The 71,524-nt window shown below is 41.3% G+C and overlaps 2 protein-coding genes across 2 annotated transcripts in view; both read left to right on the top strand.

Annotated features, from left to right (window-relative positions):
- The window catches only part of BCL7A (BAF chromatin remodeling complex subunit BCL7A), a gene marked incomplete at its 5' end in the record, with an annotated part of 18,829 nt that extends 2,771 nt beyond the window's left edge, over positions 1-16,058 (top strand). Inside the window, 5 exons of the mRNA XM_082007639.1 lie at positions 5,347-5,428; positions 8,799-8,895; positions 10,906-11,073; positions 14,145-14,266; positions 14,749-16,058. Of these exons, the coding sequence (XP_081863765.1) occupies positions 5,347-5,428; positions 8,799-8,895; positions 10,906-11,073; positions 14,145-14,266; positions 14,749-14,820 (541 nt within the window). The 3' untranslated portion in view covers positions 14,821-16,058. The remainder of the gene's footprint in view (positions 1-5,346; positions 5,429-8,798; positions 8,896-10,905; positions 11,074-14,144; positions 14,267-14,748) is intronic.
- Positions 16,059-22,161: 6,103 nt separating this feature from the next.
- Positions 22,162-71,066, top strand: MLXIP (MLX interacting protein; the record flags this gene model as incomplete). Its single annotated transcript, XM_082007495.1, has 17 exons — positions 22,162-22,532; positions 49,960-50,066; positions 50,441-50,526; positions 51,833-51,922; positions 52,198-52,239; positions 53,603-53,774; positions 54,753-54,842; positions 55,708-55,799; positions 55,953-56,616; positions 60,033-60,154; positions 60,881-61,067; positions 61,880-61,998; positions 64,064-64,162; positions 66,021-66,148; positions 67,190-67,313; positions 70,124-70,253; positions 70,945-71,066. The coding sequence occupies 17 exons, from the start codon at positions 22,162-22,164 to the stop codon at positions 71,064-71,066; spliced, it is 2,745 nt and encodes a 914-aa protein (XP_081863621.1).
- Positions 71,067-71,524: the final 458 nt, after the last annotated feature.

The raw sequence follows: 71,524 nt of genomic DNA, 5'->3' as shown, positions 1-71,524 counted from the left end.
AATGAATTGTGAAAGGTACAGGGTTGTTTTTGTCTTTAGAGAGTGATGGGTGTGTGTAGATGGCCTCTCAAGAAGAGAGAGGCAAAAACTATTGTGCCCTCAACTACCATTAGGAAAATAAAGGAAATACTCTTGTTTTACAAAAGCCTGATGAAATGACTTTGCAAAAGTCTTCTTTTCTAAATGAAAGAAAATGCAGATATTTACTAAAAGAAAAGTAATAGGCGGTAGGCAAGCATAAGTGGTAGGATGTCTTGGGAGGCAGTGAAATAATTTGCATGGGTGTTGTAGCACTGCTGAGCTTTGGACAACTGTGCAAATGTTTGAGGATGGAGGTATGGTGTGGTTGATGAGGATAGGTACCCTGATCTAGAGGGTGCACCAGGAATGAGGAGATCTCACTGTGTTGACTTGCCTTTGAATTGCAGTATCCTTGCAGAGGTTCTTTGTCCTTTTTCTGCCCCATCAAAGCCACAATCTAGGAATAGTGATAGCACCTTATGAAGAAGAGGTGAACCTGGACAACTGATGACAATACTTCCAGAAAGTGCTAAGTGTTTATTACGGCAGGGAGCTGGCTGTAGAGCCAGATGCGACTTGGGATGTAGCTTAAAACAAAGCATGTTGTGTAAAAGTTGAGGAGCAAAGTCAGGAGGGGCCGTGGGATCATGTCACCTGGTACGGTTGGTTGGGATCGCTAGCTGTGGCTAGTTGGAGTAGAATTTCTAGACAATGCTGCTGTAGCTTTTCTGTTCGCTGTCTGCATTCAGACTTGCTAAAATATTTTTGTGTGGTATGTAATGCTCTGAGATTGAGCTTCTACAGGTTTTGCTGCTTGTGCTTTCACTCTGAAAAGTAGTTATGACATAGAACTTCTAACATGATGTCTTTGGAAAAGACTGTTTGCTACTACCAGATTGCCACCCTCGTTTAGTCTGGCTACATTGGCTGTGTTTGCTTTCCTGCTAAGATTGTAGTTCATGTAGTGGCAGTTGAAGTAAAAAAATACCCAGTGTATGCGCAGGAGCTGTACTGAAGTACTGTAGTGGCCCAAACACGCTGTTATCATGCTTGAATTACGATACGTTTTTTCCTGGCTCATGATTGTTTCTTTTTGAGCCAGGATAAGCTCTCGCTGACTTCAGTAGAGGTTGGATGTATCTTAAAGGTAGAGTTTTGTCATGCATAAGCCACGTTTCTCTTCACTGCTAGAAAAGGTGCTTGTTGCAACGTGGCACGTAGCAGAACTTGTTTGAAAACATGCTGGCCTGTGTAAGTTAAAGGGGACTCTCATAATGCACCATATTCAGGTAAACTCAGAGAGAAGGTGTCCTTAACCATTAGTCTTTGTCCATTTCTGCTACAAGGTATTTTATTGTATTTGCAGTGTGGTCAAGAAACACCATGTATATTTGCAGCTACTTCACACTAGTCACTAGACAAATATCTACATAGCAATAGGCGTGCTCTGAAAAGCAAGCCTTACGTTTCAAAAAAATCTTTTTTTGTGCGTCTTACAGCACTTTTTCTGTATAATAATGGCATTTTCTTTCCCATTCCCCTTTCTCCTTTGCTTGATCCCACAGGGAGGTCATAATTCTGTGATTTTCACCAAACTCTGTTGCAATGCAAGTGAGTGTGATGTGATAAATTCAGCATTATGACGTCACTTCGTGATCATCAACAGAAGATGGGGTATGTGGGAGCAAATCCTTGTGTAAATACAGCTCACTGTGATAAATGGTAGTCACGGTAAAAAGCCAAACAAGTGTGAAAGCCTTTTCTTGAATGATAATATGTTGGCAGTAAAGGCTTTCTGTTTCTGTGCCATCGAGTGTTTCTAGCACTCATTGCTGCTGCAGAAGCTGCCTTGACACTTTATGTATAAGTGTAATATACACTGTTGTGTTTGCTCACTGGTATATTACTTTTATACATGGAATTTGATACTCCTCTTTGGAGCCTTAGTGTTAATATAAAAAATATAAATACATTTGAGAGTCTTGGGCTATTTAGAATGGGGAATTGAATATATAATTATGTAAGTTCTAGGATATTAGTATGCCTCAGGCATAAGCACGAAAGAATGCTTACTCTACGTATCCTTGGCTGTCCTTTAAATGCTGTGCAGATATGGTTCAGAATTTAAAAATGCTTTAACAGGATTTCAGATAAATGTAAGGGTTTGTTTCTGTTGCATTGACTAGTTTCTGAATTTACTATAACTAAAATATTTAAGATACTTTTCAGTGTGGAAGATTAAAAGAAAAGCCTATTAATGTATATATTTTAAGTTTTGCCATTTTCCATTGTTGTTACTCCTGAGTCATTCATGGAGGAACAGGAGAGGTTTGAAGCTGAAAAAAATGTTTTTTTGTAAAGCTATGGAGTTTGTCAGCCAGGCATGGGCAAGTAAAGTTGATAATTGCCACATTTTTATCCTGATTAACTCTTGGGTTGATGGTGTTCCATGAACCACCTTTTCCAATCCACCAGTCAATATTGAGATCAACCTATATGGTATAACAGGGGACAGTGCAATAAAAAATACTGCCTAGTGACTGCTTAACAAAGGTGGAATAGAGTTACAGGGGTGGAATTCTGATCAGGGTCTCAGGATGAGTGGGTTCAACAGCAGGTCCATTTTACAGACAGGAAAACAGGTGGAGAAACTACTTAAGGTTTCACAACGGGATGGGCACGAGAGTTCATTAATCCCTCATTCCTAATCAGGCATTTGGTCAGTGAGACTATTTTGTAGTTTGTGCAGCATTTAGCAAACTTACTGTTATGGGCAGCACCAGTAAATTGTCAGTTCTAACTAAATGAAAAGGAAAGTCCCTGATCAGCAGGTTGGGTTGGTGTCTTTGCACAAAAGCTAAAAAGTGAGTGTTCAGAGTAGAACTGATTTTGGGACTTTGGGTGTTTTTTGTTTTGTTTGGGTTTTTTTGTTTGGTTGGTTTTGTTTTTTGTTTGTGTTTTGTTCTGAAATGGAAAGGCAGTAAGTATTAGGGGTAATATTCAAAGGTTTATTTGCAATAAAATCTTAAATCTTGAAGTTATTTTACCCTGTTGATCTTAAATGTCTGAAAGTCGTTACATTTCTTTTGTTAACAAATTTGTGTTTGTGCTGCCAATGATTTTATTACATTTTAGGGGAGGTTGTCTTTTTCCTTATTAATACCTTTATGGTCTTAAACCTTCGATACTGTAAATGCTTACACATGTAAAATATCTGAATAATAGCAGTGTGATGTTGGGTGTTCTTTTTAGCCATAAGTGCTTGCAGGACTGGGATGTCGGTGTACTTCCATCACAAAATATCCTTATTCCCATTGTTGTCTGAATAACTGTGTATTGAATTCAGTAAAAAAAAAAAAAAAAAAAAATCCCTATAGCTGAGGGTTATCAAAACTTAAAGTGGTACTTAAGAAACTCAAAAGAATTAAAATGTCAGGGCTAACTTTAATACTAGAAGGAAAAAGTTACTAATATAGGTTTCCTCCTGTGTTCTACAGTCTGTCCAGTGAAGATGCTGTGTGAGGCTGCTTTGAGATGCTAACAGGTATCTTGAACTTTTGGTTTTCCAGTGCAGCATCTCTAAGTAATATTTTGCTGTAGGAAAAGACTAAAATCTTGATTTTTTTTTTTTTTTAAGCATTTATTCACCTCTCCCCACACCCAAAACAAAACCCAAGCTGGTTTTATTTCCATAATTTCAAAGGTTTTCCCCAGTAGAAATAAGTTTAGTTTGTCTTGTATCCGTAAAAAAAAAATGATATCATGATCATCTCTTCACAATTAAGTATGCTCTCATTATTGACATGCCCTCATCTCCACTGTCATTTTTATTACATCTAGCAGTAGAGCTCCAAATTAGCATAACATTGGGTTTTGACATACCTTAGCCATCTAGCATACCCTGATGGATGCATCTAAACACTCTGAGAAAAAATTGTGCTCCAGGAAGAGCAGTGGGAAAGAAATGAATCTGAGATACTTTTGTACTTTTTAATTAAAATATCCTTGTGGACAGATCCAAAACTTATCAAATTGCCATATATAGCACTTTTTTTTTTTTTTGGTTGAACAGGAAAGTGTCTTCTCTAAAGAGAAAACAAAGAAGATTGGCTGTAGTAGCTAAAACAAATAGTCAGGAGGATGTTTGTGGCATTTGTACAATATGGCTGCTTTTGATTCTGGAAGCCCGTTCTAAAAATGGAGCTATCATATGTATTTGGAGTCACATCCAGTTTCTCCCATCCTGCAAAGAACATTTTTATTTATTTATTTTCTTAAATCTATAACTGGATCCCAAATTTATTATTTAAATGTGTTTTTTAAGAAAGAAAAATGCTTGAGATCTCATGCCAAATTAATTTCAGATGTTCCTGAATATTTAATGGAATTGGTCTTTGTTGTTAACTTTTAATTGATCCATTTGCAGAGCTATATTACAAACCCAGGAACCAGCAGTGGTAATCTGTGACCTGAAAACTGATCACAGAATTGTGATGAAATTTCTCTGGCATTGTGGACCTTCTTTTAATATGCTGATGTAAAGAGCTCAAGGAATTCATCCCTTAACTAAGTGTTCAGCGTCCTTTCCAGCTCCGCACTCTGTGTCTGCGTGACCCCCTAAGGTAGTGACGCCCTCCAGCCAGATTTCCTTCAGAATTTGTCAGTGTCACGACTTCATGGCTGGCTGGCAGGGGTCTGCACAGAGTGCCGTAGGTTCTGCTTTTTCCCTCTCCGACAGCCTTCTCAGCCTTTCCTGCCCAAGAGAGCTCGGCTCTCCAGAGTCTGAATTCTGCATCACGGCACATATTGCTACCAATGAAGCTGTTGGTTCTAAGGCTAGAATTTCTGAGCTGTCTGACAGAAGTGTTGAGTGAATGTTAAATTGCTAGCAGCAAATTTCTACCCAAAAATAAACCTCAGACGGTCAAAATGTATTTAGATTTCTTATACCATTAAACAGCTTCATGACAATCAAAACACACTGGTCTGTCTAAAACCTCTTCTGCTCTCTAGATACTTAAGTGAAAACTGTAGGCATTAAATCTACATTTTCAATAGCTGCTGTATCTTTAATCCAGTTCCTGTTACTGCTACTGCAGTTACTCACCTAGTCAAGTAACAGCCCTGAAAAATCTGGAGGTTAGCAGTGCTCTAACAAGTTTTTGAAATGCAAAGAACAATTTGCACAATGCAATACTAAAGACGATGTAATAGAGATCATCCTACTTGATAGCCTATTTAAATCCTTGACAACTTACAATAGTAGATCACTTTCTTTTGAATCCGGAGTTTAACTTTAACTTCTCCTGCATTGTAATTTTGTAGGGAGAAGAAGTGGGTGACAGTTGGCGACACATCCCTAAGGATTTACAAATGGGTACCAGTAACAGAGCCTAAAGTCGATGATGTAAGTATTCTGCAGATGTCTTGCTTTTTTCAAGATGTAGACACTCGTGTTTAGGGCAAGTTGAAAGAAACATGCTCTCTATTCTTTGAGCTTTTAAGCTAAGACTGGTGTGGGTCTTACAAGCGTTTGAACAGAAGAGCTTCAGGGAAAATGTTGATCTCTGCAGAAGGTGATGTTGATGGTTCAGTGGGTGGCAGTCTTCCTCAAGTCAGCTTGGATCAATTCTCAGATAACTGGTAAACGTTCGGCTTGAAACTGATTTTTGAAACCTTTCTCTAGTGTAATATTGGGAGGTGGGGCGGGAATGCTAAGACATCAGTTACTTTTCCCCCTCTTTCTGCCTGACGCTTTTGAGGAAAGTAGCTGGTTTGGAACTATGCGGAGAATGTATTCTATCTGTGCATCACTGCTATTTTGCCCAAAAATAGGTGCAAGACACTGAAGTAAGGGTAGGAACTGAGAACTGAGATCACTTGTATTAACACATCCAGCCCAAGCGATACAGCAGACATGTTTCTGTTGTAATGTGTGTTTTTTATATTGATAAATGTTTTGTGTATGCATTGTATTTACGTTCCTAGCATGCACCGTTCATTTGCTATAATACAATTATGTGGCGTAAAAATCAAAGTTGGTAGGGCTTACAAATTGTTTTTCAAAATGAATATTGCTCTCATTTTATAAATTGAGATACTGTTACAGAGAGAAAAGTAATCAATAGTGCCACGGCAAATTAATGATACAATAGAGTATATATCCTAAGTTCGGTACTCTTTCCTTGAGCTGTCATGTGCTTTTACTTTATTTGAAATATAAGTTAAAACCTGTCTGGAAGAAAATTGCGATGTTAATAAATGTGTAAAATTATGTTTTTTCAGACAAGTCTCGTCTTATTCAAAGTCCAAATTCAAGACCTATTTTTGATTAGCGTTGTTTTAACTGAGTTTGTTTCTTTCTGTACCTTTGGTTGTACCTCACATTTCCATGACTGTCAGAGTTGTGGTAAGCTTCTTGTATTCTTCATCTCTGTGAAATAACCTGTTGTGAGTTGGGAAACCTTTCCTGGTTTCTTTACAGAAACTTGTTCGTTCTTTCCAGTTGTCAAATGTTTGATCTTGATTTTATTATTTATAATACATGGGGGGAGAGAAGCTGTGCTATCTATGTGAGAGAGAGATTAGTTTATTTAGGCTGACAGCTTCTGAAAATTTTTTTCCCGCAGTTAAGCTATGCTGGCATCATGGGTACCATGAAACTTTGAAACAGAATTTCTAGCGAGCTTCTGAATCAATTTCCAAGGTGACTGGTACCTGAAGTCAGCTTCTCTGTTAAGAAGATTGGGTTTATATAATGGTCTCTGTGTGCAAAGTTTAATTGTATTTTTTGAGCCATCATCTTTAGGTTTAGGCTCCAGATTTGCTGAAATTGGGACACAAGACAGTTACTTTCGTGTCCTCCAGACACATTCTGTTCATAACAAGTAGAGGCTGTTGTGCAGCTGCAGTTGCTGCAGGCTTGATGTCGTAGGGTTTCTGTCTTTTTGCTCTGGAAGTTCTCACAATTAAAAAAAGCGCATATGTTTTAAAAATACATATCAGGTGGGGGTGATCTTGGCTATTTAATTTTGTTGTGAACATCTTTTTATATCTTATTTCATCCACCTGTGAAGGAGCAGACAGTATACTTGCCTTTTACTAGAACAGGAGAAAGGGTATCTTTTACTGCTTCATGTTTCAAATGGAAGTTGTCTTTGGTTTTAGTGAACACAGATTAGATTACTTCCCCCCACACCGTGTTGTTCCTAAGACACTTTGACATTTCTTTGAACTAGAATTGGCTAGGCTTTTTCCTCCTACTAGTTTTGGAAGGCTGTTGTAGAACCTCACCACTTTGATGGTTAAACCTTTTAAAAAAAAGCTTTTCAGCTTAAATTGTTCGTAGTCGTTTTTCAGTATTTCTCTTGTGGCAAAAGTGTCCTTTCTACCATTTTAAAAAAACCCAAACAACTGAGAGAAATTATGTCCCCTCTGAACTTTCATTTTGCAAGGATAAAGAAGTCCGTGTGCTTCCACCTCTGTTTCATGTATTAGGGAATAAAATCTGGGTTCTCTGAAGTAAAAATACAATTTTTAAAAGGCCTATTTAAGGTATAGGGAAAAGTCCTTCCAGATATCACTTGTTGAATTCCTTCTGCAGTCTTTAGACAATATTTGATTGTGGTTTTAGTTCCTTCCTTTGTTGGAGGACACTGTCTTACCCGAATGGATGGGTTGCTGAGCGTTCTTCCTAGAGTCAGGCTTTTAATTGTCTTCTCGGCCGGCACGCAGGATCCTCCAAAAGCAGCGCAGCTGGCTCTTTCTCCTCTGAGACCGATTACGTCACCTCCTAATTGAAAATGCTGCATCCCTTAGCAGACACAGATTTTCCACGTGATGGATGCCACTGTCTCTTCCTTTGTTTTAATGCTTGCAGTCCATACTGTTGTTCAGTCATGAGCATGTTGTGACCTATTGTTCTTGTACGACTGTCTTATTTATGCTCTTTGTTTTAGGCCAATCTGATTTTTCTTAGTCCCATCTTTTAGTTTTAATGAAGAAACAGCATTAGTTGTAGGGAAGGAGGAGGTCTCCGCAGTGTTGGTCATTGAGAAAGAGGTAAAAAGCTGTCTCTCGAGTGTTAAAATTCTAGCTCTGTTACCACTCCTGTTGTGCATGTATGCGTATTGTCTAGGTGTATTCTACAAGCTTTCTGATGTGAAAAGGAGAATGTTTTGCAGTGGTGTGTGGATATACATAAACCATACAGTGAGCAGAGTTACGAGCTCAGAAACAGGGTAGTTTCATGAATCTTAGACCTGCCTCTGATCAGCGATGTTCTTCCCTTTTCCCGGTGTAGCAGAGATTCTTTTGACCTTCTTTTCTATCTCTTTGGACTGAGTACAAAGTTAGCAGCCAGCACCTCTCAAGTTCTCCAACTTCATTTCGGCAAGCCATTTAATCATCGTGCCTCAGATTCCCTGTTTGTAGAATGAGGAGTATTATTGAGAATTTTTGTACTTTTCACAAAAATTGTGCTATTGTTTGAAGATGAAAAACATGCTTAAGTGTGAACCAGTACTAGAATTTCTGGATAGAAACCTATATATCCTAGTCTTTTGTGTCACGAAGAATACAACTGGAAAAACAGCCCTGCAGTTATTGGGACCGATGTGTTTTTGATAATGGCAGTTATTATTACATTGGCTTTATTTCCTACTTGAAATTGAGACAGATGCTCACAGAAGTAATGAGTGGGAAGGTTTTATATTGCAACATGGATTTCTCTTCATGGTGGTAGTCTCATTTGTTTTTGGTACCTTTTTGTTTTTCAGAAAAATAAGAATAAGAAAAAAGGCAAAGATGAAAAATGTGGCTCTGAAGTGACCACTCCAGAGAACAGCTCCTCTCCAGGGATGATGGACATGCATGGTGAGTGGGAGGTCAGCCCCCATTACCCTATTACACTGCTATGAAAGTATAAGCTAACAGTTTCAAATTCTCCGTTGCTCAGACATATGGATAGAATAATTGAGTCTAAATGACAACAGCATCAGATACTCATTTGGTACCATGGACTTCCTTTCTGTGGATGTACTAACCGTTGTTTAAATGCTATTTTTATTTGGACTGTGTGTGGGGAAGAAAATTATTAGCGGAGCTAAATATGAAAATAAAAATAAAAATACCTACCATTCAAAATACTACACTCAGGTGAAGTAGTAACTCTGTCGAGTTTGCTGTTTCAAGACCCAAAGGACACCCAAAGCCTCAGTAGCACCTATAATTTGTGCAGGTTTTGTACTTTTTATAGGTGAGTCAGGTCAAAAGTGTCCTGCGAGACAAGAAAGCGAGCTGTGGTTCTGTAGTATCTTCCTTCTGCTTCAGCTTGATGAAATTAACTTGCTAAGAAAACATTTTTTTGCTTCCCAGTCAGGCACTATTAGGTCAGTTTTTTAATCTTTTTTTTTTTTTTTTTTAAGTGTGAACTTTTTTGGACTTGATGATCTTGAAGGTCCTTTCCGACCTAGTGATTCTGTGAAGTGTTGAGTGTTAATCTGGTGTTCATTACAGAGGAGCTTGCACAGCTCAGCTCTGTTTCAATTTTTTACCTTCTAGGTGTTTGGATAACAATTATGGCTGATAATGCAGCACTATTTGAGCTAATAAGAGAGGATCACTTTTTAGTGGGTTGTAAATTCTTCATTTCAGTTTTATTTGCATCTGTATTGCCTCCTGGTTGATTTTTTTTTCAGTGTTCACCACACGTATGGTCTTGCAGTTAAAGGATTGAGTAGGATTTTAACAGATCTGGATTAATTTTGTATCTGTGTCAAACTTCTTAGCTTTTGCCTTGGTCAGATAATTTAATTTTCTTAAGCCGTGTTTCTCCCATCCACTAGGTTAATATACTGCTTGCTTTTTTATATCAAATATAATTTGCATTTTTAAGCCATACAGTGCAATTTCATGATAAACTTAATCTGATCTGACTTCAAGCTGCTCTGAAAAGTGATGGTCCCATCACCAGCTCTGTGTTTCTGAAGTCCTTTGCATGTAATGATTGTACAGATGCAGAGGGAGGTGGATCAACTTGCACACTAGTAATTTAACTAATAATGTTTTGCTGGGTTAGTTTTCTTTAGGGAGCAGGAGCTTCCCTCTTGGTTACCCATGGTTGTTAGACTGGCTTAAAGATTACAGGAAGTTGCACCCCACTGCTATCCATAAAGTATTAGCTGAGATACTTAAACCACTGCCATTGGTTTTCAGAGGAAGAATATTTCCTGTTAACTACAGAGACATGATCTGTGCTGCAGAAGTACTGTGATCCAAGTTTTTGGAGGCTAGAGAATATTCTGGACAATTATCACTTAGAAACTACTGATACTGGGACTGGATGTTACATTTTACCTTGATGGGGTTTTGTTGGTGGATTTTTTGTTTCGCTGACCTTCAGGACATACTTCAAAAACTATCTGCTCATCTGAAGGTTGTAGTGATGGGTATTTGTAAATCTGCAGCATGAACACCTAATTAGCGCTATGTTATATGAACTAGAAAATGAAACTGTCACTTCAGTTGATCTGTTTTACCCATATTACAAAATTCTGGGTTCTTTTGTAACAGATCTGAGTAAAACACTCTTGGTTTTATTGTGTAATATTAGTTACAGCACCTTTTTTGAAGTTTTATGATTTTTCGTAACTGCTAGAAAACTCCTGTATTACTGCATAGGCTGTGAGAGCAAAAATTGTGGTGGTGTGGAAAAAATTGTGGTGGTGTAGACGTAGTGTTAGTCTTAATGCTTGGACTTGATCCCCAACAAGCTAGACTGTACCATGTGTTATCGGGGAATAACACAGGAAAAATATTCAAGAATTAAGGTCTACTTTTTTTCTTGTCAAATTAGACTTTCTTGTTTTTAACTCTTGTTAACAGATGACAATAGCAACCAGAGTTCAATAGCTGATGCTTCTCCAATAAAACAAGAAAACAGTAGTAATTCAAGTCCAGCACCAGAACAGAACCTGGCAACACAAGCAGACGGCACTGAAGTAAAGTCTGATGAAACTCAGACAGAAGCAAAGGAGCAGCCTGGTTCAGAAGGTAAGCTGGAAAGACCATCTGCAAAGCCAAAAAAAAAAAAAAGTTATCCTTTATTGTATCATTTATTTGCTTACCCATTTTAAGAACTGAATAATACAATTTGAAAGAAAGGATTTCTGAATTCTCAACATGTATGTGAAAATGGGCCATAATCTCTCTGGCCTACCAGTGATCCTTCCATCCAACTGGAAAGGTCAGGTTGACATTCAGGGTCTTTTCAGAGAGGAAACAAACAAAATACTTGGTTTATTGTTGTCATAATCTCAGTCTTGAAAGAAGAAATAATTTTAAATCATCTTTAAAATGGCTGCTACCATGTAACCACACAAATCCTGGGAAGTATTACTTTTGTACATTCATGAATGTTTGTTAGCTAGTGTAAAAGTAAAACAGAGGTGAGATACTTTGAAATTATTTTTTTAATTGTGTAAACTATAATATAAGCTTTCTTTTTTCTTAAGCCTGCTAGTTATTTATTAAAAAGTTAGCTCTGAATTCTGTCCTAATTTTCTAAAAGTGTTACAATATTGTACTGCAGTTGTGCACATTATTAAAAATGAAAAATAATTCCAAATTATTATTTTAAATTAATCTAAATGTAAGATAATTTAAAAATACATGTGGGTTAAGAAATTGTTCTGAACGTCCCTCTTTAAATGGTATTTTGGGTAATCAAAACATGCTCCGTATTTATATTCTTGGGGAGATAACTTTCTTCATCCTATTACAACAGATAAAAGATGTCCTTAACACCATTCTAATGATTTGGTTGCAGAATTCTTCCCATAGCAAAGCAATTAAATTATGCCCTCCTGATTTAGTTCTTAGCTCAGTAGCTCCACTGACCAATTTAAATTTAGAGCTTTTATCTTGGTAATACCAGAATGGTTAAGTATGTTAAATATTGTCATTGTTAACTGGGGTTAATATTTGACAACTGAATCGCCACCAAATTGAAATAAATCAGAATGCCATATCCTTCAAAGAAAAATCTCAGCTAGCATTGTCAGTCACGGTAAACAGTATGGATTTACTCCTAGGTCTAATATTGTCTGAATCTGCTTGTGTGAAATTGTTACATAGCATACGTGCTCCCCTGACTAAATTTAGGTTCAGGGAAAATCATACCAAGTTCTCTGGATTAGTTCCAGAGCCAGTTACTGTAAAATGAAAGGGAGAAGTAATAGCAAAAAATACCCATTATTAAGGTGTTTTTTCTATTGGTTGTATGCTGTGTTTAAAAATTTATTAAATAATTTTTTTCTCTGACAAAGTGTTACAATCAATCGAACCACTGGAATTGTGACGTTATCCAACTGGATAGGGTTAATGACCTTGTACGTCTATCTCATGTTACCGCACTGAAATCAGGGACAGTTTGAGTGGTCAGAAATGCCCAATGTGGACTTCATAAAGAAAACAGGTGCGTTCAGAACGTTTTGCTGTGTAAACAAGCAGACATTGGAATAGTTTGGTGCTTGGCAGTTCAAAATAAGGATCCCCTTGCCCAGAGGTCAGCAGCGGCACGAGTGGTAGTCGTCAGCAGCGACTGGAAGAGAACCCAGCAGCTATGAGCGAGCTGTCCCTTGCAGAAGTTGTTTTAGGTGTGTTTTTGTGACGGGGAGATGTGTACATCAGAGTGCTCCTTAGCTCAAGTTGCAATGTGTACTGAGACACACAGCGGAAATTGAAATGGAAATTCCCTCTGACCCTTGGGACTTGTTTCTTTATCAGTAGGAACGTGCTTTTCTGGTGAGACGTGGAAAGGAAGACGATTCCGTCCGAGTTTGCTGAATATGATCTTTGCTCATCATAGGCGTCAGTTTATGTCGAATTCAGTCAGAGCAACTTTCAGAAATGCTGGTGATGCTTTTTATACAGTACACCACAACAATAGCCATTACTCACTGGTTATGTCATCTTCATTAATGAAAGTTGTCCAACGTAATTTTTGAGCTGGCAATTCTCTTCATCTAGAATAAATTTACATGTTTCTTGGGTCAGGGACCTGTGGAGAGATCACTTCATAAAACTTGACTCCATGCATACTTCTGAGAATTCATTCAAGTCGGGAAGGATTTTTAAATGAGGTGAAGGAGAGAATGGGTTTCAGTCCTTACACTGTTCTTGATGTGGATACTGCAAGAAGTATGATTTACCTTTTACAATTAAAGGGTCTTGGTTTTGTGTGGTTTGGGGTGTTTGTTTGTTTTGTGGGTTTTTTGCTGAGTCTTTGCGTCTGGCCATACTGTGTTAAACTTCGAGGGATCTTTAACCCATAAAGGCATTTTAAGTGCCTCTGTCCCCTCTTCAAGTGAATGGGTGCTTTAACCCTGAGTCCTCTGTAAGTAAAGTCTTGCTTTGAGAGAGAGAGAGAGAAGGGTTTAAAAACAAACAAACAAAACCACAAAACCCAAACAAACAAACAAAAAACACACACAAAAATTGGAAGCAGGTAAGAGTTGTAACAAGCTGGAAGACTTCTCCATAAGTATGTACCAGAATTAAAAATGCTGCAGCCTTAATGGATAAGCTAGCTAGCTGGATTTCTAAATTTTATCTTAAAAGTGGTATCAGGCAAAAGACGTGATTTTAAATATACGGCTGAATTTCAATTCAGATAGCTTTACTCTCTCTCCTTAGCTACACAGTTTTAGATCCATTAGTTATCACAAGTCAGCCCTTTTTGTGGTTGCCTTTTCCTTCTGGTTTGAAGCAAGTTTCCTTGTGCTGCAGCCCCTTTGTGAAGCTTGTGTTGAAGCTTCTTTGCCAGGAGCGTTGTGTGTCACAGGGTGTGCGGGGGCTTAGCTCCCTCTAGGGACTGCTTCCAGCAGCTCTGTGCTGCTGCCACCACGAAGGCGAAGGTCTTCTCCAGTGGCAGCAGCTGGTGGCTTTGGTCCTGGAGTTTGAGCTTAATTCATTACATTCACCCAGGTGTCATTAATGTTATCAAGAATGGTTACATGTGGGTGAAATTTCTGTGTTTGGGATGTTGCTAACGAGAAGACATCCTGAAAGGTCCTGCTGAACGCTTTCATTTGTTCATTTAAAATTACTTCTTGACGTTTCAGATACCTCTGATGAACAGAATTCACAGTCTTCAATGGAAAATTCCATGAATAGTTCAGAGAAAGCAGAAATTCAGTCCTCTGGAGAAAACGATATAATTACAGAGGCATCTAAAAACTCTCAGGTAACTTTTAAGAGCAAAAGCCCAGTTACTTGGAATTTGGAAAAGAGTATTTTTTTTGGTGTGTATTTAGACTCATTTCCAAAGGTGATGACAGTAAAGCAGCTGTAGAGTATTACATGTACATGTATCTGGTTTTGTGGTTAATTTGATTGGCTTCTTGCATTTCACATAATTTAAACAGTAAGACTAGATTGGTTTGATTTACTTTTCAGTTTCCTAAAGTAGGCTGTGTTAGTTTTGTAAGGTTTTTTTGGTTTTGTCAGTAGATGACAAGAAGTGTAAAGATGTTGAGGTAAGATCTAAGTAGAGGAGTGATTTCAGGAAGCAGATGTACTTGGTCACGTCATTCTCATGCCCAGGGATGCCTTGTATTTTACAAATGACACACCAGGGAATTTGTTCATGCTTGTTGTTTGATGTTTATGGTGCCTGAAATTCAGTGCAAAGATAACATGGTTGTTTTTCTTTTCCCCCTTGTTAAGGACTCTGAAGGAGTGCCACCTTCTAAAAAGATGAAAGTAGAGGCTTCCCAACAAAATGTTGAAGAGATTTAGACTATAGATTTTTCTGGTCAGTTTTTATGTAAGGTACATCAGTGGGCTTAATTATAGAACAACCTTACTTAAGCATCTTCTCTTGGATGAGGACAGAACTCCTAACTTTTCAAGTTACCAAGCAAAAATCCAAGAAAGCCTAACAAAGGTTTAACTTCTCAGACACTGAAAACTTTTTCCTGTGAAACAAACATTGAGAACTTTTAAGTTACTGTCTCTGAAATGGTTGGAGTAAACAACTCAGGAGGGGTCTACGCACTGTTTCTAAAGTCAAAATTACAATTATGTTGCTGCTGTATTTTTTTTGTTTTGTTTTGTTTTCATTTCTCTATTTAACATTGTAAGATATTTAAGGATGGTACAGGTCAGGTATTAGCTTTCATGTGAAGTTCATTGTTCTGGCGTGATGTCTGCTTTTGTTTTGTGCCTTGTGTTCTGAAAACAGTGCTAACTTTTAAAAGTTGTTTTGCAACTGTCTCCTTTGCAAAGTGGCCTATGTTTGTAAAATGCCATGTAGTAAGGCTTTTTCTTTTTTTGTTTGGGGTTTTTATTTAGTTCTTAATTTTTAAATCCCTGGTGCTTAAACTTTTAACAAATACAGATCAGGAAGCCATTTTCACTCTTGGAGTCCAAGGAGAAAAAGGAGCTTGATACTTTATTTTAGCAGCTATAGTGGAGATCTTTTATTGAATGCATGGCATTCGCAACTGTAAATCTGGTCTTCTAAGTACTTAACTTCATCAGAAGTTAACACGATCTGTTTACCATTTATAGTCCAGATCTGAATATATACAGCAGTTAAAATACTTACGTATTAGGTCCAGATCTCTGTACTGGGTACAACTTGCTTTACAGAAAAGTTCCACTATGTACATAAATAGGATCAAAGGGATTGATGCACAGTGAATTTATTTTTGATTGGTCATTTTTGATATCATGTTTTCACTGAACTGGATTTCATTGTACTGTTTCTTTATAAGATGTTTACTTCTACGTTCCAGGTTAATACTGGTTTCTTTTTTTTCTTTCAGCAAGTCTTGTAAATAAGCCTTGTTGTTTCCATAGTCTCTCCGTCATTGTTAGAAATGTTCGTTCTTTTCCACTTGTGTTGAAGTGTGCTTACGCTGAACTTGATTGAAAGGCACTAAGTATGTGCAACTCCCTTCAAATTCATGGCATGTAGAAGTGCAGAACCATCTGCATCAGGTCGTACAGCCTGATCGTACAGTGGGCTTTGTATTTCCAGGGTGAGCTCCCGGTTATAAATACCTGGTGTCAGTGGGAACCGCTTATTTCTCACTTCAGTACACTCGCGCGCGCGTACGTACATCCGTACGTACATCCGTATTGCTGGATCCGGCCCTTAGTCTGTCTTCACTTTGTGTGGGAGATGGAACTTGTAATTTAAAATATGATCTCACAGCTAGGAAAATGGTTGCATATAGTTTGTAAGCTAAGAACTGTAAATACTTTTTTAAATGAAAAAAAAAATTGCTTCCAGTTGAGACATTTTCATAATTAGCTCTTCATTAAGCTTATTTATTTCTGAATTCTCCAATAGTGAAAATGGCTTGCACTTAGACTACTGCATTGTGTTTGCAATTACCACTTTATTATGAAAAACAATAGGGAAGTGGGGGGAGGGAGGAGTGGGGAGCCAATACTGACCTTCCGTAAGACGTTTGTAGGATTGAACTCCAAATAACGTATGACACTCAGTTTCGGAACATTTCCTTTATGTTGAAATAAAAATTTTTGGATTTTAACTGAATAAAAATTGATTGCAAATCGTTCATGAAAACAGTGTGCTCCCTAATAAGTTCTTGGGATTTCTGGTCTGATCATGAAGTCCATTAACATTCTGAAAATAAGGAAATGAGGAGCCAAAAACTATATTTGCACAATATATGCAATGAAACGGTAGGATTCTCTCTTGAATTGTGTGTATGCCTAAAATGTGGATAACTGGTCAATGACAATTGATTTGTATGTATATTACATTCAGATTTAAGTGATATTTTGTGAGAAGTTCTATTGATATATTAAATGGGCAAATCTAGAAAGATTCAAACTTTAAAATATTTTTGATTTTACTAACTTTCTGTTGTTTTTAATGCTAAAACGAAACAAATCTGATGCCACCTTTGACAAGTAGTCATGTTTACTAATCCCTATCTTCAGGTGCATCGCAGCAAGTTTTTAATTTTAATTTTGTAGACGTTTCCAAGGGAGTAAATAGACTTTTCGTTTAGAAACTAATTCCTGTACTTTAGGAAGAAATAAAATATATAAATAGCACTAAAAATACCTCAAATTTTTCATTAAATAGAAGCATTTATTGGCATTATTGACATCAGCAGGTTTAATTATAAACTTCCTTTTCTCTCCTGTGGCTGCTGCTCGGAACTGCTCATTGTTCTGTGGCTTACAAGACGAGGCATCATAACCATATTCCTAGAGGCTTTATTTCTAAAGTAGTAATGCTTTATTTACAGCTTATAAGGAATACATTCAGAACTTTTTTTTTTTAAACCAGAGATTCTAGTGACAACAGACAACAAGCAGATAGATTTGGGTTCCTTAGACCCGTTATTGTCAGTCTCTAAGGGAAGAGACTTTGACATTATCTGGTATGAAGAAATCCAAAATAGTGTATAAGACTGTTATTAGTCTTTTTTTGAAGTGCCTGATAACATTTATGGGCCAACGGATGTGATTAAACACATTTTAATGCCAGAAAGTACAGATGGGACCAAACCAGAACATCAAATTCAAATCGAGCTGAGGTTTGAAACCAGATCTAAATCCAGCTTTTTTTGGCTTGGACCTATCTCTACCAGAAACTTGTTTTATGAACTCACTGTAAAAGGGTTTATGGAAAGCATTGAGACGTGGAGCAGAAGGAGAGATGTAATTTTCTTCAAGATGACTGAAAGTTCTCATACAGCTAATGTTTTAGAAATAGTGCAAATATCAAGAAGTGCTTCCTTGCTACAATGCTGAATGTTGGAGCTTCAGTTACAAATAAATAAAAAAAAAAAGAAAAAAAAAAAACCTAGAAGCAAGCAAGTAAATTAGCTGAGTTTGTGGAACATGTGGGAAGGCCTTCCGAATAAGCGATTTACTCAGCCAAACATTTTATAGCAGAAATATTCCTTGGAATTTTTATGCTTGGGAAAGTAGTTGTTAAACATTCCAAAAAGTGCTGGCACTTACAAAACAACAAAAAAATAATCAACAAGGCAGTAAAAAATACTGGTTTTGGGTGGCTATCTTCATACATAAACATTGTCATGTTTTGGAATGTTCTTTATATCTAAGGGCCTGTTAGAAGGTGTAAAGAATTTTGTTTTCTTCAATACCTAATCGTTTTCCATCTTATGATTTGTGTGTGTGTGTGTTGTACAGCAGTATAATTTTTCACTTATTTATTCCATCGGTAGTTATGGTTTGTACAATGTACAATGGTTTCATTTCAAAAATAAAATAAAAAATCACAACATGAATGCTGTGTGAATAATTTTTATCAAGAAACTTTATCTCAGTCTGTTCTTTTAAATTTACAATAAATTTCTGGTTTTATAAATTGCATTTTTAAATGTGCGTTCTATGGTGTTGTCTCATTTGGTAACATGTAAAATGATTCACCTTTGAGTGGACCAAAGGTGTCTTGATATTGTAGCAGGACACTGAGTGGGGTGGGGCAGGGGACAGGTAGTTGTTGTTGTTGTAACAACAACCACCCAATAGATATGGCCAATGTAATTACAGCAACCTGCAGAATAAAGTGGTAATTTAAGGTGCTTACTGTTGGGTTGGTCCTTGGCTAATGTGTTGTGGTAACTTAAATTGCAGGGAGGAGGGCATGCTGTGGAAACACGCTTCAGTTTGGAAACATGCTCGAGCCCGATGCTAGCAAGGGTAAAACTCTGCAAGAGTTTTGGAAAGATTCTTTACATTCAAGATGGATATAAAGTGTCCAGCTTATTTTTAGTGTTGTCTGTGCTCTGTCCCAAAGTAGCCTGCAGTTTCACAGACAGCTGAACTGGTCTGCTGGCTCACCCCTACAAGAAGGGCGAGCCACAGCCAGCTTGCCTGCTCCCAGCTTCGTTTTATGGCCTCCCTTGCATTTACTGGGGTGCTTATAGCATCCTCTCATCAACCACTTAAATTCACTAACCTGGGAAGAAAACTACCCATTTTTAGTTAGGTTTTTTCTTCTCTGGATTAGTGAATTAAATCAGCAGACTTACATAAAGGAATGGTGTATAGGGTGGAACTGGAGAGAAAAGAGCAAGTAGAAACAAGGGTGTAATTCAAGACAGGCCCCAGAAGCAAAGGCCTCTGAACAGGTAAGGCTTGTGCCAGTAAGGAGTGAGCAACAGCATAGCCTAGAAGCAGGGTAGGAGCTGGAGGTTGGCCCTGTGGTTTGCCTGGGAGCAGGATGGGCAGAGGAGCCAGCAGAGCGGTAGCGGGATGGCTGGACTCCCAGCACCTGCAACCAGCTCCGCAGTCTGAGGCTGTGAGTAAGATTCCTTGCGCCTCATCAAAATGGGAATGCTTATCTTCCCGTCTGTAGATTTAGGAGGATAATCTCTTACCACTAAGTGTTGTGGAGTGCACTGCGGGTGTATTTTTAAACAGCTTGAATGTGTCTCTGCTCTGTGCGTGTTACAGTTGCATTCTAAGTCGGGAAATGGCTGTCTCCTCCTGCGCTGTTGAAGCAACATCATCAGAAGATGGTGGCCTGCGTTTCACCTTGCACTGCAGATTACTGAAAAGCAGCAGTAAGAAAAAGCACGCTCAAAAGCTGCTGCTGCGGCCCCTTAGTATTTCCCTGTGCTTCCTGGAATTCCTTACTGTGGAGGAGGAGAGGATAGCTGGGAATCTTTACCTGCTGCTGATCACCTAAATGCTGATCTTAAAAAGGCAAACCAAGAGGTCTGTCTCCAAAATACCTGGATTTATTTTAAGGGATGCGTCTTTCCTTGCAGCTGCGGTATTTGCACTGAGGATGGCTAGAGGAGAAAACCCAGAACTGTGTCAAATGCTAGGTATAGCTTAAGACTGCTACCCCTATTTTAAATGATGCCTTGGTGTACTGCTAACTTTTCTTAGAAAATCGCATTGTTACTTAACTTTGGTTTAACAAGTTACCCCTCCTTGCACAAAGGAAGAAGCAAGTGTGGCTTGCTTATAAATTTGTGAGGTAAACATATAGGCTGTTGTCATGGAAGTACTGCATACAGTGCTGCTATCGATGGGTGGTTGTGATTTTGAATTGTTTCGTTCAGGTGCTCTTAACAAACTACATGTCAGGCTTAAAATAGACCTCGTAAAACTATGAATGTTGGTTTGAAATGTTTTCATTTTTTGCGCTTAGAGTACTCCCAATCAGAATGCCTTGCTGGGAGATAGCATTGCTTTTTCTTCTTTTTTAAAAATGGCTTTAAAATAAGATAATAACCAGCTTTGAAGCTAAATTATGAGTATGGCCTTTTCTTAAGAATTTTAGTCATATGTGATGCTGAATAAGAGCTGAATGTTAGTCTGGATTTTTAAAGATTTCTAACAGCCCTCACAGGATGTGACGATGTTTTCTGCTCCTGTCATGTGTGGGGAAGTATTTGACCTACCACTCCCCCCCGCAAACACAGTGATCCGTCTTGATTTCATGCTCTCTAATGGAGAATATCCGCTCACTGCAAGGGTGTAATTGTGATGTTGCAGGAATGCCTCTTACTTCCATGCCCAAGAATTGCTTTCCCTTGATCTTATTTCTGGTTTTACAAAGTAGAAAAAATAGCATGTGGCAATTTAATGGGTTTTTTTTTTTTTTTACTCTCCTGAGGATGACTATGTATAAGAGCCTGTTTTTTTCTTTTAAGTGTGAGGTCCTATGACTGAGCGAATATAAGCAATTTGGTATAAATGCTTTGGAGTGTGCTACCTAGAATGCAGTTGCTCTCCTGGTGATGGAGGTTTGCTCTGCAGGGCAAGCTAGAGATCTTTTCTCTTGACTTTGTATGTACGTACCTGTACATATATATAGGTTTTTGTGCTTTAAGCTGCTGTTCTCTCCCCAGACATACACCTACTGGCCCTATTGCTGTGCTTTCATCTTGACTTACAGATACATTGCTTCCTTTATGCTTTGGCAAAGGATGAAATCCGATCTTTACTTCCCCTGGAACAATTGTGCTTATTTTATGCATGCCACCGAGCAGGTACGTGGGTTAGGCGTGAGCCAGCAGGCCTGCAGTAGTAGAAGCTCGGTGTCCCGCGCTTTTCTCCATGATTGCAGGCTGAGCCCTCCAGCCGTGCTCGCAGCCTGCCTGCAGCAGCTCTCCAGCTGCTTCTGTAGCAGCCCTGGCTTCTTGCAGGCTGCTTCTGGAGAATAACCACCAATTTACTGTATGAAAGACAGTTTAAATCCATGAAATATTTGTAGTGCAATCGCTATCTCATCAACATTCTTCAGCCAGTTCTGGGCTGTCCTCTGTTCTTAAGAGTCCCTTAAGCTTCGGGGTGTTTCTCTGAGGGAAGCGTGTTACCAAAGACATGACGTTAGTGCCTTGTGATGGTTCTGTTCGAGTGGCCGCAGCCTCCCCAGGCCTCATCTCAGTCTTAAGGCCAGTGGTGGTTACGCATTTTTGGCTGAGGCTTCCCCATGTGCCACCTCACACCCTACAACGTGTTGTCCTGCTGCGGGGAGCTGCCACGCTGGATTGTTCAAACCGCTGCGGGAGGAGTGGGGACAGGACAGCAGTAGCATGGCAGCAGGATGCCTTCCCCTCTCTTGGCGAGGCTGGTGCGAGGCGGCCAGCCACCCCCTGGGGATGTTTCATGATCGGCGTGGTGTAAGGAGAAGGGAAAAGCGTGGCGGGAGTCACTTATGGCCAAGCACCGTCTGGTTCCAGGTGTGTGGGTGGAGGCAGGATGGTCCTGCCTTTTCCTCTGAAGGAGCTCTCGTCCCTCAAGGGTGGCAGGGCGAGGGAAAGCGGCCCCGGGGGCTGCCTTGAGGGAAAAGCGGCCTCGAGGGTGATGGCGGGCTGCGGCTTTCACTGCCTTTCGCTGGCCTGCGGGCTGGGGCTCCCTGTGAGGGGGACATGGCCTCGGGGGCGGCAATGGCGGGTCGGGCCCTTTGCTGAGGGCAGGGGCCGGCGCCCCGCGCGGCGGAGGCGGGAGCGGAGAGGGCGCAGGCCGCGGGGGAGGGGAGGCGGCGAGGCCGCGCCGGCTCCTTTAAGCGGTGCGGTGCGGCGCGGCGGGGGCCGGCCCGGGGCGGAGCGGGGCGGTGGCGGCGCAGAGCGGGCGGCGGGCTCGGCCGGCGGCAGCGGGGCCATGGCCGCCGACGTGTTCATGCGGCCGGCGAGGCTTCTCGGCGCGGCGGGGCCGCTGTCCCCCCGCACGGAGCCCGACGAGGACTCGTCGGACACGGACGACGGGGGCGCCTCGCCGGGCGGAGGGCGGCGGTGCGGGCCGCGGCGGGGGCAGCCCCCGGGCCCCCAGATCATCCACTCGGGCCACTTCATGGTCTCGTCGCCGCACAGCGAGCACCCGCCCAAGAAGGGCTACGACTTCGACACGGTTAACGAGCAGACCTGCCAGACCTACCAGTTCGGGGCGGCCCGCGGCGGCGGCGGCGCCGGGGGGCGCCTCAGCATCGACGCCTCTCTCACGAAGCTCTTCGAGTGCATGTCCCTGGCCTACAGGTACCGGCCGCCGCCCTTGGGCCGCGGGGCGGGGGCCGGGGGCGCGGGGCGGGGGCCGGGGGCGCGGGCCCGGGCGGGTCCGGGGCCGCGGGCGGCGCGGAGGGGCCGAGCGGCTCCGGGAGTGAGTCAGGGCCGCGGGGAAAGCCCCGGCTGGGCGTCGTGGGGGTGGACCGGGCCGGGGACCCGAGGGCGCGGTGAGAGGCGGCGAGGGAGCGGGAGCGAGGCCTGAGGCGATCCGCCGGCGCACCGCCGGGGGCGTGGGGGAAGCCGAGCGTCGCCTTTCGGCCGTGATACCCCCTCTGCCACGCGTGGGTGTGCGTGTCGCTTTTGTTTTCAATGAACTTTGGGATCCTTGCGGGCACTTTTCCTAGGCCTGAGACCGCGGCGGCAAAGCGTCGCCCCGGCCCTCCCGCGGACGGTTTCGGGCGAGCGCGGAGGTTGTCATCGCGTTTTCACCGAGGCTGGGAGGGAAGAGAAGGGGGTTGGGTTGAGCGTGTGAGGCGAAGTGGGACCTCATCGCCGGCGTGGGAGTGCGCGCCGCCTCCGCAGGCTCTGCGTGGCACCAGAAAACGCTCCGCGTCCCACGGTCAGGCTCGAAGTCAGTGGGAACGTCTAGTGCTGAAGAGCTTCGGCAGAAATCCTTGAAGCGCAAAGTAAACGCTTGTGCCCCGGCCCATGTGAAAACCGGGCAATTTTAATTTTTTTTTCACAATTATTTTTTTATAACAAATTCAAGAAAGCGGGATCTGTCATTGTTTCCTTTGTTCCGGTGGTTGCAGCTGGCAGTGGCACTTCCTGGGTTTATCTGCGCCTTTTGCTCAGACTTCAGTTTTGCTTTTCATCTGTTTAATAAGGCATTAGATTCACATTTATCCCCTTTGTCTGTCATCCAAAATGGAGGCAGAGCTATGGAATAGAAGTGTTTTGAAAAGATGTATGCCTGCTCGAGTCTTTTGTTCCATGTGATAGAGCAGAAATTGGATCCAATCTGATGTTCTCTATTGAGCATATTTTGGAAGTTGATTAAAAGGAATGATGGAAAACGCCTCTGAGCATATCAACGGAATTACTTATTTTCATTTATAGGAATCATATTAGCTTGCTAAAAGAAAATTAACTTTGCCCACCCCAAATTCCTCAATTTAAGTATTGCTCAATGGAGAGGAAACAATAGAACTATCTGTTGCATATGCTTAGTGAGAAAATGTAAGTAATATTCTCATTTTATAATTTTTACCAAGCAAGTTATTAGTTGCTGGCAAGAGAGCAAACCTTAGATAAGATGCATATAACAATGGACACAAATTCTTTGTGTTTACAAAAGAAATTAAAAAATGTAAAACTTACCTAAAAATTAACCAGTCTGCCTTTATTGTACAAGCGAGAGGAACATGCAAAGGAACCACAAGTATTACAAGGGACAGAACTAGACTTCTCATTGATATCTTCTCATTGGCCTCCATCAGCTTTATTTTATGTTGTGCTTCCACTACTGTATCCTCAGGACTTTGAAATTGAGGATCACACCTAATACAAAGGAATAATTCTGTGCTGCTAATTTGACAATACCGAACTCTGATGTAGCTGCGTAAATTGAGCACCAAATCTATTTTAGAAGAAGTAAGTTTATCCTGCATGTTGCTGGTAGTATGAGGTGCAAGGTGCAGAAAATACCTTCTTAGAGCCTACCAAAGAAAAGCATTTCTTAGTACTTCTGTACTTGGATACCTTAAGGTTTGCTTAGTTGCAACCATGAAACATCCTGCCCAGATTCATCCTGCTTACTTGATGGCTTTGTGATAAATGTTTTAAATCTGCCTGACAAACCAATTATAAACTTGGGTCTAAAAAGGATTAAAATAATTTTGGAAAGTCTAATTTGGGGTGATGAGCGGAGGCATGAAATGAGGAATCATTGCTGCTTAACAAATGATTGATTAAGCATGTAGGTTGAACCTTTCTACCTTCAAAGTGGTCTCTCTGTATCCTCTTCAGGGAACATAGAACATTTGAGTAAACAGCAACTGCCTCTTGTGCTGTGCTTCAAGTTTGATTTGAACTTGGTTGGCTTGTGGGGATGTTTTCATTGCTGTTGCCTCAGCTGCATCTTTCCCATTATTGTCTGTCTGATCTAGCACTGACAAAACACGCAGATTGTGTGTTTACACTTTTCTTACTGCCTTTGCTGGATAGAAATTCACTCTAGAAAAGGACTGGGGGCTGTGGAAACCAACACCAAAAACTGTGAAACAAAAAGGTGAAGTGTGGTTTCTGCTTTGTGGCTGTTGCAGAAGCAGCAACGAGGGGCATGAGCTAACTCATTATGTTTCTAGAACTGGGGTGATGCAGCTATGTTAAACACAAAAACAAGGAAGTTGCTGTAACTGACCTCTGTGTGTAATATTTATTTACGCTTGACACCCATTGCTAGTATTTCAGTGTTTAAAGTTTTAAAAAGAAACACTAAATTGTGTGGTATCCATGAGCTTTACCAACGAGCTAGAAAGCAAAGTTTTTCTAGATTACCTGGGTCGTTACTTAGGATGGTTTATGCTTGAAAGCGACCAAATTTATGCTGAATCATGTTCGCGGTGGGATGCAGTGTAGCCTGGGATCTTTCAACTGTGCTGTAATTTTTTTGTTTTTTTTTTTTTTTAATATGACTTTGTGCTGTTAGCTGTCAAACTTTTTGTGATTAAAAAAAGCTATTTCTGAACATGAGGGAAGTGATTCCGTCATGCCTTTGAGCAGTACAAGCTAACCTGATTTTTATTTTCACCATAGCTGTTTCAGTCACGTATCCAGTTGCACAGGTTGAAAATCCTCATTTCAGATGAGCCACTTCACAGGGGAAAATATGACCATAGCATACTCCCCTGTAGAGTTAGGAGATTAAAACAATCTTCTAAATCAATAAGTTACTTATAAACCCTAGGGCTTACAACAGGTATCATGCGGGCTGTACTTTATCTAAATGTCACCCATTTTTCTCATGACCTTGATTGTGAGAACTATACCACACTGACAAAGGTTAAAAGAACCCTGGTTCTCCTCTTTTAGCCCCTTCATTTCAGCCCTTTAAAACAATGTGACCTTGCAGGTCTTCGTGTGTGTAGGTAGCTATAATTGACGTATGGCAGGCAGGCCACTTTAAAGGCAAAAAGATTACAAAAAAAAAAAAAGCTTTCTGAAATTAAAGTTACCTTTGATGCTGTTAATTCTGATGAGAAACTATGCTAATGGTTCTATGGCCTACAATGGTTATTACGCAGAATTAAGTAAAATGATACGTAATCTTGATATTTAATTAGTAAAGCCCTTTCATAACTCTACAATTATCTAAACAATTACACTACCCAGAATTAACTTCCCAAAACTGAAATGTATTATGAATTGTTTTGACCACAGCATATCATGTTTTTTTTCTGAGATGGGCACAGAAGGATATTTTCTTCTTTGTTTTGGAGAGCTGTTGTCTTCAACAGAAGAAAATGTTCAGCTCCTCGTAGAATGCAGGTTGAAGGCTTATGTGAAGTGAAAGTTACTCTTTACCAAAGGGCACTGTAAACCATTTATTGTCATAACAGGATGGAATATGGGGATGTTAGACTTCCCTATGGAAAACTCTGCTTTGGGAACAACGGCGTGTGGTTTGTTTAAGGGCCAAAACCTGAAATATGCCCTTGGAAATGCAGATCTGCATATTCTGAACTCTGCATGTGGAGCTCTGAAAAATGTGTGGTAGGAATGAGTGGCATTGTGCTAGTTTATCTCTAGGGTTTTGATGCTGAGGTGGTAGAGAGGTAAATCATGCTGGATTGACTAATGTAATCGTTGCAGGGAGCAGAAAACACAATGTGTTACTCCTGGAAAAGGTGGATTTAAGTTGATTCTTTAGTTATTTTCTCTAGGTGTAAAATGGGTAAGTGACAGTTCAGACCTCCGTTAGTACTGTGTGATTCTGCGGTACTCGCCCAGTGTGTCTTATCCATGCCCTGTAAGGAAGTTAAGAGGTTGATGAAGCTCTGGGACACGTAAGTCATTAATTTTCTTTGTGAAGGTTCCCCACTTGCAGTGCTGGACAGAAGATCTCTGCAGTTGAGAGAATGGGCTGGTCAGTTGTTTGTGGTCATGTACATCATGTAAACAAAGCACAAACTTTATTGTAGGAATTATTAAAGGTACTACTCACAATTAATGTGGCTGGTGTTCTTTTAAACTTTGGTTATGTATTACTATGTCAGTTGATGTCCATCTTACTTAGTGGTAGGGCATGATAGGGTAAATGAAGATGACTTTGTGGGCTCATTTATTACTAAGTAGCCCCAGAGTTCTTGCGCCTTCTAATAAGAGCTTAAGGAACATGCCAGGTGTTGTACTTTGGGTAAGAGTGTTAACATTGGCATCAGATACTTGTCTAAGCCCTTCTGTATCCTACTTTTTAAAGTTGTGCAGAACAGGAGAGCAGGGTCTGGGAACTGTGACAAAGGCTACCTTTTGAAAAGCTTGCCAGGTCATTTCTAGATCTCATCTCTCCTCTTTAGCAATATGACCCCTTCACGTCATGTAGATGTAAGCCAAAAATATTCCCTTCACCAGTGGACTGACGTTAGGGATCAGCTTGTTTACGAAGCACCTTTGCCACATATTCTTTGTTAATGCAGCGTGTGTTTTGGGAGGTTCTTAGCAACGGTGACAGCAGGTTTGAGATGAAAAACTTCCAGAATTTAGTTACCTATTTTATATGCTGCTTGTAGAAACTATTCTGATAAAACCTGCTGTATTCATCCTGTGAATTAAGCCTAACTTGAGCAGAGTTGCTGTGTTAGAAGTACTCATGCTTAAGGGTCATTTCAAAGCAAAGATGCTATATTGAGAGTGCAGTATGAATCAGGACATTGTTACTGAGCCTCTTACCTATGGTCACAAGCTTTTAAGCTCTATATAAGACACACTTTTAAATTCCACCTTGACAACCTTGAACCTCAGAAAGCTTTGCAGAAAGATTGCTGAGCTGTTCTTGTCTCAAAGATGTATTTCTTTTGCCAAAGTAAACATTTAATAGTGGTAGTGTGAAAAGGCCTTCGTTGAAATGAAGGTCTTGGTGTCTGCAGGGCTACCCATGACTTAAGAGGAAGAAAAAACAAATTCTGCAGGCAGATATTTAGATACAGGGACTTTTTTTTTGTTTTGCTCCTGGCTATTTTGGTGGCTCTGTGGGTCATGAGCTTTTAGTGGTTTCTGTGGACCTGGCTGCGTAGGGCGTTACTACAGAGGTGTGGTGCACAGTAGTCACATTTTTCATTAAAAAAGCACATTGTTGATATAATCTTTTGATTCATCATTTAATCTACAGGTTTTGTTGTAGTTCTCTTGTCATGTGTTTTCACACAGTAAACAGATCTTATTTTCTGGCTTAAATACAACATGGATTTCATAATCATAATTTCTGATAGGTTGCTGAAAAAGGGAAGAGGGAGCCAGTTTGTCCTCACATTGCCAGTTCTCAATAACTTTTGCATGGTCTGAAAACAGCTTGGCTGAACTGTGAGTTTTGGAATTACTTTCAGTGAAGATTTTGTGTTGCATGATTATGATGTGCTTTGGATGATGTAGAGTTTGATGGCAACAGAAATTAACACATTGGTTTCCAGTTCTCTCCCCCTTACCTGTTTTCATTTCTTTCTGCTGAGTGGCAAGAGGAATTAAAGCCAAGAAACCCGAAATTCAGGTCTTAGTTTTACTCATGTTTTCCCACACGATCCTTTAGTAGGTCACCGAATCATTCTTGTTCGTTACTCTCCCATGTGAGGTAAAAAAATCCGGTTCTTTTGGAAGGCAGAGTTGTTCTACAGTCACTTCCACAGCTGCTTATCTGTCTGTGTATCCTTAAGCTATGATTAGTCTTAATCAAACAAAGGGGTATCTAGTGGTGCAGCAAGCTGGAAAGTGGTAGGGAGGAATAAAGGGTGCTTTGAAGCCATATTGAGCTGATGGCTGGGCATTTCTGAGATGTCAGAGAGGCATTCTAAATTTCAAGCCTGTCAATTTGTGCAAGTAGAGAGTGAATTCTCTAAGTTGTTGTGTGTGAGTGGAAATTTTCCCCTAGTAACAGTACTCAGAGATGTGTTGCAAAGAAGGAAGAATTAAGAGGGCAGGGAATGAGGCCAGAAGTTCACTGAGATTTGGAGTAAAACTAAGGGGATCTTTGAGGAATGTATTGAATGAATTAGAAGGGCCAAGATAAAGCCACACAGTGGGGTGGATGGTCTTGATAGAGGAGGTCACAGGGATGGAAAAGGGAAAAAAAAAAAAAAAAAAAAAAAAGATACTGTGAAGTTCAGGTCAAGCAAGTGACCTGAGTCACAAGTTCAGCTGACTGGGTGGGTTTGAGCCCGAGTTGCAAACTCACTGAACTCATGTGAGTGAGGAAACGTTCAGCAGCAGAATGGCAGCGAGAAAGGGAAGTCTCTGAGGATGATAGGGATGTTGTGGATAAGAACAGAGGTTGGAGTTGTACTCGGAGGAGATTTGATAAAAAGGACGAAGGTGAACGGATAATAATGAGTTGAAGGAAAGAGGATGCCAGTGTATTTCTCCTCGTTCAGAGCAGGAGAAATAGATATGAAAGGTAAGACTAGGAAAGCAAGGGTAGATGATTGAAAGTGTGGCTGGAGTCGCAGAAGTCCAGCGTTTCTTCCCCATGCTTTGATCTGTGATGGAGGAGTGAGATAGGAAGCGCTTCATGAGGGTGTGCCTGATAAAGGGGGAGAGCGAGCTAGATGGACCCTGATATGGAAGTCACGGACGAGCATGCAGTAAAAAGGGGACAGGAGAGCTTGGCTTCCTGGTTTGGCTCTTCTAATGCTGCCTTGCTTCCTTTTGCTGTTAGAGAAAAAGCTTTGTCTTTTTAAAACAAAACAACAACAACAACAAACCTTATCAGTTTAGAAACTTGGACCAGTTTGGGTTTAATCTGGTATTTCATTTTTAATTAACAGACTTCAGGCTATATGCTTGCTACTTCCTTTCCTTTGTATGCAGAAGTTAATTGCATTTACAATTTTCCTTGTCTGTCCTTTGATATTTTAACGTCACTGGCACAAGCAGTCTCTTTAAAGACAAAACTTCTAAGCTACTTCTGAGGAACAAGACAAGCTTTCTAAACTCTTTGATGGCTATAGAAATATTTTACAGCTTTCATGCAATTTTCCTTTTACTCTGGGAAGGAAACCTTTAACATGTCTATAAAACAATTATGAAGATGATTAGAAAAAGTACTTGTTTCAGTTGCCTCCAAAGAAAATAGAGTTGGTTCTTTGTGTTTCAGACAGTGATGGAAAAACCTGAATCTGATTGTTTTTAGTGCAAGCTAGAATTACACTATTGTCACAGTTTCTGAAGCAGGAAGGCTTGAAAAATGGGATTAGGAAAACCTAGGTTTTCCAGAAACTGCTTTTAATAGCTTTACTACTAGAATAAAACTTCTAACCATGGTCTTCTCAAAATAAAATGGGAGTTGGAAGGTCATTTTTGATTGTTTGTTTTGAACATAAAACACGCTCTATTGGTGCCATTCATAATATAATTAATATAGACATCTCTTTGTAAGTAAAGCAGTAATCGCCATCGGAAGTGTTCTAGCGTGCGTTTGGCACAGCTTATTTACTTTGTGACACAAGCACAAAGTTTTTTGCTAGCCCTTAGTTTCTTGCTTGTTGATCTTAGCTGAATCAGTTAACTGCTTTTTCCTCCCTTTCTCCCTTCTAAAAATGACCAAAACAGTCTCAACACTTCAGAGGCCCAGATGTGTGTACAGGTCTTTTTGAAAGGGGGAAACAAAGGCATGAAGTTCAGAAGTGAGCTGACATGGGAGTCTAAAAGGAAGCTATATCGAAGATGGCACTTCAGCTACAAACTTAAATGACAAAGGAAAGGAGAAAAATGGAAGAAAGATTTAGGAGGGGAAGAGGAAGATGATGTGCGGCTGACTGACACCTCTGTTAGAAAAGCTACTGGCTGTTGTAACTGATGAGGAACCCTACAGGTGCAAATTGCAGGGTAATAAAACCAGGCTGGTATTTTAATGGTAATCATAATGCTTCTCGCAGGCAGTGTTCTGCCGACTGCCTTTGGCGTTCACTGAACTGCCTGTGAAAAGCACCTGCGCCCGGCCGTGCCTGGTAGTTGTGGTTCTGAGAGGCATCGTTGCTCTCCTCATGAAAGGGCTGTGCTTTGCAGTCGCCAAGGAAGCTTGAATACCTGGAGCACTGGCTCTGGATTCCCGAGCCTGTTGCTAACGGTGGCCTTCTGGAGAATCTAGAAAAGCTGCCTGCTTTTAGAACAGCGGGAGCTGTATTATTCGTAGAGGAAGTTGGGTTTTCCATCTGTGGAGAGTTGTTTTGTTGGGCTTGGAAGTGTAAATGACATCAGCCTCCCTGAGCTGTGAAACACTTAATTGCCATGCGAGGCATGACCCCTTTGTGCAAGAGAGATGCGTTCAGAAGGTGAACGCACCGCTCCAGTTAGCTGAAGGACCCTGCCTAGGAGGGAATCGTTTTGCCTCTGCGAGCACGAATGCCGAGGGCTCCTTGTCTCTTTCCTCTCTTGGCTTGATGGGCTGCGGCCGCTGGACTCTGCTGCACTGTGTTAAATGTAGTGTTGGATTGAGCAGTTGTTTGTCTACTCGAACTCCTGTGGGAGTTCTCTTACTGTCATTCTCGTACATGTTGGTGATCTCTTACAGGTCTTTTCCAGGCTTAATACCTCTGAGGAGGGGATGTTAAAGGAGAGCCTTGAATGACACTTGGGGCGTTCTGCTCCGGTGTGAACAGTTGGTAATCGCTGTTCCATCTCTATTAAGTAGATTTCAGTTTGTGCCTTAAGGTATTCAAACTCTGGGTGCTACTTAAGAGCAAGCTCAGCTACAGTTACCTTTGTGAAACATTGGTATTTTTAAAGTTGGGCTGTCCAGCTGTGCTGTCAGATGAATAATAGAAGATGGGACTGGAGAGGACCGCAGGAAGCCATCTAGACCCAAGGCCCAGTGAGATGATTCCTTCCCTTGGTCAGTTATCTGGACCATGGCCACTTGGGGAGGTGCGTTAGAGGTACAAAGCCCAGGGTGTTATGAGTGGCTCTCGGAGCTGCTTTGTCTCCTCTGAGACTGTAAAACAAAAGGTGACAGGCCAGATGGGAAGGGCCTGCAGGCCACCACTTGGATTATCATATAGCAGGGTATTAGTGAAAGAATCTGATTCTCTTTAATTAGTGATATGTGTGTTTAGGCTAGACCACTGCTGATCTACAGATAACCCTTTTGACATGATATGTTTTGTGATGTACCATGGTGCTAGGAAAAGGGTGCAATTGTTTAAGTAGCTAAGCATGGTACTTAATGAATTGAACACTTTTTCTGAAAAGCACAGAAGGATTTTAATGACTTGTTAAATTTTCATGACTTGTTATAACGACAGCTCTTTGATCCTGGGTTTTGTGTTCACAGCATAACATTATCTGCAACAGTCATGCACAGCTAGAGACTTTCTCATCTCTCTTCTGGTCTAGCTGATGGTGTTGTGCAAGAAAGCAGTTGGATGCAGTCCTTTTTGCTCTATTTAATGCTTTTTCCTACTTAAATTTTTTGTATGTGGGAATGTCTTTCTACATACAGAGAGAAATACTTTTTTTAATATAGTGGGAAATTTCTGGATTTCCTGAGGTATCTTTATTGCTCGTTTATATTACACCAGAGCAAGCAGAGGATATCTTTATGGGTAGAGTACATATGTGTTGTTTGTGCTTCTCTTTAATTGCAGATTAACAATATTTCCCTATGCATTCTTTCAGTGATTTGGGAAGCAAAGGACAGAATTTGGGGGAGACAGTTCATAGCAGAAATAGAAGAGGTGAGGCTGCTTTCAGCTGAGGGAGCAAAGGAAGAAAGCTAGAGAGATCTACTCCCATAAAGAGTTATCCTTACACAAGTACAGGTATCTGATGCTTGCTACAGCTTTGTTTCTGCAAGAGCATGAAAAAGCTTCTTCCATCTCAGTTGGGAGGTGAAAGAGTAGTCTTGTTTTTCCTGGTGTTAGGTGGGATTTACTTGTAGTAGGGTTGGGTTGTGAATAAGAACAAGAATTGAAGAGCTGAGCCTTAAGGGTGACTGAGGGGGTAAGGAGAAGATCCAGATAGCCTTGCTCTTGTGTAATAGGTTCAGCCTTCTGGAGAAAGAGGATTACCATTATTAATTTTGGAAGTGAGACAACAGCTGCATTGCTTATACTTGGGTCTTGCAAATCGGGGGGGAAGGTGGCAGCTTGCAAGTCTTCCTGCATCTGAACCATGTGTGTGTCATACTTGTGGTCCTCTGCACTGCTTGCCTCCTATGCTGTATTTACCCTGATTCTTCCAAAAGACTCCTGCTTATGTGGACGCTTCAGGGGTAACTGTGTTGAGAGCTCGTGTGAGCACCAGAGCCTTGCTGCCGTTAGAGTAGTTGTGGTCCTGGGGCTGTGTCGTGCCAGGCTGGGTGCAAGAGGTGTACAAGAATGTCCTGAAGAGTTTGTGTTGCATCTTGGACTACTGGTTAGAACAGGTCCTCGGAAACATACGTAAACAGGATGAAGCCTTTTCTTCCACTGATCTGTCCGACAGTGAAGCGTGTTAGTCGTATTATCAGCGGGGTTTTTTTTAAAGTGATATCTCTGTGTAACAGGATCCAAGCAAACATTGCAGAGGCACGAAGGACGCTTTTGCTGCTGGAATCTGTCAAGTTCATTGTTTTTAGAACTCTCTAGCATGGGATGTTTACTCGAAATCCTGGCCTCCATTTCCCTCTGCCACTTTGTTTACTCTCCCTTCCCTCAAGGTCGCATAGTAACGGGTGCTCTGCCTGCAGCAGTTCAAGGACACGTCAACTGAAGTGACCTTGGCCGGCATGGCTATGAGACCTCTAGCGAGTGTGCAGCAAATGCAGCGAATTCTCTATCCAGCAGCCAGACGACTTTTCCAGCCCACGTTGAGCTAGTTGTCCAGAACACTCTTCTTGTCTGCATCGCCCTGTCTGTGCCAGGGGCTTTGTCACCTTGGCTGAATTCTCACCCAGCAAAATTCTAATGCAGGGCAAGGGTTAGACTCAGACCGTCAAACCAGATGGTTTGATAGCGAGATGATGGTGAGATGGTGATGATAGAGAGCCCAGGCCTGTGTGATGGTATTGTTGTGTCTTTGGAGCAGCTGGAATGAAGTGACGTTGGAGTTTCACAATAGACCTAAAAATAACTTGGGCCTACTGCATTTAGTTACCATCTAGCAACTGTACATTCATGTGAATGTGCATGTGAGCCATCGCTAAATTCTTCTTGCTATAATCTTGCATCCAGATTTTAGGCTGCTGTTAAATTTCTTCACTGTTTGTCTTCACTATTAACACCATTCCCAAAGGGACAGGGACCAAATGGACCATGAATTGTGGCAGAGCTGCTCAGTTCTCTGCGATTCTTCTTTGAAGTCCATGACTGCTCTTCATTATCATCTTATTATGCAGACTTTTGCTTTTGATGCTGTGGTATGACACTTGATGTAGCTTGTGTTAGTTACTGGAAGCTATTACTTTGCAGTGTGTCAGAGACAGAAGTGATCAACAAGGTAAAAAAGGAAAGGCATGCATGTAAAGGAAAAAAAAGTAAAAAAGGAAATACCTGGGCTGTGGGCCTGGCAGCTGTTGGAGAAGTGCCAAACAGAAGAGGCCAGTGGAAGATCTTGTTGCATACCTGATCTACCAATCAATGGATATGGGTATTATCTGCTGCCACATTTCCCAGAGCAAAGAATAATGTAATTTGTTGTTTGCTAGGATGGTTGGTCTCTGCTCATTCTGATGAATTTCTGAATGTTTGTATAGAAGCTGTAGCAGTGTTAATAAGTTTATCTATGGCAAGTCAAGCTCTGCTGATAATATTTACAGTGACAACTGCCTGCATCAGGAGGGCTCGCCATATTTGAGTGAGAGGCAACACAATGAAGTCCTGGTTCTGCTGAGCTGCATTGTGGATTCAGGAATGGGCTCTGAAATTTGCTTGTCTGTTAGCAGCACGTAATGGTCTGGATGTCATATATCATGCTTCTCATGTTAGCTCGTTCTCTACAGTGTCCAGAGAAGGTACGAATGTTCCCCTGTATACATTCAAACTCCTGCATATTAGTATCTGCCCAGATACTTCAGCTTAGTCCATCTTTCTGTTTGCTTGGGTAAACATCTGTCCCTGACAGGATGGAGGTTGAGAGAACTTGAATAGAAAATATGGTGGTGGCATGCCAGATGTGGGAAGGCATGAAGCAGTGAAAAGGAATGATTACTTACTTTTGTTCTTCATAACACAGATTTTGAGAGAGAAAATTGGGAGGATGGGTTGTAGTGGGGGGAACAGGTTAGTGACCTGGGAACACACAGAAATGATTTTTCTGGGTTTGAGGATACGGAACTTTTAGAAAGGAAGGATTAAGTCAAAGGATTTGGATGCGGTTGTGAAATACTTAGATCTGTTACAGAGCCAGAGAAGTTCTTTGCATGTTGTCAGCTTATTTCAAATGAACCTAGTGTTGAGATAGAACTGACTTGATCAAAGACACAAATATCCTCAAGGAGGAAACAACACTTATTTCAGGTAATTAGTAACCATGTTTGACACCTAAAACCTGTTGAAAATAGAAAGCAGAGATTGCGAAATAGCAGAGAGCCTGAAGCAATCTACCCAAAAGGTGGGGCATCCGAGTGATTGCAGTAGTGACCGTACTGTCTGTTCTCTATTAAAAATGTCATTATCCCTCCCTTTTCAAAGCAGAGACCTGACAAATCAATACACATCTTAACTCACTCAGGTATGAGGTAAAAAAACCAAAGGTATCTATAAGCACAGCAAAAAGCCGAAACAGTGTAGTTCTTCCAATTCACTTTTAGGGAGTAAGTTAATATAATAGTTGGTATCTTTTTCCTTTACAGTTGAGAGGGGCTGTAGGGGGCTGGTTGTTGGGGGCTGTAGTGAGTGTCACACAAACGTGCTCTTCCCCAGGTGCCTGCTTGTGTCCACTGCTGGAGATGGAGGACGGGGAAAGCCGGAGCTTTGGCCCAACCTGTATGGGCGTTCGTACAGCTTCTTGCTAAAGCAGGCGAGTTCTGGTGCCAAGTACTAGAGTGAGATAGGCAGCATTTTAGTATCAGCTGTGAAGAAAATCCAGGCAGCACATTCACTCTTTGCTAACCTTTTTTCTTCTATATAAGAGATTTGTCTTTTGCCTTATAAAAATTGCAGCTTTAGAGTGCTCTCATTTTATAGCATGTGTTTTCTTCAAGGCAGCACGGGACAGTATTTGTCAGCGGCATTTGGTCTCTGGAAGCTGCAGATAAGCCCAGTTTGTGTTGCTGTGTGGCGGCTTTCTGTGATAGCAGCCGAATTCTGTGCTGCCGCCTTCCCTAACCGGCTGCCTGAAGGTACTGGATATTCGGCTGTATTGTGAAAGCAGAGAGCCAATATGTTTGTGACTTGAATGACTCTGTGATCTGAGTCATTCCTCGTATTACGGAGGGGTAATCTGTAATCAAACTGCATGGGAACAAGAGGCATTCCTGTGTTCTGGTTTGCCTCTCTTCTGTGTGAAAATAATTAACCCTTCATAGGAACCATGTGATTAGATTTTGCGCACGTATTTATCAAATCAGCAAATGCTATTGAAGAGCACAGCTCAACTTAAGAGACTCTCTAAGTAGATGCACAGAAATTTGCAGTAAAAACCAATTCATGACTGTTTCTGATAAAGTTTTAGTATGTGAAGGTTGTTTAGAAGCCCAGCATTCACCCATCTGTTTTCAGTATCCAATCATACAAGTAGAACACTCAAATCTCCAGTAGAAATCTTAGCAGAGCTTAAGTAGACTAAAATTTTTATTAGCAGTTTTTATTAGCACATTAGTAGGCTTGGGGTCTGACCTTTGTGCGTGGTGATTATAGGCTGTGTGGATATAGTAGGCTTTTAAAAATGGGGAGACCGATCCTACGAATTTAGAGAGATTGCTTTTCTCTGTAGCAATAAACGTGAGAAACGTTATTTACCTTTCATTTGCACGTTCTAAGTGACTCTACAAAATGAAGGTTGATGCTGGGTTATTTTGGAACATGGAAAAAATGCGTCTCAAAAGAGACTTGTGTGAGGGTCATTTAGTGATGTTTTTGTTTTGTTTGTCGCAAGATGCAGGAGAGTGCTGATATTGTAATTTGTTTTACTTGAGCAGTCACCTCTTGCTTTGGGACATAAACCATCTCAGTCCATTTGAAAATGTGTCCTTGGTAAGGAAGGGGGTCGGTCAGTCCAGCTGTGACTTAACTAGTGCACGGGGGGCTGGCGTGAGAATTTCTGAACCGTGTTGCTGGTGGGTATTTGAGCATGGTGGTTACTGTGAGCAAAGGAACGACTTCATAAGGTTATACTGCAATAAACCCAAGGTCTTTCTCTGACGCTCACCATATATAGTGAGATTAAATATTGCTTTATGAAGTTAACCGCTATGAAGCATTCATCAATACTCACAGAATCACAGAATCACAGAATCACTAGGTTGGAAAGGACCTTTAAGATCATCAAGTCCAACCATTAATCCAGAACCACCATGTCCCCTAAACCATGTCCTGAAGCGCCACATCCACACGTTTTTTGAACACTTCCAGGGATGGCGACTCCACCACCTCCCTGGGAGGTGCTACTACTCTGTGCTGTGGTGAGCGTAATGAGCATAAGCACGGTCGTTATGAAGTGACAAACTACTCTTCAGCATGACTGGAGCCGCTTCCCTAAGGACAGGGCTGATCTTCTGTCCGTCTGTGTGTGGGAACCAGGCATCTCCCTTGGCCTGTCCAACCCTAAATGGGCAACGAGAGCCATCTGGGAAAAGTGTGGTGCGGATTGTGTGTCACGAGCATTAGTAAGCTTTCCCCCCATGTCCCAGTCGATTAACGAAGGGTCACTCCCACACCCTCCCTGCAGTGCTGCAGACAAGTTTCCACAGCTCCTGTTTGAGCTGGCGACCCAGAGGTGAAGGTCTGTTTTCCTCTGTTCATTGTCTGGATGTTCAACCTTCCTGGGAGGCTGTGGTCTCTGACTGGTGAATCCCAGGGAGTTTCACGGCCGCGCTTTGGGATGTGGCTGCTCCTGTAGCCGGTGTGATGCCCACCTCTAACTGAAGGGCTGGTTTTGGTGAAGGCGTTGTCAAAGCATTTGTTTGCGCTTAAATCCAACAAAGCTCTAAGAAGAGACTTTTCCTGTGAGGTGTGCGTAGCCTTTTAGGGGTGCTTTTATTTTCTTTTTAAACTCCCTTTTTTTACTCATTCCAGTCTGTTTCATGTTAACTCTGGTAGGAGTTTTCTCCCTGCATTATCTTTCTATGGGTTTGGGTTGGGGTTTTTTTGATCTTTCAGTAGCCTTAGTAGTAACACAATGGTGCCTTTAGTCTACTTCTGTCTTTTGTGTAGTTTCTGGTTCAGCTTTTATGTAAACTTTGAATAAAATGTATGTGCTGTTGCAGTCTTGAGTCTTTAATAACTGAATTTGGCAATAAGTCTGGTGTTTTTCATGCTACAGGGAGCTGGTTGCAGACAGCTGGTATGAAAGCCTTGTTTCACAAGGGGGGGGGCATTTCTTCTTTTTAAAACACTTAAGTGGCTTTCAGAATAAGATCCTTGAAGTCCTGCAGTATATTTATAGGCTTGTAATGTTGTGCAGACAACGTTACACTATCCTCTGTGGCAGAAGTGCTGGTTTCAGGTTTCTCTGCCTGTTGAGCGTGGTAAACAGCTCTGGGTTCCTGTGGTATGTGTGCTGCTCGGCTGCTGTGCTGATCTGCCATGCTGATACTGTTTGTTTGGGGTTTTCAGAAGCTTTGTGTGTGAAAAGTCTTTAATCATAATTTAGGTGTGTAAAAACAAGGTCCGAGATCATTGCATCTTGATGAGTGTATTAATCTAGGCTAGGGCCTTAACATTCGAAAGGATCCGGACACCTTCATAGCTCTCTGTACAAGGGTCCTTGCCAACAGCTGTCCTTTTAAATGAGAAGGAAGGTGCACTGGACGACTGTATCAGTTCCTGATCATCCATACCGGAAAACAGCTCATTGTAATGAATATTCTGATGCTGAGACAGTTGATGAAAAGCCAATGGCAGAAATCAAGTGTTGGGAAGAAGTGGAGAATTTCAAGAGACTCTGAAATAAGTGAGTAGGATCACTTCCCTTTATACTGAAGCTGCTTTAAAAATGACACTTCTTACTTTTCACCACACACGAGAGCGCACAGGAAACACTTCAAAAACAAGAAAAAACAAATGTATTGATTGATGTGAATTACTTTGTTAATATAGTTATCAGTACAACATGTTGATCATCATAACAGTTGATAGCAGTAGGGGAGTGCTATTTAAATGCTGTTTAAATGCTTTACATCCTAGCGGAGATTTTGTGAGAAAAGATCACAATAGAACTGACCGTGATGCCCTTGTTACGCCACCTGCAGCGTTCTTAGATATATAATGTTTCCTTTGCCTCACCAAAATCTTCTAAACCTTGTTTGAGCAGTAGGGAGGCGAGGTGAAGAGAAGGAAGTGATGGAGAGGAGAAGGGGTGCGCTAAGTTTGGTGGCTGTTTAATAAAAGGGAAGCGTGCAGCGGCGAGGGAGCTGAAAAGAAAGCTGCTGGTAAAGATGATGCAGCAAAGAAAATCTGGTAACTCTCTCAGCCCTCACTGCTGCTGATCACAGTGTTAGTTACTGGTGCACCATTGCGTACTACAAAGTCGTAAGGTACGTTAAAGGTATGTTTGTCTTCTGCTTCTTTCAGGCAAAGAATAAGGCATGTGTTCCCTGATTCTCAAGCTAGTTGTGTTAAAAATAGTTTTGCCAAGTTTGTGAATGATGCTGGATACTCGTTTTCTGGTCAGTCTGGTCCAGGGCACAACACTGACTGAGCCACATGAACCTTGCAGTCCTAGCACAGGAGAGAAGGGGAACTGCAGAGGGGCTTGGATTTGAAGTTTTGCATCTCCAGTAGCTTGACTTCAGTACTTGGCCCGCAATTGCAGGCGGAGAGCAGCTGTCTGGCATACTGTGAGCGGGTTTCATGCTTACTGCTTTAAATACAAAGAGAACATGATCATTTTGTTAGAAGGGCGAGTTCTTTAAAACATGAGGCGTTAAGCTACGCTGCAGAAAACATTAAAAAGAATTGACTTCCCACCCTTTTACCCAGCAGTTACTGTACGCAACAGTGGTAGCACCTCCTGTTCTTAAAGTTGCCCACTAATCCCTACTGTGTAACTGTAGTTTTGGTTGTTTTAATTGTTTGATCTGAACTTTCCCACATCTGAGCCTATGTTTTTTGAATGAGAAGTTGTTCAAAGTGGTTTAATCTGTTCCCCTAATAAAGCTGAAACAAGTATTGCCCATATTAAAAAAAAAAAAAGGAAAACAAAGAAGTTCCAATCATTTTTCAAAGATTGTATTACCCTAAGGATCGGAGCAGGGCCTTGAAATTTAGTGAGGAGGTGGCCTGTGTTTGAGTGGAGTGCTCTGTCCTGCAAAGCTGTTTTCAAACTTGGTGAAATTACAATTTTCTAAGAAACTAGAGGTAGCAGCTAGTCAAAGGAGTGACCGTAGAGGTGGTCAGAGTGTCAAGTGGAGATCCATCTAGCGAGGTGAGGGATCAGGAAAGGGAACTGGATGCAGTTTTGCAAGCAAGTGCAGGCATGTCATCTTACATTGGACAGATCAGAGACGTGGATAATGAAATGTTAATAGGTCTATGCCTCAGCTTCCCACCTGCAAAATGAGGGTGAAAGCACCGTAAAAAAGCTTGTGAGGAATTTGTTAAGATTGTCATAATCTATAAATCAGGGTAAGAGCACTGAAAAGCAAACAGCATGAGAGGCCACCAATGAAAGTGCTGAATAGTCAGGATGTGCTGCGTACCATCTATTCTGTACACAGAGGCTTAGGATATGGGTAGATTGCTTGTGATCCTATAATAAAGGCTTTTCATAATAAGAAATGTGCAAAGATACCAGCATATAAATTCAGATGCTTCCTGCCTTTTGTAGTGTTTGTGTATACTACCAAAATTTTCCTTTTATGTAGGATTTAGTTCAATATTAAACATGCACTGGCGTTCACTTCCAACTGAGATTTGAACCCTCTTGGACAGGGTACGTGCTAACTTTATACAGTGTAGGTTCAAGCCCATGCTTAAACCACTAGTTCTTACCTCAGAGGAACTTTTTTTTTTTTTAACTGAATGCTTAGAAATTGTGATAATCTTCACTTTGTATGCTTTCCACGTCTACATGTAATCTGCCAGGAAAATAAATGACAGATTGTGTCTCTTAATGTTTTATACCAAAATAGAAACTTCGGGTTGCAGTGTTTGCTTGAACAAAAATCAGAACAATTTCCTGTGGAGTTTTATTTTTTGAAATATTTACTACTGCAAAAGTTTTGTAATTCTTGACTACGATTTTTAACTACTGATGATATTTACAATGACGCTTTCTCCTAAAGGAAGGTTTGAGGAGATCTGACGTTTTTACCCATGCTGATATCTGATGAACAGTTGTGTTCCTAGCAGATGTCAGAAATAGTTTAGAAAATATGAGTATTATGTTTATTTGTAAACAGAAAAAAATTTTACCACAGAGATAAAAATGGATTCTATGTTGTCTTGAACTCTCTAGCCAAGTAGGAGAAAAGTTAAGGCTGCTTCCTTCTGTTTTTTTCATCAACCAAACACAAGCTGAGAAACAGCAATGCCAAATAAAATGATAGTGCAGGTTCAGGTCAGCTTGGTTCTTAGAGTGTTACCTTTATACCATTTTCCTACTGAGCATATTAAAATATTTCATAAATTATTCTGTCATGCTTGGAAATTCACCAAGAGCTGGGGAATGTGTAAACTGAAATATGGAAATCTAATCCTTGCGAAAACTTACTCTTGCTAGTAGCATTTCCAGTATGGGGCGTGTGGCTGGGAGATGATCAGCTGGCGCTCTGTCCTTGCTTTGCCACTGACATACTTTGTGGCCATGGGCAGCTGCTCTTCATCCTGGTATTTCAGATTTGGGCAAATGGAAGTAGTGGTGCTTGCCTCTGACCCTAGATCTCAAAGCATTGCGTAAGTTCCGTATGTCAGTGCCTTTTTTTCATGATGGTATCTCTGGTAGTTCTTTGAAGAAAGTCTTAATTTTTGACCTTTGAAGTATGTGACATTTTATAAAGTTTTGATGCTTATAAAGTTACTTCTGTAGATGGGCAAACTTAAATACAGTAGGGATCAAGGAGAGGTTTTGCTCAAGAGCTAGCAGCAATAGATGGTGACCGTGAGGTCCGTTTCTCAGCCTGTTGACTGAAATAGGAGTGACGTTAGCTTCCTTATGAAGCTTTTTCTCTTTTCTTGCTCTTTCAGTTCTGTGAGTCAATGTTGGACAAATGTCTGAAAAGCAAGAACATTTCTAGAAATACTCTTTTATTTCTGACTGGAAATGAGAAACTGTCTAAATATTCTGAGTCTTTAAATAGACGCTGGCTCAAGGACCCTATAGTTTCCAAGTCTCGTTGATAATTGTTCTGTTCTTTATGTTCCCCTTTGCCCTGTGCTGTTTCAGCACTCTTTTCACCCTTCCATAACTTGCCTGAAAACTGCTTCTATTGAAAGCATTTCTCCAGTGGTCCTTCTGAGCTGTCTGCAAGCCTTCCTCTTCATAGAGCAGATCTTGGCCGTGTTATGTTTGGCTAAAGCTACAGTGCAAAACTCCTTTCCTTGACTGACATAATGGTGGCCTGAAAAGCTGTCGGTGTAGATGTGATAGTACTTTCCAAACGTGAGTTTTTCAGCTCTTACTTTTCTCTGGGGAGACTGCAGTACGTTGCCTTGGCAAAGCACAGGTCTGCTGGAATAAGCCAGGGTAGCGCTCGGCGTGCTGCAACACTTACGGGTCCATTTGTGAGTCGCCAGCATAGACGGGGTCTTCATCAGAGCAAGAGCCCAGACACTGCGAACCGTCATTTATGCAAATTAAGTTAAACTTCCCAGCTTTGCTTAAAGTAATGTTCAATTTGTAAAATAAATAAATGTAGTTTTCTAGTGTGTTCGTTGTGGTAGAATGTTTGCTTCTGGTGTATGACTGATCTTTTACTTTCCTATTCCTTTTCAGGAGGTGCATACCTCAGCCTTCCTGTGTGAAATCCGTTTAGATATGTTCCTTGGCAGGTATTGCAATTCCAGTTTGCCAGTGGATAACTGATTTTTTTTTTTTTTTTTTTTTTTTTTTTGGTGGTAACACTTCTTAGTATATAATGCTCATGATAGAGGAAAAATATTTGTCTGTTCTAGTATCTCTGTCTTCAAGATTGAAGTATTATTTTTAAAAGGAGATGAATCAAACAGTGGGGAGGGTTTGGTTGTTTTAAAACGTTTGATGAAACTTCAGCACAAAGCTCCCTACTGTCATTTGTGGAGTGTGGGCAATAAAACATCCCCTCTCAAACCTGGAATCTGCTACTGCAGGAGGATTTCGGGTAAGGAGGATGAACTAGGTAACCGAGAAAATGAGCTTGCTTTTAAAATGAGCTGTGTGGGATTAGTATCCTAGGGCTGCAGCTGGGATTAACTTTGTAGGTACGAATAGTAAGATGCTAAAACGTGGCCTCCTTGCAAGTCCTACACACATTCACTCAGTGTAGAAATGGTTTTGTTTCACTTGCCTGCCTCTTTGCTGCAGCACACAATGCATTTAATCTGATTCTCTGAATGAACCTTTGTTTGAGGAAATACTGTTAGTTTTGGCTCTTGGAGAGCTGAGCTGACAGGCCCAACTCCCCAGCAAAACAGATTGGAGATCAAAAAACAAACTAAAACCACGCCTTCAAAAAAAAAAATGCTGGGAAGAAGCCAAAAAGTTCCTTTTCTGTGTTGCTGAAAAAACTAATCTATTTAGTTACTGTAATATCAAATTGGATTTTTTTTTCCCTATTGCTTAAATTCAGAGCCTCATTACAATCACCTGCAATAAAAGGAAAAATCTTAGTCTACCTCAAAAGATTGCATGATCATGTACAGGAAGGAATCCGGGGCAGGGAGGGGGGAAAGGCACAGAGGACGTGAGTTTTGAGGCAGGAGTTAAGACAAAAAAGAGCCCTTTTAGCACAAGGGCAGTGGGAATCCATTAACTAAACAGGAAAACGCAGTACATTTCTGTAGCTTGTTCCTGTAAACTGAATTTACAAAATCCAAATTTGAAAACAAAATTATTTGCTTACACCTATAGTACACAAGACCTCTATGGTCTGCGTGGAAAGAGTGAGTACTGCAGATCTGCAGTAGCTGCTTTTCAAGGTATCTTTGATGTGTTTGCTGAGAATATATATTTGGGCAGCAGGGTCAGGCCTGGGGAATCTGAGCCACAGCCCTCAGAGGTTTATGTTTAAATTCCCTGTACGATAGATCTAGGCCAGGTGCTGTCTGAGTGCAAAAGAAAAAAATAACTTTTCCTGAACTAGAGAGCCAACTCTAGCCAGAGATTCTCCTTGACCCTACATGTCAAAACAAGTGAAAGATCAGAGGATGAAAATGAGCATTTTACATGCAGAGTATGGCGGTGTGTCAGAAAAATCTGTGTCCCGCTTCTAGTGCTGTCACTCACGCACTTCGTAGCCATGGGCATAGAATTCAGTCTCACTATTTCCTTTACTTTCAAGCAAGAGATAGGCATTTCTTCCCTCACAGGGTATTCTAAAGACCTCTTATTTTGTGCAGCATTTAGTTCACTACAACCACAAGATAGCTTGCCAGCTGAAATTCCTTGCTCAGCAACATTTACATGTCCTAGTGTGGAGAACGAACTTAATTTTTTTCTGAAAGGGGGAAGGGGATTTTTCAGACTGGTATTTACAGCAAAGTCTTCCTTATTGTCTTCTATTAGAAAAGGATTTGAAATGTAATGTTACGGTACCGTTTTGACCGTTTCTGAGGTAGATAAAAAATGGGGAACTGCAATTTGAATCAGAAACAGCTTAATAAAGCATTTGAGCCGTATAAAAAAAATGTAAGTTCTACAATACCATACTGTATACTTTCCATTTAATCAACATGTATTCAAACCACCTCTTAAATAGAGATTATATAAGCTGACCTAGACCAGCCTTCTGAGATTGTCTTGTTTTGGGTGTAAGTCATCTTAATATTTAAAACTCTCCTTTTCTGCCCCTTCAGTGCTCTCTGTAGAAATCGGTGTTTCTTAAAGTGCTTGCATTTCTTAATGCTGGTTAGTAATGAAAAAAACCCAAAACTTCTTCTGGGTTTGTACACAGATAAATGTCCATTTCTGTCCAAATCCAGAGGGTGGTTGTGTCACGTGGTTTTATGCTGACTGAAGTCCATCTTAAAATCCTCTGATTTAAGGGGGGAGAACAGGGGATTCTTCTGTTGTGAGTCATCATATATCAGAGCTTGATCATGCTTCTGCTGATGTCAGCAGGAGTTTTTCCATTGAGGTTGATTAAATGGTTTTTCAGAGTTGTAGAGAGCTACTGGTTTAAATTTGAAGTCATCCTAACAGCTGTGAATGGCATTTCACACGCCTGGTACCTCTTAATGAAGAAAGTCACCCATTTGCCTTGTCCCTACTGAGTCAAAAGCATCACTAAAAAACGTTGTACGATCATTCATTAACTGCTTTTCTAGATAATATTTGTTGGGCATACACTCAAAATACTGTTCATGGCTAGTCACCAGTGAAGAGCAACCCTTTAACATACAGTCTTAAAAATTTCTGGAGACGAGAATGGAAGAACCCTCCATTGGTACTATTTGCCTGTGTGTGCCTGAAATGCTTTATTTTGGGTGTTGTTAACATAGGAGAAAACTGTGAGATTCTCAAAGGCAAAACTTTGCATAAAAAATGGACATTGGCAGGGTAAAATTTGTTTTGTACCATGTTAGAATACAAACTTTCTCCCTAATTACATTTCATTTGATTGAAGAAAAGTCTAAAAGTCAAACGTGTTTAAGGGAGGTCACGCTCTCACAACGGACACCCGTTACTTGTACTTTGCTGCAAATCTTGTGGTGTTTGAAGGTGTGTAGTTGTTTTTAAAACACAGCTACTTTCACTGGAATTTTAAAAATGGATAGATTTTAATTTTAAAAATGACAGACCAGTGCTGTGTTGCCTGCCTGGATCTCAGTTGCCTGAGGTAGTTGCTGAGCTGGGGAGAAGTATGTAAAAAAAACTTGGGAATGGACTCCAGCCTCTCTTGGCATATCCAGGACTCACAGGTGAAACCTGCAGCATATGGAAGTGGCAGCCTCGATTGTCTGCAGCGTCTCTTCTGAAAACACTGCGACTCCTCCAAAGCACCTGGGGGCCCCTGTGTCCAAGGGGAATTCCACCTCTGGCTGTTTAGCAGAAGGTTTTTTAGTTGGTTTGCTGCGATGAAATCACTTGAGGACATTTGGTCTCAGGAGGTGGAGATTTCTACACGGGAGACTGAACTGAGCTGCTGGAATGTATTGCCCGTTATCCACCAGATGGTTTTCAGCCACTTTGATTTGATCTGTGTGCGATAGTGATGAAGATACTAAAGTCACATATTCCTCCAGCATTGCTGACATGGGCTGGCACGTCCTGGGTGGCACAGGCTGTGCTTCTGGCAGCAACGACCCCTGCGGAAAGCAACCGAGAGCATAGTTCCCTCTGCGCTCCTCTCCTCGGGCACCGTCTGGGCAGCACCAGCATCTTCTAGGCCATGCCACTGGCTGGTGTGGATGCAGCTGTCCCGGCTTGTACCGTGCAGTATTTGGTCCGAGCCTCCCTTGGGACGCTCTCCTCCTCCCCTTTCCCAGGAACCAGCACTCCTGCAGAGTTGCAGCAGCTATTGTAGAAAGAGTGAGGACCGTGTGTGTGCTGACGTTTTATGCTCTCAGGTACATTGTGACCGTCTAGCTGGTGGGCTAGTTGCTCTTCTTTTCTTGTAGGAGTTGGTGCCATCTTGGAAGGTGGGGAGCTGGCAGGAGCAGCAGCCAGTGGTTCTCTCCATTTGGGTTATTTTGTTGTTGTTTCGCTGCTTTAAAATCTGAGTTTCAGTTAGACAGCTGCTCTCAGTCACAGTGTTCTTCAAAGTAATTGACTCTCCATTGACTTCGGAATTTGGAATAGTGTCTAAATATTGTTGTCAGCTTCATGCTGATTCCTCTCCACTGAGGCTGAAGTTGTTTCACTTATGACCTCAAGTTGGACTTGTACTTTGCTCCCATGGGAACTAAAAATAATAATTATTTTAAGAATAGGTTCTTAATCACTTCCTTCTTTTGATGCACTACTTTTGTTTAGCATTTTGTAAGAATGTAATAGAAAATGTTTTAAACTATTTGTGTTTTAATTCCAGTTTTAATTGGCTCTTTGAAGATGCAAGGAGTGTACAAGAATTAATTGCAGTTCTTTTTAGTTTTTTTGTAGAAAAGCATTTGTTCTTGTTGTTCTGACTGAAGATTATTGGAGTTTTGTTGCTTTGGCAAACTGTCCAATCACACAGAGCTGTGAAGAGATGAACATTAAGTTGACAGATTTCTTAATCAAAGGCATGTGGGCATTTTGTCAGTGTTGGTGATGCATCAGCATGTTAATCTCCTGTCTCCGAACTGTTAATGTACATACGCGAAACAGAAAACGATGTGCTTTAAGCTGGGTTTAGAAGGAATAACAAGGTATGCAGTGATTTTTGAGGCAGAGCTGGCTATGCAGTGAACACTGTGAAGGTGATGAGATAGTTTGCAGAGATGGGGAAGATATTGAACAGATGGAGATCCACTGTCTGCCCTGGCCCACAGCAGCTGGATAACAGTGAGATAAACTACTTAATTTGGAGATCTTTCCATAAACTGAAAGAGTCTTGAAACTTGGAAGTGGAGTTTTGGGAGATGCATTTCAAAGAGTGGCATATGGGTGCACTAGCACACACACACACAAAAAAACGTACAAAAAACCCCACCAAATCCAGAAAGGCTTTCCTAGACTTCAGTGAGCATACAAAGTGTGGTGTATTGAGTGTCTTGGAGCCCAGCTACAGAGAATAACACAAGTACATTAATAATTGTTTTTCCTATTTCTTGCTAATAGTTTACATGGTTTACTATTACTTCCAGTCAGTGAAGTTGCTTGCTCCAGCATGTCTACTTGCCGTAGAGGGAGAGAGTGTTCTATTTTGTGTACCAAATTTTGTTTGTACTTTATTTCTTCTCAAGCAGCTGAGTCCCGAAGGCTGGAGCAGAGCCTTATAGCATAGCCTAGAGGCTCGGCGTGCAGCATACAGCCTGAGGAGCAGCTGGGCATGGACCGTGGGGAGCACAGGACTCGCGAGCTTGTCACTTATCTGCTCTCTTGCTGCTGTGAATTGTCCTTTTGGTGCAGTTGATATCTAGTCGCTACACCCGCTTCCCTGTGCATACAAAAGCATAACAGTTTATTTTTAAAGAGGATGAGGAGGAAAAAAAAAAAAATCTTTTTACTGTTGGGCAACAGCTTACCTGATGGTGATTTAACCTATTGCTACGAGTGGCATTATATGTGGTAGTAAAATTGAAAGAGCAGAGCTGGCTTTTCTTTACCTGCTCACTTGGCTGAGGTCTGGCATTTGCTCATATTACTGTCGCGGTTGTGGGGGTACCCGAGTGGTAACAGCAGTTGTGGTGCTAGCAAGGGAGAAAAGAAATGACGAGCCAAATACTTGAAGAAAGCGGTAGTTTAATATCCTACTATTGGCAGCTCTGGCGTTCTGGCTTCTTTTGTGTAGGCTGTGAGGACTTTTTACTTGTTTAAAGTATTACAAGTTTTATTACAAGTTTTCTTTAAAAAGAGCTGCCATCAAGAGGTTTCCCAGACAAAGTAGGAAACTGGGAATCAGCAGTTCTCCAGCTTCAGGCCTGCATCTGCATGGCCTTGGGCGAGCCAAGGGAAGCGCCTGCCCCTTCTGTAGGGTGTGTTTCTTATTCTCACAGTGATTTTAGAGCTTAAGTGTAAAACAGGGACTTTAAAGGAAGAATAATTAATCTCTTGGAGTTCATTTGTACTGAATGTGTGTTAGCAAATACACAGTGCCCTAGCACAGGCCAGTTCTAGTATCTCTCTCCCTGGTGTCACTGTAATTCATTCATGGTAGAAATCACTCCCGATTTGACCCAGTGCTGGCTGATCTCTTCTGAGAGGCCAAAGTGTTTGGAGGTGATGTTGCTCCTGTCACTCATTTGTGTACTCTTCAGTACAGAAGACCGTAGCCTCTTGACGTGATGCTCATAATGTTTCAAGATGAACCTGTTGCCTTTGCATGTGTTGTCATATTGATTGCGGCTTGTATTGCTGGTCCACTTCCATTGTAGCAAGGATGCACAAACAGCATAAGGAGATGTAAAGTAGGAAGATGTATGGCTAAAACCACAAGAAATGAGAAGAACAACCTGGGAGAGGCGCAATACCTAACTTTAATCGGTGTCATGAAATTTATTACATCATGAATATTTCCTACTTCCTCTGCTCTGTTGGTAGTAAGGATTACTGATTTGTAAAGGTGTGTTTTAAGGGCTGTGTAGTTTCTGTTTATACAGTGTTTACTGGAGTCCCTGTTGCTTCTTCCTTTTTCCTTCCATCTCTCTCCTACCTCCCAAGATTGTTCATACATAAGCCATTTCTCTTTCCAGCCTTCCCTTTCCTTGCAGAAAAGTTACTATTTCTAGCCTGTTGGTGATTCTTTGTGCCCAGCTGTGTTTACCAGCATTGTAGAATTGGTGGGTCACAGTTTTGCTTGGGCCAGAACTGGCATTTCATTCTTCCTTTCCAGTGTTACCAGCCTGGAAAATTGAATGGAACTATAGAAATGAACTTGTGTTGACTTCATCCAGCTCATTGGCAAAATCCAAGTCAAAACTGTATGTGGCCAAACATGCAAAAACCTCTAAGCCAGGTTTTGGGCTTAATCTTGAGCAATCTCGTTCTCACTTGATGGAAGCTCATAGGCTGGCATTTGAGAAAGTGGGATACTGGCAAGGAGAAAAGCGTGGGTGAAATGAGCTTCAGTCCTGCTGAAGATACTTGTGAGACCCTTTGTGACAGTTGTTAGCAGGCAGATGAGAACAGGAAGGAGTCTTGAAAACTGGACTCGTTCTGGCACCTAGATCAGTAAACTGTGGACAGTGTGTAGTAACAGTTGTCACTGGCCAAGCATGGCTTGTTGTATTTTTTTTCTGTTGACAGTTTGGCAGTTTTAGGGAGATGCTTTGTCTTGAAGGGTGTGGAAAGAGAAAAGCAGAAAGCAGAATGATTTATTGTCTGGTTTTTTTTTTTTCAGTGGAAAGCTGGTTTCACCAAAATGGAAAAATTTTAAAGGCTTGAAGCTTCAGTGGAGAGATAAGATCCGTCTCAATAACGCCATCTGGAGGGCGTGGTACATGCAGTGTAAGTATCATGCTCCGTTGTGTTGCTTGCTATAAAATATTTTTCAAGAGACATATATGTAAGAAGCAAGAGAATTGAATTACTGTCTAATGGAAAGCTCAAAAGTCTGCTGAAGGCCCAGATGTCTCGGAGGCTGTCGTGGCAGTGCCATTGGATCGGTGCTTTCTTAGAGGTGTCCACGCAGAGGCTGTACTGAGCGGTCCAAGCACAGCCTGAGATTTCTTCATTTCCTGTTGGTTACCTGGAAGGACCCCTGGATAGATTTTTTTTTTCTTTTTTTTTTTTTTTTTCTCTCCACATCTTGCCATTGAAGTGATAGAGCTCTCTGCAAAGCCTGCACATGCTGAGCACTCACATTTTCATTCTTGTTTCAGACTTGGAGAAGCGCAAGAATCCAGTGTGCCACTTTGTGACTCCACTGGACGGCTCTGTTGATGTTGATGAACATCGTCGGCCAGAGGTATGTAAAACCTGAGGAACAGACTAATAAGCTCTAGAGTTTATAACAAGATTTTCTAGTCCACTAGATATGAGAGCAGCATAGCAGTTCTTTGCTCTGTTGTCTTTATTTAGAAGGAACCATTAATAGAAAAGCAGACTGAACCCATTTTTGTAAGTTTATCACATTGAGACGATCAAGCTGCAACCGAAAGGACATTTAATATCTATGTAACTTATGTCTGTGTTCTAGCTTAGTGAAACATAAGTGATAGAAGTGCAATTTGAATAGTTAAGTCTTTGACGGCCACTGCTCTCTTCTGGCTGGAGATTGCTGAAGTCAGTGGGAAATTAGTGTGACGACTGTTTTCATGATTGAATCCAAGTGACCCTGTGAGAGTTTTCTATATTTTATTTAATCGATGAAGTGTTGGTTTCAAGATAACAAGCAATTTCTTTTTTGATGTCAAGGTAGCTTCACAAAAAGAGCACATACGGGTTTGCATACTTTCATTTTTGTGCTCTTGTAAACATAAATGAAAACTAACTCTGCCTTCTGTCTCCTTGTGGAAAATGAGTGAGGCTCTTGATGCGGCAATATGTGACTCTCTCTATACTGCATAACTGCAGAATAATTTATAACTCGGAGGACTTGCAGATGGGTTTGTGGCACTGTCTCAGGTTTTTGAAAGAGCAGTGTTGATGTTTGTGTTGAAAGATGGCCCTCGAACACAAGAAAGTTGTGCTAAAGCTCTCATCAGTCTGCTATCCCCAGCTTATACACTGCTATCTGTGATACATTAAAGACGCACATTGTTCTGATTTTTTTTGTTGCTTTTGGTATGTGTCCTGCAAGGTCACACTTCTCCTTGAGCTGGACATCAGATTTCTATTGCTTTGTGTCATTCTTAGCAGCTTTTGTGTCTGCGTGTGCATGTTCACGTAACTTTGTGAAATTCTCTTTGCCTGTTTTCTGCAGAACAGGGTATGCTTTATACATTATATTTTAGTGGATTCATTTTAAAGTTGGGTTTTTTTTTTTTCCATTTCATAACTATTGGTATGGTTGAGCTGATGTGGGAGATGCTGACAGTGCAGTCAGGCATCATCTCTTTTTTGTTTATTGTGGGAAAGATGAAGTTAGTACTGTCAGATTTGCTCTGTGATAGCTGAACTCTGGGACAGTGTGGGCTGCTGATACATGAGCTCAAACAGAATTAGCATGCTTTCTTTTGCATTTTTATGCCTGAATATTTGCTTGGAAATTTATTGAACATTCAGCCATTATTTGATTCCATGTAATTCGTGGTATGTGTTTGTGTTCTCAGGCCATTGCAACAGAAGGGAAATACTGGAAACGAAGAATTGAAATAGTCATCAGGGAATACCACAAGTGGAGAACGTACTTCAAGAAAAGGGTCTGTTGGTTTACACAGTGAAAATAGCTTACTTGAACTTGATCAGTATGTTGTTGCTTTTTGAGTCAAAAAGCTTGCTAGCGTGCAAGAATACTTAAAACAGATGATAAGCTAGTACAGGCATACTCATCTGATTAGTCCCACCTAACTAAAAATTATTGTGCAGGGCCTAATTGTGCACGATTGAGTCTTAAAAGTTTTGCAAGATCAGGTCTTATACTGGCATATACAGGACCTATTTTGACTTTAACATCTTTTTTGTTCTCCTTTTGCAGTTACAGAAACATAAAGATGAAGATCTTTCAAGTTTGGTCAGGGTAGGTAATACCACTGATAAGTGGCAGCATTTATGCTTGTAGAAGCTGGAATAAGTAACAAAGCTGTAACATGCAGTAGCTTGCATTGATTAAAACAGGACATGGTTTAGGGGACATGGTGGCGCTGGATTAATGGTTGGACTTGGTGATCTTGAAGGTCCTTTCCAACCTAGTGATTCTGTGAAAACCTAAAGACGAGCATCTTGCTTAAGCTTTAATTAAGGTTAGACACCTTAATGTTTCTGTGCCTTAGAGAGCAATGTAAGATTTGTAGCTTAAATTGGATGGAGGAGAGGTGGTATGTAAAGTGCTGTGACAGAAGAAATGAGAATCGGTATAGGGTGCCCAGAAAGATCAACCTGTCTGAAGGCTGGCACATTATTTCATCTTATTACTGAGTCGTAACTGGCAGTACTGACTTGTTTGTGTAGCTGAAGATATGTGCGCTACATGTTGCAGATCTTCCTGCCGCCCACAGCATGGGCAAATAATGTGCCAGGATCCTAAAAAAGGCAAAATGTTTAAAGAAACAGTGGTATTACCATTCAGTATGCCTTCTAAAGCCATTAAACCTCCTTTAGGTGTATAAACTGATGATCAGAAGCACTGTTCTGATTTTTTTTCTTCTTTTTGGAGCTGAGCATAAGCCTTGATCTGTTGCAGTTTCACAAAACTCTCAGCTGTTTTGGCCATGAGCTCCAGTGCACCATCATGGTATGTTGGTGTAGTTGCAGCTGCATGTTGGCTCAGCCACAAGAACCCAACTATGTGCGCTTTTAGTCTGCAGTAAATGCAAGGCAATGCAATTCAGCTTAGCCTGTAGCGAAGGACGGTTAAGCCAAGGCACATTATGTTGTATTTTTCATGGATTAGAAGTGCCCACAAGAATATTGGCATACCTTGTGCAAAGTCATATTACAGTTACACCTAACTACATTTCAGAGAATCGGATATAATTCAAGATAGTTATTTGCTTTGAGTTTTTGCTGTGCTTGTTATTTTTGAATCTTTATTCAAACCAAGGGATCATTAAACTGTAGGTGCAAAATATATGTGTAATCTATGAAACTAGAAAGTGTGGATGAAGTTATTTTGTCTTGCGTCCTTCTAGTCAACATGTGTTTATTTCGGGGCAAAACCCTTTCCCAGAGTGGCATGATATTCTACTGAAGTTTTCTGTTGTTGCTCAAATCAGTGAGCTAAAGTTGTTTGTGTATTAGAAGTACCACTGATGTGTTTCAGTCCATCTGCATGGCTCCTAAAGAGAGTTTCTTTCTCTAAAAATGTAGACTTTTTATATATCTGCACCAGACTGCTTTAACGTTGTCTAGGCAGCCTGACTTTTCTTCCTTTCCTTTGGCAGGATGATGATGTGGTTCTCTGGCAAAAAAGAAGGTATGGCAGAGAAACCCCTGTCCCTATGGAGGAAGGCAGCCTCTTGGATGCAGATATGCTTATGTCCGAGTTCACTGACACGCTGTTTTCCACCCTGTCTTCACATCAGCTGGTTTCCTGGCCAAATTCCAGGGACATAGGTATTTGTTGACTGTTAGCTATGTTGCAGTGGGAACCTCTAGAAGTCTGGTTTGTTGCTTTGCTGCTCTGCTAGTCTGGCCTAAGAAATTTATCTTACTTTGCTGATACAGATAAAAATGGGTCAGAGAATGCATCTGTCTTATACTTTCTAGATTATGGAATCCCAGTTATTCATCCAAATTTAATTTCTGTCTCACCTTCTTACATGCTGCTGCTAACATTGTCCTCCAACATTGCTCTGAATAAATCTGTAATAAGCAGTGTTTACCTTTATCAGTGGTGAAGACATTGTTATTTATCTCAAAGCATATGTATGTGTCTATATTTTTAAGGGAGTGCTTATGTATTTTTCTTTGGATATGTCCCTTAGAAAAAGTGCAAGTCACATCTCCTGTAAAAACAATCCCAAGAGTATACACTTTTGTCGAATGCTCTCTAACTGAAGGCTCTGACTGTCTAATGGGACAGCACACGTCCACTATGCATCATCCTTGCTGCGTGGACGTCTAAGCTGTCTGAGCAACTCCAAAGCAACTGTGGTTTATGTGAAGCGTACTTGAGCCAAAATTAAATGGATGATGGTTTATTTTAAAATGCTGTGCTATGAGCTGTGGTAGTTCAGGTTGTACTTCCCAGCAAGTTTATGTATTGTGCAGTAGGAGCAGCACAGGAGGTTTGGGAGCAGGAGGCATCCAAGCTTGGCAATCCCTAGTTGTTAGTTATTAGAGCCTTCAGGTTTCACCTCTTCCACTTTACTAGTTGAAAGTTTTTCATTCCCCAGTGGTTTTTATTTCAGAACTGTGCTGTAGTTCTGAAAAGCAGATGTTCAGTTCATTTCAGCAGCAGTTTTTCTGTAAACATCCTGGCCAAGCCTGGCTGTGGAGCATGTGTTGGTATTCTAGCCAAATTACTGTATTCCTACTGCTGTTACTGTGGGAGTGATGATGCTAATCTAATCTGTCTCCTGAATTTTGCAGCACACTTAGGAAATGCTGACATGATTCAACCAGGGCTTATTCCTCTCCAGCCAAATTTTGATTTTATGGACACTTTTGAGCCTTTTCAGGGTAAGAATCCTCTATATAGACAATTAATTTCTTTAAAATTGCAATGATTTGTGAACTAGTTTTTAACAGAAGATTGAACATTGCAGATACCTACTCTCTTTAGAAGGCAGGAGATTTGAGTGAAAGGTGAAGAACACTTGGTATATGTTTTCATTGTTCATTATTTCAGGCAGGTGCATATGTGGGTAGACTGCGTTGTTACTGTGACCCCAGTCCTTTACTCACCTGGGTTCGAGAGTCACTTTAGGATTGTTTATTCCAAGGTTTGAACCTGGTTGTTAATTTACTTTTCAAAAGAATAGCATTTAGACCTTAAGTCACTGAGTAATTAAAGATAGAACATCAGATGTGGACAGGAGAACTCACAGAATCACTAAGGTTTTCCCATTTAACACTTAGTGATGAAATGATTTAACACTTTGTTTGCCTTGGAACATTTTCTGATATTCTCAAGAATTACATGACATTAAACTACTAACAACTTTGATGGTTATGGATCTTCATGGAAGTCAAAAGTCCTATCTGTTTGTTGGGCCTGCATGCAGTCTGCATCAGATAACTGAATTTTGTGGGACTGCACTGAGAATCAGCTCTTGGCTATCTGTGTGTAGGTGAACCTTAAACGGTGGACTGATTTTTGTATTGTCCTCAGCTTGCATGAAAGTTAAGAACTCTCCCCTGAAGAGATCAGTTCCTCTGGAAGACAATAATTCATTGCTCAGTCAGCAGCAGTTGTATGAAGCAAAAATCTTGTGGTTTCATTGTTTGCTAAATAATATTGCTATTCCTGTGAATTTTAGTATCTAGCAATGCTGTACATTGATATGAAAAATAGAAAATTAATGGGTGGTTTTTCATATTTCAGATTTATTCACGCCCAGTCGTTCCAGTAGTTATTTCCCTTCTGTGTCTGCTGTCAGCTCAGCTACAACAGACAGCAGCAGCCATTCTTCCCAGGTAAGAGAGGTTCTCAGTGTTTAAAACAGCCTCATCTCAGACATGTACGTGCTACAAAGACTCTCAGACATGAGCCATGTCCTTCTCGGAAGGAGTTCAGACAAGAGTTTCAGGGGTCATGTCTGAATCTGTAATATTTTTCTTTTCTGTCAGTCTCCTGTCCTGCCGTCGGGTTCATTGCCCAGCACACTTCCAGCAGGGAACATCAGTGAAGGACTTATTGCTTCCTCAGTACCTGCTCCTGTCATTCCTGATGTTGGTACTGACCAGTGTTCCAGCATTAGAAGCGGGGGATCTTTCATCCAGCCAGCAGACTTCACTCCTGACTCGTCTCTCAGCGGGCCACAGATTTTTATGCCAGTGTTTCAGACACCCTTGCCACTGCTTCAACCTGCGACACAACAGCACCAGTCCCCGTTGCCTGCAGTGCCTCTGAATTCTAGCTTAAGCTCTCCACCAACTGCGTTTGCTGCACCAGAAACCCAGAAGTTTGGCCTCTGTGAATCTACAGTTATCACCCACACAGCTTCTGCTACGTTGACCCACAATGCCCCTGCCACCACCTTCAGCCAGAGCCAGAACCTCGTCCTGGCAACGCAGCAGCCAGGTGCAGGAGTGCCTTGTAACCTGGCTTTCCAGACTACTGTCCTGCAGGGGCAGCCCTGGCCCCAGCTGCAATCCCAACTGACGTTTGCACTCCTCAAAGCTGTTCCTCTGGCCAGTGCTGGGACAAGGCCCAAACAGTCGCAAAAAATAGTGCCTGCTCCGAAGCCTGAAACAGTGCCCTTATTGTTAAAGAATGCCTTCATCACACCAGGTGAGAAGCACTGGTGGGGTGATGTTTTTCTTTTCTGAGTGGGACTAGCAGGAGGGAGAGACGTTCTTGCTTTTTCTTGGTTTACATAGTAAGTAAAAATACAGCTTCCTGAGGTTGTCCAAGGAACCCCTGAATTCATTGGTGTGTGGCAATGGGATGCTCTGGATTGCTGCAGGGACTGGAAGCAGTTTGGTTGTGAGTGTGAAAAGCCAACCTGTGAAAGCAGGTATCGGCCTGTAAAATTTGTGCTGGGCTGTGTAGATGCATCAGCACATGGGATGACTAGAGCTCTCTGCTGCTGCCCCATAGAAACCTTGGTTTTGATGTTTAATGCTGTTCTGATTCACTCTGCCCCTCAGAGCATTCAACTGCAGTAGAGTAGGAGATGGTAGGGAGGTAGTGTAGGATGGAGAATGGCAGATCTGTGCATGTCATTGACTCATCTGGTTGCCCTGGAGAAGTCGCCATGCCTGCCTGTGCATCATCCCACCCTGTGTAATACCAGGATACTGGTCTACATCCTTTGCTAATATTTTGGATGTATTCTGAAGCTCGTCTTGGGTGTGCCTGAAACTCTTTGAGGCAGAGTACGGTGTTGGCCAGGCAGCAGATGTTGAACTGGACCACAGCATTGGTCCAGATGGAAGCATGCTTCTCATCCACCATCAGTGCTCCTTCGCAGGACCAGGGTGATGAGAATCAGCCCTTCCAGTGAGGAAGGACTAAGAACAGGCAGGGGGAGCTGGAGATCTTTGTCTCAAGCAATCTACAGACTTGAGATGCTGTCAGGAGCACGTGGTTTTCAGTTCAGAGTATGAGTGCCTAACTGATAGGCTGGGACCTCCACACTGGGTGTGATTTGGAGCCATTGGCACTGCACAAGGCTAAGAATAGCAAGCGTGAGCAGGGAGGGTTTTGCTTGTGGTGGTTCTTGTGGGAAAGCTCAGGGCTAGAGCAGGACAGGCAGTACGCTTTTTCTCAGGATTATTTTAGACTTGTGCTGGCTGGTGGCCAAGTGACTTCAGCCACCTGAAATGTGCATCAATAATCCAAGAAAAACCCTGCCTGGAGGAGTATTGTTAAACAGGCTTTATTAAGGAGTAGGTGTGTCTGCCAGGGCCTGGCATTGTGGTTACCCACCCCCCAAAAAAAAAAAAAAAAAAAAAATCACTGTTCAGGAGTAGAACAGACCCAAGGATCTAATTCCAGCATGTCACTGGGAAGAAGTTGGTCCATTATTAATAGCACTAGGGTGTTAATGGCCACGTTTCTGTCTATAGTACGTTATAAAGCAAGAATCCGTGTAACTTCAGCAGTGAAGACATATGTTTCTCACCTAGTAGAGCATTGTAGGCAACTCTCATTTTCAGAAAGCCTTTGCTCCTAGCTTTCTTAGTGCTTCCTGGGTTGTTCTTCACCCCATACATCACTTGCCCAATACTTCATCGGTTACTTCTAGACCATCACAACAAACGGCTTTGTTTCTCATCTAGATGGAAAGTTGTTCCTGTTTTTCATTCCTGGTAGTAACATGTGTTCAGGGATCACAGTGCTCCTAAACTATGAGGACACCAAGCTCAGAGGTCAAATCCAAGATCTTATGTAAAGCCTGGAGCTTTATTTTTGCCAATAGACTAAACATCAGTACTTGTAACTGAGGCATTTATGCTTGTCATTTGTGCTCAGGACAAACAAATCATCTCATGACTATGAAGCAAATTGTGTTGTAACCTGTATTAGAAAGGGATGTATAACATTTACTGCCCTGTGATATAAGGACTCAAAAATCTGCACAGATTGTCTCATCGGGTACAAGACTTCACATGGGAAAGAACTCTGCTATCGTCACTTCAGGATAAATGTTCCGATCTTGAGAGGAAAGTCTGCAAAAGATGTATATGTAGGATTAGAAACATGAAAAATCTAAAGGAGTATCTAAATATGTGCTGATTGTTACAGTTACCCAAATGTGGAAGTCAGAAATGCCAAGTTTGTGCAGCAGCATTAATGCACTGGTAAGAGTAGGCTCTCTAGCTCAGTAGAGATGTCATAACTCTGGCTGAATATTGGTGAACAGTGGAAGGGTTTCGATTCCAGCTTCGTATGTGGGAATGCTCAAAGAATGAACTCCCCATATCGGAGTGACAGTGCTCTCTGCTAGATACATCCACGCAAGGACTGACACAAGGTTTGTGCAATCCACAGGCCTTTCTAACAATGGCTCTACAGAAACTTTAGGTGATTCAAAACGCTGTTGTTGATAGTCACAGATGACACAGTAGGGGAGAGGACATTAGATACCCTGCACTGTCTCCCTATTCTGGTGTGTGTGTCCTTCAATACCCTGATGCTAAACTGCAGAGGAGTAGGTTGGCAGTGACTGACCTACTCTTGACACTTTTCGTACATCATGAATTTATTAGTACAAAGGAGAGCTGAAGCCAATACAGGCTAGAATGAAACTGAGTAAGTTTAGTTTTCTCAAAAAGCGTACAGAAGCTGTCTGTGCATGATTCTTCCCTTAGTAACAGTATAGGATGGTTAGTCATGTTCTCACTAAAGCCTGGGCAAGAACTATGTCAGCATTAATGCCGTGTCAGTAACTGTACATCCGCATTGGTTAAACTGAGACCTTAACAGATTTATGTTAGACTAGAATACTGCAGTGGTGAAAAAGATTTTAGAGAAAGGATCCCGATTCCTGTCATGGGGGCAAGCCTCCTATATAGACTTTTTTTGAGAATTTTTTGTAACTTTCTCTGCGGAGACAATTGCTGCTATTCACAGTTATCTCTAGCTGTCTAACACTGCAGAACTCCTGGTTCTCTAGCCTATTTTATGGAATTTTGGTGCCGTTTCCCCATCACATTTGGTTGTCTTGTGCTTGTGTGTCATGTAAAGCAGCTGTAAAACCAGATAGTGAAAGAAGCTAGTAGAGCGCAGTGGTGGGGAAGAGAATTTAATACACATATACAAAGAAGCGTGGAGTATCAAATATGCATCCTTCAGTTGGTTTCTGTCCTTGACCCTTTCTGGGTCAGCAGAGCAAGTGTGAGATCCAAGAAGTATGAATGTGAGAGGAGAGGTGAAGATGATCCTCCTTCTGTGAAACCCAGTTCTCATAGAGTGAAGACACCTTGCACCTCCCTGACTTACTAGGTACCTCTGTAAATTCACCTTGAAACACTGACAGTGATGCTAGAAGCCTCAGAAATAACTGGTGTGTTAGAGTCCTTTGTACTGGATTCATGGGATTGAGATTATCAGAAAACTGGTGGCACTTTGTATTGCAATGAAATAGTACCAAATAGGTGCCCATTAATCCATTCCCCTGTTCAATGACAAGTTATTTCATACAAAATAATCTCCAGCTTTTTTTTTTTGTCTCATTAACTATTCTAACTTGTGTTCTTCAGCTGCCTTTCAGGGACAGTCCAGAGCTGTGATTGTAACTCCAGCACCTTTAAAAAGAGAGGGGATTTTGACGCCAGCCACGTCTCAGTCTAATGTTGCAATTGCACCAGCTGGAATTGTCAGAGTAAGGAGAAGAAAAAAATATATATTTGTTTTTTTAGGCCTGTTATTTGCAAGTAGTTAGAGCCGTAATGTGCTCAGGAGGGTAACTAGTCCGCTAAATCTCACCTGTTACCCTGCATATGCATTTGTGCATTCATCATTATGTTTGCTTATTTTTAATTTAGCTACTTTATGGCCTGGAAGCACTATCTAGTCTCCACAGACTCTGTCTCACACAACAATAAGATTACAAAGAGGCATGTATACACACTACTGTGAATGGAGATGGTTTATGCTTTTTATTAATCATGCAGAAGCTAGAAGGAACCCAGGATGCTCACGTTTCCGTTTACCTATTGGAAAGCATGCCTTTAGTATGTGAGTGGGTTTCCCAATATGTTGTATGCAGGAAGGTTGAAATAGTTTTTAGTATATTATGCTGTTGATGTCTTCTAATACTGCTTTAAATTATGAAAGGATACGGGTCTCCTGCCAGAAGTCTGACTTCAGTGCCTGCCAATTCCATATATATTAGCTCTTGTTTCATGTCATCAGATTGTTAATCATGTATTAATTTGCTACTTTTAGTGAAAGGCAAGGTAACAAATCTCTCTCTCTTTTTCTCTCTCTCTCCCTCCTGCTTTCTCCTTTCTCTCATCCCTTCTCTCCCTCTGCCCCCATCCCCCTCTTCCCGCTCTCTTTTTCTTTCTCTCTGTTTTTCTCTGTGCTGTTTCTATGCTGTTCCCAGGCTCCCGGGGTGACGGAGTTCCGTAGTAACATTCTGGTTGGTCCAGCACAGCGAGCACCAAGTAGTCAACAAACCCAGTCCACAGTCTCACATCTCTTCTCTCCTAGTGTAGTCCAGGATGTGTTGGTGAAAGGAGAGCAAATCCCTTCCCACAGTAGCAGTTCACAAGTTCCCTCACCTACACCTAGTAAGTTAGAAAGCTGTAAGCATTCTCTCTCCCCTACACATGTAAGTGTGTTTCCATTCCTTAGGCAGGGTGTAAACGGGCCTTGAGGATCCTTCGACAATTTTTGGAGGAAAAACTTTTTAGGCCCTTCTGCCTTGCAGCTTTGGTTGTATCCAGTTCTTTGCCATTTTTGTCTTAAACTACCGTGGAGCATTCCCACAAGCTGTGATTTTGTGCTTCCTGTAAGTGGCTCCTTCTAAAAGGATGTACTGTCATAGTCACCGAGAAATTAAACCCATTTGAAAGGCATCTGTGTAGAAAGTGCTGAATAGGTTTGTTGTTCAGTATCGTAACTATAACTTTTATTGGAGGATCTGAGAGACAATCCTTGTTAACAGTAGGTAAGTGCAAAGACTCCTTTTGCATGCATGTTGATAGAGCAGTATCTGGGCCAGGTTTGGAGACATATGCTGGTTTTGCTGGTAAATGGCTTGTAAGTGTTACCATCGTGTCCCAGGCCATTAGAGCTTCAAACGGGGGAGTCTAGCAGGACGATGGAATAGCAGCCTGTGTATTCCAACATGCCTTTGCTGAAAAGTGTCTGTGTGAAAGGAGTGTTACATATCGCTATTTGGGATGTATTAACCTTGTGCCATGAAATACTAAGCTTTCCCAGCAATCTTGACATTTTCTAGCATGGGCTTGCTGCATCAATGAGTATAATTTGGTTGACGACTGCATTTCAGTTCAATTCTGAATAGAAACTTCTCAGCAGTTACATTTGCTACGGAAAGTTGTTTATTAATGTGACTTGTCTTTCTTCCTTTATGAAGGCCGAGACTGTCAGAATTCAGGCCAAGCTTCCCCCTGCACCTCTGAGCAGAGCCCCAGTCCACAGTCTCCCCAGAACAGCTGCTCAGCTGCCACTGACCCTAATATGGCTGCACTTAAGGTGTGTTTCCTTTCCTTTGAGGTGCTTTTTGTTCTTTGCCTTTGTAGCTACTTTTCCACCCTGATGTCTGAGCGTGGACTAGAGAGTAAGTTGTGGTTTAGGAACGGTGGAATATTTGTGCCTTAGGCTTAGCTGGCGCTGCATCTGTGCTGCTCTGTTCAATTCAAGATGTCAGACTTTAATAACCTACTCTGCTCCTCAGGGATGTGTCACCAGAGGGGCCAAGCTTAACTGTACCTCTGCAGGTCCTTACGGTCATGACAGTAGTTCCTGCTGTGGGTCACAGGAGTGTTATGACAGGTCTCAGTTTACTTGGTCAAAGGTTTCAGGCTTAGTTTTCTAAACCATGGCTTTTTGCCATTGTTCTGTTGGGGCTCCTCAGTCTGCAGGGCTCTGGCCATCGCTGGAAGGGGGGTTCTTCACCTGCTGAGTTACTTACATGTCTCCAGTGATGCTATGCTGCTCCACAGAGAAGCAGCTCCACAGACTCTACAAGTTACAGCTGTAAAACACTTCGAGAATTATTGGGGTAAGAACTCGGCAGTCTAGAGATAGCATCTGAAAGCTGGCTGTATCTCATACACAAGCTGACCTTGTCAGAACACTTTCTGTGGTGGTATGAGAAACTTAGCCACAAAAAATAACCAGTGCAGGACAATCGGCTGTAACCCTCTCATTCATTCTGTCGTGAAAGGCAGTGTTACTTAACCATTTTGCAAGTGCCAACTCCTTTTGGCCTCTGTGTCTTTCTATACCCTATAAGTTGGTGATAGCTTAGAATCATAGAATAGTTTTGCTTGGAAGGCACCTTTAAAGGTCGTCTAGTCTAATCCCCCTGCAGTGAGCAGGGACAGCTTGATTACTCTTAGGGCAGAAAGGTAAGTTTAAACACTTGCAGCCTGTGATTTCACTCAACTCTAGTTCTGTTGCAGAGGAGAATCAGAACTACCCCTTGCTGAGCATGCTGCAAATTTGTTTGCATAAAAGTTTGCAGTTATTTGTTTGGCATAAATGCTCAGAATCTGTAGTTGCAGCCTGGGCTTGCTGCTAGAGAGCAAGTTACAAAGGAACAAATTATTAGGACCGGCTGATGCTGGGAAAGTGGCCACTAGGTGGAGGAGTGTTCTTAAAAGTAAGGACACTGCAACGAGGTAGGCTTTGTAGCCATTTAAGCTGACCTGCTCTGACAGGAATGGCTTTGGATGTGTACTGTTAGTAACTCTTGTGTAAGACGAGAGAAACAGTGATGTTTGCCAGTCTCTAGATGTATGTTCTTTTGCTCCTCTGCATTGTTAGTTAGACTAAACAGTTCTGTATTACTGGATAGCATTGGGTTTTTTTCAGATGGCAAAGCATAGAGGGCACTGGAAATCTCGGTTCTGCTCTTGAACCTGTGTTTTCTGTGGTTTTGGGTAGTCACTTCACTGCTTTGTTACATTGTTTTCTCCCATTATAAAATGGGGTGATGGAGAGCTACTACCCAAAAGCCTAGCTCTGCCAAGAATGCATTCTCAAAGTGCAAACTCCTTATTTTCTTCTAAAAATTTTAGTGGAAACAACTGCCAAGTTTTTAATGTTGCAAATGAAAATGCTGATTCCTAACAAAGCCTTTATCCTCAGGGTAGGCCATAGTTGTGAATTCTTTTTTCTTTTTCTTTTTTATTTTTGTCAGACTGCCTGTTACACCAGTAGATGTTATGTATGTATTAGGAATAAATTATATGGACTGTTTTAAACATAAAGGCTTCAACAAGATCCTAACTGATTACATGCCTCAAAAATTGGAATTTAACTTCAGAAAAGAAAATTGTGTAACAGTCTTAAATAGGAATTTTTACTTTAGAGAGAAAACCTACAAGGTTTGGAGTTGAATTTAATACACTGGACACTTCTTTTTAATAACTTAAATCATTGTTTGCAAATTTACAGTCATGTGGCTTTGACTGGGAAGACTATGAATGCCAAAAGTCAACAATAATGACACTGAATCTGAATAGCTGAAGTACTCATAGCAGTAGTACGATAAAGGAGAACAGCATAGACTGAGCTAATTTTATTTATGCAGAATCGAAGAATGAAGCATATTTCAGAACAAAAACGAAGGTTTAATATCCAGATTGGTTTCAGTACTCTGAGCAGCTTGGTTTCAGCCAACTCCAAGTCGGTAAGTAACTTGGCAGTACTAACAGCTTAATGTGGAATATAAGAAACAGCCATTCTAAAAAGACTTGTTAATAAATTTAATCTCTTCGCTGCTGACTGAGAACGCCAGTCAGTCAGTGAAGATACTTGAACTGAGGGACTTGGAAAGGGAAGGGTGATAAATCCACGGCTTATAGTCAAAAGAGTGTGTGAAAGCGCTTCATCTTTTAGCCGTTGTTCTTCTGATGCAGCTTCAAACATTGAACAAGTCTTGTCTGAGATGCTGCAGCTTTAAAGCCAACAGGGAAAGAAGAAAAACTGATCTTTGTAATTGTTGCTCTTGGGACCCCAGTAATGAAAATTTTTGTCATGTTTGTAGCGTAGGATGACTTTGCATTTACTGTTATGTCACCTTTCTTCTGACATACTGGCTTTTTATACGCATTCTGGATGGGTTCTGGCCCCCATAGCTGTACTTGAAAAAGCTATGGTCCAGCCAGTATTGTAAGCTTATTCTGCCTGAACCATGAGCCAGGCAAAAGCCAGGTAGATGCTGTTGGTACAGTGCTGGGCCTGGCTTAATATACCTTGACATTTGGCCTGAGCTCATTTACCTACCTACGAGCGCAGCTTGTTAGCAAGGGCTTCATGCCATGCTAACCATAGCTGTGCTGCATTTGGTCAGCTGAGAGCATGGCAGAGCAACCTTGTGTGCCTGCAGATACTGTTGAAACATGTCAGTGAGCCCGAGGAAGAACAAAAAAGTCCAGGGAAATTTCTAAAACTTCCTACATTGAGATCTTCATCTCCCAGCTGGAGTCAGGAGCCTGGCCAGTTTAGATGATTTTGAAAATTCCTCTAGGACTCTTCACATCTAGTATCACCCAGCTGCCTTTAAGAATTTGGCCCTGTGCCCACAGCCTTGCAAATACTCTCAAATATTCTGTCACCTGTCTTTTGTACAGAGATTTACAGAGGGGAAAAAAAATTCCTGACTGACTTCTCATTGTCCAAATTAAGAACATGGTCTGGCTACACTAGTTAAGTTAGTTCACTAAATTGAAATCGGAATAATTGGAACACAAACTTGCCTGTGCGACAAAATTCTAAATGTCCTTTAAATACCAGTACCTTTTGAAACATGGACAGTATGAAAGCTTATTGTGCAGCATGTTGATTTGTTTACATAATTTTTATAGTTTTATACATTTAGGCCATAAGTTGTCAGGATTTCATTTCCTGATTTGAATAGCTTATTTGAAAGGTAATCAGCTTTGAAAACTCAGCTTTAGTAAAATGTCCGATTATTTTATTTCTCAAGTACAGATTTTTAATTCATTCCTCAAAACTGAAGAGTATTTTTTAAAATATCTGTACATTGTTTCTGTCTCCTTCGGTGATAGCTAAACTGTGTTACCTTCGGTTTAATAACTCCAGGTTTCCCAAACTAAATAATCTATATTGTCAACTTCAAACAATGCTTCTGACAGCACTATAAATCTTATCAGCAGAGGTAGCACATCCTTCAGTACCTAAGTAAGAATTCTCAATGTTTTTAAGAGGATACATAATGAAGGAAAACATTTTAAATTATTCAAATACTTCTTTTAACAAAGTAGCAAAAACATAATTTGTGGAAGAAAACAACCGCTGAAACCACATTTCTCTGTACTAGTGTGCAAACAGGAGTCAGAGAAATGAAGAGTTTAGTAATACATTAAGTGTTTTGCTCTGCCTATCTGTGTGCTTTGCACACAGTGAAGGAAACTTAAGAAAAGGTACTTAACTGCTTTTCTGGGTGTTACAGCAGGTCAGGGGCAAACTCTTCATCTGTCTAGCTTTGTTACAGAAAGTGAGCTCTATGTTTGTGTTTGGTCTAGATCAGCCATGCAATCACGCTCCAGAAAACAGTAGAATATATCGCTAAACTACAGCAGGAAAGAACACAGATGCAAGAGGAAACCAGGCGCCTTCGGGAAGAAATCGAGGAGCTAAACGCTACCATCATGTGAGATTTGGGGAGCTTTCTGTAATGAAGCAGAGCAGCTTGAATGTTGCTTTGGCTAACAACAGGGAATGTTTGCCTCGGATGTCATGCCAAACAAGAGATGGGTATTGAACAGAAGTATAGCGTTGCTACCAACTTCCAAACAAAAAGCATAGTTGCTGTGGGATGGGCATTGGTAGCAAACCGTGTGGATTTTCAGCAAGCTCTGAGCGTGAATGCACAACAGTGGCAGCATCAGAAAAGATGCATCAGGTCAGTTAGAATAATTCTGAGAAGCCAGTAACGATGTTTTTTTAAAGCTATGCTCACTGGCTGATCAAACACTCTTGCTCTTCATGATGGCTTTGCTGCAGTTTTCTTTCCAAATGCAGTCGATTTTTACAGGAAATACAATTGAATACATCAGACACAGGACTTGGAATCAAGGAGCTTGCCACTGGCTGCACATAACTCTGATAAGTCACTTCACCTTCCTGGTGCCTCAGTTTCCTCTGTAGGTTTACGATAGTTATGTACTATTGCAGAGCACATTGAGAATCCCAGTGGTTTTTCTTCCATCTACAGAAGTATTAGGCTTAGGCATTGTGTTAGACTTATCAGCAAATAAAAATCTTTATTTTTCTTTAAAAGTATGATGATGTCTGGTTGGTTTTATTTTAAATTGATCTGTTTCTTAGGAATCTCTGTAACATTTTCTTCTGTAACATTGCTCAGAAGTAACTCTGTAAATTTTTCCTTGACTCCTAATGTCCCAAAAACTACTTTGTTCTATGTTATACTTTGTTTTCAGTTTTGTTGCTTTTAATAAGAAGTGTGTAGCAGCTTGAAAAGTTGCTTTGCTGTGTGAATATAGACAAAATTGATGGGAAGACAGTATGTATTCCTGGCTATAACAGTTACATTCTGGGAGGTCATGCACTGGGAAGCCACCTTGGTCAGGGATACTGGGGATATGCACTTTTCTCTTGCCAGAATTTAGTCTGGAAGAGAAGTGTGTCCTTTCTGGGTGGGGATTCTGAGCTTGGAACATCTTCTTTTCAGTTCTTGTCAACAGCAGCTCCCTGCTACCGGGGTTCCCATAACACGGCAAAGATTTGACCACATGAGCAAAATGTTTGATGAGTATGTGAGAAGCAGGACGCTGCAGAACTGGAAGTTTTGGATTGTATCCTTTTATATTAACCTGCGGACCTTGAGGTTTGCTACTAATATATTTCAAGCCAAGAACTCTGGATTCTGATGCTGTGACTTTAAGCCAAGTTATTTAAATAACATATGTCCTCAGTTTTCATTCACGTCTGTAAGTGGATATGAATCCTTGCCTTATAGGCTGTCATGAGGCAGAACTTGCTCACCTTAAAGTATGGGAGGTAACTTGAAAGTAAAATGCAATACAAAGGCAAGGTTTTTTTGGTGGACTGCTTCTGTAACTGTAGTTCTTGTAGTCTTTTGGAAAAACTGGATAGAGAATAACAAAGATTTTGGGGAGTGGATTATTGCAAACAGTTACTGAAGCTGTGCCAATGGCAGTTTTAAAAACTTGCACTTTTTTTTTCCTTCCTTTTTTCTTATTTTTGGTGTTCTGTTTGTCTTTTGTTACAACAGTGAATTGACTTAGTTTTTCTTCATTTCTCCAGTGCTAGCTGCTGTGCTTGTAAGTGAATGATAACGCAGGAGGTAGAAAGACACAAACTGAATGAAACCGTTAGCTGCATTTGTGCTGTATAGGCTTAACTAGTTTGGATCAAACATATTATTAGCTTGAATTGGTTCAGGGATATTGGTAATTAGCAATGAGCAATAGTATTAACCTTCCCTTTTCCCATTAAACTTCCTGTGTTCATATAGCTATTTATTTGCACTTTGTATTTTGTTGGTCTCTGTTCTGTGCTGGTTATTTCCCTCTAACTACCTGGATAATATAGGTGTATATGTGCATGCTTGTGCATGCATGAAGTACAGCATTTTTAATACTTTGATATGTGAAAATGCTTTCTTTAGTGTTGCCTGGTTTATGTTGGCCCTAGAAAGACACTCTTCCTTTTAGCATCCTTTTAGGATGCAATTCTTAGCAAGACCTCGCGCGGTCTCTGGTAACTTAGAGCTGGTGCAACGGTGGAACCTCTGGATTCTACAGTACTGTTAGCTCTGGAACAATCTCAAGGGAATTACAAAAATAGAGGTCCTTAATATAACAACGAAAATGGCTATTTAAAGGTAATCCCACACGCGTTTGCTGATTGCATAGTGTGTTTATTTTATGCTGCTCCAAGATGTTAAGTAGCTCTGGAATTTGGAAGCGAGACACTTCTAGAAAGTGGCAGAAGTTATCAGGGGTGAGGATGCAATTTTGGGTAGCTGGGTTTTGTAGTATTCGGGAAAAGACAAAGGCTTCTGTAGTTGGTGAAAGAGAAGGATGATAGGCAAAGTAACGTTCCCAAACTTCCCGTTACAAGTCAGGATGTAACTGTGACAGAACAGTTGTTCTAACAGCTGGATTGAATCCTTAGCACATGCTGACATATTGCAGAATGTCTTGCAGTAAAAGCTGACAAGGTCCAGTGGTGGTGGTGGTGATGATGATAACAAATCTCCTCCTTGTGAAATGACTGTAAAAGAGCGAAGGGCAGTTTCATTATAAATATGAAAATACCATAGTTTCTGTTACACATAGGAGGGAAGTGAGTAATCTGGTGTTGGGCTACTAGAGATAACCCAAGAATAGAATACTCTTGAATATTAAAATATCGATAGAATAATACCCATGTTGTTCTTCCAGTCACTCTGTAAAAGTCTTTAGTGGCATGCAAATCCTCTCAAATATTCCAGTCAGTTGTTAGACCTATCTTGATTGTCAGCCACAGTGAGAAAAATAGAGGCACATGATAATGCTGAGATTGGTTTGGGCCACATTCTCACATGCTGCTGACTGTAGTCAGAAAAACCCATCTGGAGTAACGTGGTAAAAACCCACAGATTTTGAGCCTTCAGATGAATTTTACCATCCAACCACCTTCTGAAATAAATGTACTTGTAAGCAGGAATTTACTTGGTGAATTATGGTGGTGATGTTGTAACAAGCTGTTTTGTAGTTCAAGTATGGTGAGCATTCCAGGAAAACTCATCTGAAAGCCTGGGAACTGGGGCTGCTTGTGGTGTACGTTTTGATATGCTACAGGCTAAGAATTCTGTTTGCTCCTTTTCTGACAGGAAGGTTATTGCCAACTCCAGGCCCATCCTTCCGAGCTGTGACAATAGAGAGCTTAAAGAAAAGCCTGACATTCTTCAGCTTGCTACTGTTCTGATCCACGTAGATGCAGATCAGCAAGTCTGGTCCTTGGTGTGGGAATCGTTGCCACGCCATTGATCATCTCTGAGAATATGCTAATGTACTTTGAGGTCTTTGTTTAGCTGCAGTAGCAGAGAACTTGAGTGTTTGCTGAAAAATCTGCCTGAGAAACCGGCTGACTGCTTGCACTGTTGGCCTGTGCTGGGCTCACTATTGCCAGGCAAGACGCATCCAGGTACCCCACCTTGGATGCACCTGTGATGTGCTATGGTAAGTGGTGTGGTTACACTAAAGCTTCTATATCCTTCTGCTAGGGAAGCATCAGTGTTATATCAAAAAGGTGACACCGAAGAAAGTGAACAAATTACCTGTATGTAGAAGTTTCAGATGCTCATGCGCTTGCAACAGTGCCACAGCGTGCAGTTCGTTTGTAGGAGATCAGGTGAGTTGTACAGGAATTTTGCAAAAAGTAATGAGTATCACTAGGAACTGAGGTTCAATTTTTTCCTTTGTCTTAGTGTTACAGATTTTAAAAAACATATTTTGAAATGTTGCAATCCCTCTAGTAGTTGAAGTCCATGTAGAAGTCCACTGTTTTCTCTGCGCACTGAGCTGTAGTAGCCTTTCCCATTTCTATGTTTTGAACTCCTGCTTTGTTGTCTCCCTTAACAATTAATGATTTGCAGTTCAGCATTATTATTAAGCCATTGTTTGAGTCCTTCAAAGCTTGTTGTGGAAACCATTCCATTAAGGATCTGAATCAAACTGCAATGGCCTGGTTGGATCAGCACTGTTCTCTTCCTGTTCTGAGGCCAAGTAAGTGAAGTTCTGTCCAGCGGTTACTCCAGATCGTAGGAAGTGAGACCCTATGTAATACCATTTCTTGAAAGTTAGAGGATGACAAAGAAAGCACATGATGCTGAATATGACTTCCATTTCCTTTCTGTTATCTCAGTGGAAAAATAAGAACCTCTGTGAAGACACTTGGTTGCGTGCTTAACACTGAACAGAAAAAAAAACCAACCTAAATTGCTGACTTTTAAACAGAATTTAAACAGTCTCAAGCTGCATTTAAATTTCAAATACTCCACTCTGGTTAGAGTAAGTTTGGCAGTGTGATTTATCTCATTATGAAGGAAGACTTATGAGACTTGTATTCAGCTTTGGAATGACCTTCTGTTTGGGCATGATTGCTTGATCCTTTCCCCCTTGCAATTCAGCAAGTGTTGACATTTACAGTTATAATTGCCAAGTGGTATCTCTTTTGTAGAAGAAATAGGTGTTTTTTTAAAAAGTCCTAGATCTCCATTCCTTGTTCCCTGGGCACAGTTCTTGCACATCTCCATTTATTGCTGTCGCTGTGTGTGAAGGTGTGCACGCTTTGCAGAAGTATTTCCGTAATTCTGTCATCTGTAACAGCCTTGCAGTACCTGCACGCTGTCCAGTGTGGATCTGTTTGCAGTCAGACTCAGGGCTTTTCTTGATACTTTTCCGACTTCTTTTACAGTGGTGCTGAACACCCTCCGGCATCTAAGTACAACCACCTCAATTCTGTCGGATCCATCATGCCTGCCAGAGCAAGCCGCTGCGGCAGTTAACAAGATGAACAAAACAGCTGGCGAAACCTAACAACCAAAGACAATGAGTTGCTTATACAAGGGGTGGAGAACCTGCAGGTCTAGCAGCCTGGCGAGTCTCCTTTCAGTTGGTGCACTTTAGAAAGAATTCTCTCCACCAACCGAGACATTGTTCAGGGCATCTGGCTCTGCCTTCAGAATATGTGGAAGTATGATGCAACGTTGTCATAACGTTTTGATTCCTCTTCAGTGCTGTGCTGTACTTCATTAAGTGAGAAAACACCAAGCTCAGGTAAATTTAGCAGGTTTGAGTCCTGCAGGCAGCAATATATCTCCATCAATGCAGCATGCATATATATGCGACAAACATATTTCTATGGAAGAGCTTCAAGTACGAAGTTCTCTGAAGTGTCAATCTTGTACACCAAGGAATGTTCCCTTGAAGGGGAAATACACTTTCAGTTTCATGAAACAAAATGTGCTTTTTATTTTGTTTTCTGGTGTTCAGTT

The sequence above is a fragment of the Phaethon aethereus genome (genome assembly GCF_964289735.1).
Source record: "Phaethon aethereus genome assembly, chromosome: 17".
Classification (NCBI taxonomy): Eukaryota; Metazoa; Chordata; class Aves; order Phaethontiformes; family Phaethontidae; genus Phaethon; species Phaethon aethereus.
The sequence above is the reverse complement of the archived record's forward strand: the minus strand, read 5'-3'. Positions and strand labels throughout refer to the sequence as shown.